Source organism: Pezoporus flaviventris, unplaced genomic scaffold, assembly GCF_033815535.1.
Source record: "Pezoporus flaviventris isolate CSIRO_AGI_PZ_B2104156 unplaced genomic scaffold, CSIRO_AGI_Pfla_v1 ptg000036l, whole genome shotgun sequence".
Classification (NCBI taxonomy): domain Eukaryota; kingdom Metazoa; phylum Chordata; class Aves; order Psittaciformes; family Psittacidae; genus Pezoporus; species Pezoporus flaviventris.
In genome coordinates, this window is record NW_026892584.1 from 2945262 (window position 1) to 3017350 (window position 72089).

General features: G+C 38.1%; 2 protein-coding genes across 4 annotated transcripts; one reads left to right on the forward strand and one right to left on the reverse strand.

The window, feature by feature from the left end:
- Window positions 1-307: 307 nt before the first annotated feature.
- Window positions 308-34193, reverse strand: PDHX (pyruvate dehydrogenase complex component X). Of its 2 annotated transcripts, none has more exons than XM_061462861.1 (11): window positions 33920-34191; window positions 29127-29210; window positions 26037-26137; window positions 22527-22732; window positions 20550-20648; window positions 16904-17081; window positions 15316-15463; window positions 12822-12880; window positions 8020-8178; window positions 4372-4436; window positions 308-3100 (listed from the first exon to the last, which is right to left on the reverse strand). In XM_061462861.1, the coding sequence occupies exons 1-11, from the start codon at window positions 34053-34055 to the stop codon at window positions 2836-2838; spliced, it is 1500 nt and encodes a 499-aa protein (XP_061318845.1). In that variant the 5' UTR covers window positions 34056-34191; the 3' UTR covers window positions 308-2835. The 2 variants fall into 2 exon arrangements, with proteins under 2 accessions (XP_061318845.1, XP_061318846.1); XM_061462862.1 differs by lacking the exon at window positions 308-3100 and adding an exon at window positions 3123-3756 and having other exon boundaries at window positions 33920-34193.
- Window positions 34194-34333: 140 nt separating this feature from the next.
- Window positions 34334-50639, forward strand: APIP (APAF1 interacting protein). 2 transcript variants are annotated; one of them, XM_061462872.1, is made up of 8 exons: window positions 34334-34392; window positions 39214-39314; window positions 42407-42455; window positions 43755-43872; window positions 44630-44765; window positions 47705-47872; window positions 48424-48546; window positions 49904-50639. In XM_061462872.1, the coding sequence occupies exons 1-7, from the start codon at window positions 34348-34350 to the stop codon at window positions 48521-48523; spliced, it is 717 nt and encodes a 238-aa protein (XP_061318856.1). In that variant the 5' UTR covers window positions 34334-34347; the 3' UTR covers window positions 48524-48546; window positions 49904-50639. The 2 variants fall into 2 exon arrangements, with proteins under 2 accessions (XP_061318856.1, XP_061318857.1); XM_061462873.1 differs by lacking the exons at window positions 34334-34392; window positions 39214-39314 and adding an exon at window positions 43036-43211.
- Window positions 50640-72089: the final 21450 nt, after the last annotated feature.

Below are 72089 nucleotides of genomic sequence, written 5' to 3' on the forward strand. Positions count from 1 at the left end.
GCTAAGTTTTTAATTCTATGCTACAGTTTTTCATATCCTTGAATACACTGCTTTCACCTGACTGTGTTGAACAAAGAGTGGATGTATTAGTACCTAGAGCAAAGAAACACAATAAATATTTTATACTTACATACCAAAGCACCTTCTAGTGGGTCCAAAATCAAAAGTAAAAATTACTGACTCGCACTACATGAACATGCATGCTCAGAAATCTTTAGTCACACACATCAGTCATGCAGCTCTTTAGCCAGCTAAAGAATAGAAAATACAAATGCTGGGGAGCACAAAACAACACTAGAGCATCAAGTAAAAAAATAAAGAAGAGTATATCAGATTTTAAATTATCCTACAAATTCTCTTGGGGAGAGCAGATTTAGCTATGAAAACAATGAGAGCTTCTTGTACATCATTAAGGACAGCATATAAATTGGTATGGTTTTGTTCTTTTTTTGTTTTTTCCTTCAAAGTAATATGGGATCAACAAACAACTTTGGAAAAATTCATGGTTAACCATTTACAATTACAAATTGATCCTCAAGCCAATCCTGAATATAATTTATCAGTGACGATCTCCTGGAAATACAGAATGGGTATGTCCATTATTGCACAGTAAGCTAGATTTGGTAACCAAAATCTCTCCCTACTGTTAGTAGTTTATGAAATTTATTATAGCAAGACAAGCCAAAGAAAGATCTCAGTAAAAACTTTCAACTCAGTATTAACAGTTTTTGTCTTGCAGTTTGCTTTTTAATTAAGGCAGCAGCTAAACAAACAAGTCCTCCAAATCTTAAAAACAAAAGTACTTGCACAAACCAGAAGACAACCGCTAGATTTCTACTCACAATTTACATTCTCACCACATTCTGTAAATGCAGCTACTTCATTACAGACACATAGAATATGTAGTTCCATATTTATTTACAAAAAAAGAAACCAATCTACTTCTGTTAATTTAAACTTGTGGTCACTGCACTTAAGTCTCTGAGTTACAATTCAATATATACTGATGATGAAACACTTTCTACTTACATCTTTATTCTATCTGTGCAAAGAACAGCATTAATCAGCAATATCCAGGGTGCAAAACCTTACCTTTCTGGAACCCCTATGAGATTAAGGGATCACAGATAGTTTTTCATCACAATACTGCTGGCACAATTAACTTGGGTTTCAAGTTAAGGAGAGCACCTTATAAATTATATTTGACATATTTTGTGGTACTGAAGAAGATCCGAATTGGGGTAAATTCTAAACTTAAAAAAATGTCATTGACTCCAGATTAAGTCAAATAAAACTTTTTTTTTTTTTTACACAATGTTTTTACTAAATGATGGCTCCATCAAAAACTGAAAATCAACAATGCAGAAATTCGATCCTTTCTGTAGAACGTGTTTATTCAGACAAGTTTGTTCTCTACTCCACACCTTTGCAAGGCATTAGATTATGCAGTTATATTAAAATACCGGGAAAAATATATGCTCCTACAGTACAAATGAGTTTTAATGAGTTCTAATTATATGAAGTTGTAGATGTCACTAGATTACTCACTATTTTGAGAATTATTTTTTTATCTGTGATCTAATTTCACCTTTCTCAGAATTTCCTGTTCTTTTCCCCATTCATCTCCACAGTCATCTTGCTTTCTTCAATGTAGCTTTATAGTGAAGGAGAAGATAAAGAATAGTTAAATCTAAATGAAATTAAATTAAAACTTTTTTGGTTTGTAATGTCTTTCTTGTTATGCAGGAAGCCATTGAAATATCTGACAGAAATCTTATAAACCTTATTTCAGTCTAATTTCTATGGCACAATATGCCAGAAAAGTCTTCTGAAGACTGACAAGCTTTCTACTGCAGCAATATAATTTAGCTATTCATTTCTATCTCAGTATTGACCATGACTTATAGCAGCACTTTGCTCAATTATGATTCTTTCTTGCCTCATTCTAAAAGCTAGATGTTTTGCCCTTAAAGAAAAAATCATCCCATCTCAGTACAGGAAAGACTCCACCTGCAGTCCTGCATCCAGCTCTGGAGCCCTCAGTACAAGACAGACATGGTCTTGTTGGAGTGGGTCCAGAAGGCTGCCACAAAAATGATCAGGCAGTTAGAACACCTCTCCTATGAAGAATCTCTGAAGGAGTTTGGGTTGTTCATCCTGGAAAAGAGAAGGCTTCAGCGAGACTTTATTATGGTCTTCCAATACTTCAAGGGGGGTAATAAGATGGGAACAAACTTTTAACGAGGCCTATAGCAATAGGACAAGGGCTTTCAAACTACAAGAGGGTAGATTCAGACTACGTATCAGGAAGGAGTTTCTTAAAATGAGGACAGTGAGGCACTGGAACAGGTTGCCCAGAGAGATGATAGATGTCCCATCTCTGGAAACATTCAAGGTCAGGTTTAGACAGGCTTGCTCTAGCAACCTGATCTACTTGAAGATGGCCCTACTCATTGCAGGGGGGTTGGACTAGGTGACCTTTAAAGGTTACTTATAATCCACACTATTCTATGGTTCCCTTTTTAAATTTCATACAGTTTTATTGAATTTTCCTGCGCAGACAAGACTGACTTTTCTATACAAACATGTGACATTAGTACTAACTGTTTAAAGAAAAGTAGTATGCTCGACTTTAAAGTCTTTTAGCTTTACAGTATAAAGCCTGTTCATTTCAAAAGACTAAAAGCATGAACATTAATAGTTTTTCACAGTAATTCAATAAATTAAGTATTTTAATTGTCCATCTCACAGTAACTATTTACTCCTCGATAAAGGAAAACCCAAGTACGCAACAGTTTTCTGTGTTGTCAAAACAAGAAGAAATCTCCACTGAGTTTAACACAAGGCAAGTCGTATTGGATTCTCTATGTTGGCTTTCAAAGTCTCCAGAAACTTTGAAGCCAGTTCATCATCTACCACCCGACCATCACTTGAAAGAGTCACTGTCATGAGTTGGTGCTGCTCGAGTTTCTCATTTCCTTCTTCATCTTTCACAAGCTTGAGCTCTACTCTTGCTCGGCCCACAGCGAGGATGCAGGCCTGGGGAGGGTTTATGACTGCAGTGAAATCACTGATGCCAAACATGCCCAGATTAGAGATGCTAAATGAAAGAGAAAATGGTTACCAGTAATGTCAGAAATTATGTAACGCCTAGAAGAAATTATCTATATTCAGTGACTACTATGACCTAATTCTCTCCCACAGCCAAACCCATTAACTTTAGAATATATTTAAACTGGATTTCAGTTGGGCACATTTACACTCTCAAGGGTTTGTAATTTTTGCAATTACAACCAATGCACCTTTTTAAAAGTCCAATTTCTTTACAGTAATATATGTTTGAATTGCATGTAATAAAGCAGAAAGTAGGACAGGAAATCAGTATCTCCAAAGAAACTCAGCCTATCTATGTTCCAAGCCAAAGGCCTTTTAGATTGAACCTCACAACTTTGAAGTTTCAATGGCTGTTGACAGGTCAGTAGTTCCCAGGGTGCTCCTTTCCACCTTCTCTAAAAAATGCTGCAATGTTTCCCTTGTTCCAGTCACCAGGGACTTCACCTGACTGCCATGGTTTTTCACATATCATGGACAGTGGCTTGGCAACTACATCAGCCAATTCTCTCAGGACTCTTGGGATGCATCTCATCAGTCCCACAGAGTTACGGATGTTCAGGTTACTCAGGTGGTTACTACCCTGATCTTCTCTTACAGTGGGAGGAACTTTGTGCTTGTTTCTTCCAATGTCACTGCCCACAACTGAAAGGATAGAAGAAAAAATAACCTGTGCTCTAGATTCCCTTCCCGATTATCCTAAGGCCCTGAGGTCTCATTCAATTGCCCCTGGACTATGCATTGCAGCTTTATCACCACCAACATGTAAGAGCACAAATGGGTAATAGCTCAAGAGCCATACAGGCTAGAAAGTTTCCTAGTGACGTCCTTAAACCAGGGCCCATGGAGGCAGCAAACTTACCAAAGCAGAGGGTCTGTCTGGCATATTGGACCCTCTGTTCCCCTCAAAAGGGGGGAAAAAAAAAAACAAACCCAAAACCCAAACATACAACAACCGCTCCCCTAAAACAAACCACAACAAAACCAATATTCTTCTGCAATCGGGAAAAATTAGGTACAAAAATAAGAGGCAGATTAGTCTCAATATGAAAAATATTAATTTCACACCAGGCTCAGATTAAATAAACCAGTATCAAGATACTTGTTTCCCCCAGATACAGGACACTTGGCCTAGGTTTGGCTCTCAGAATCATCACATGGAAGATTTTAAAAAGCAACACATTAACACAGAGGAATACCTGAGGATAAAACAGTTCTGAATCCACAGTGCATGTATTAAATGCTACTAGAGAGTTTTACCTGAAAGATCCTCCCTGGTATTCTTCTGGTAACAGTTTTCCATCTCTTGCTTTCTTTGCTAAAGCCTAAGAAAAATGAAAGAAGTAAAAGAACAGGAGAGAGGAAAAAAATTAAAGTGTTGTAACAGACTATTTCTTTTTACTTCAGTAACACGTTGTTATGGCCATACAGCCGTTAAAAAGTCATCTGCTTTCGGAGTCAGGGAAGTACCTTAGCAACGCTGTTGTACTGCAATGACTTAGCAAAGCGAAAGTTTCATTTTCCGAACAATATTGGCTGTTTAATAAATGCTGTTCTCTCACCTTGAAAACCTTGTTCCAGTTTTTACTATGGAACCACCATTCTCCCTGGTGTTTTTAGATGACAAAAATATTTAGCAAAATACTGATGAGACAAATTCAGAGTATTCTAAACATAGTTTAAATGTCTGTTTAAACAAACTGTCATGTACCACTTCAGAACTTTCTAGCAGATTGAGAGAATGCATTTTGTCCAGCTAAGCATTCAACTACCTTACAGACCACCCTGTAACCTCCATTTTATTTGTGATGCTTTTCTACTTCTAAATATAACAGATGAAACTGTCCACGAATGTTTCGTTCAAAATACAGCCCAAGAAGTTCAAGCTATATTCCAAGCCAAGATCACAGAGAAAAAGAGTCTTATTCCCATCTAGGACCTTTCTAGCTCAGAGATCGCCTTAGATGGAAGCAGTGGGATTCAGGATGAATAATTCTTACAGTAGGAAGAAAGGACTGTGTGGACCTCAAGAGGAATGACATTCCTTGGTGGATCAAGAGCCAATTATTCAGCCACCAATCCGCTCATCACACCCAACCATGAGTACCCAACTGAAAAGGTAGTGACTGGCAATGCGTCAGATGACTTCTCTATTAGTAGCAACCTTTTCAAAATCAGGAGCTCTTCAACTGACAGCAGACACTGAAATGGGAATATATGCAGGAGAGGTGAACTGCCCTGTTCATACAGAACATATTCAGTGGTTTTGGCTTGTCTCGTATTTATTCGGCAGGTGGAAAAGCACACGGAAAATGTCACGTTGTGACAATTGCAACATTATGACATTTTAAGATAAAAATAACTGTTTCCAAAAGCATACTTGGGGAAATAAGACTCAGATTTGCTCTGGGAAAAATGATAGAAGCAACACAGTTTGTTTACATTTTCATTCTTCTGGTAAAAAAAAGTAAAACTAATAAATTTCCAATAATTTACTTATGTTAGGGCAATGCTGGTGGAAGCGAACAAAACCTCAAAAGATCTACTTTATTACAACATGAAAAAAGTGATATATCACATTTGTGAAACTTTCTTGGAGATAATTATTCTATGAATCCCCCTACGAATTTTCCACTCCCTTTTTAGGAATTCTACCACTGTTTTCTAGGATTTTCCCAGGTTCTTTCTAAGAATTGATGGGGGCCTTTTTTCCCCATCACTTTTTTTGTGTTTTAATTCCTAGATTGCTTTCCAGCAGTTGCCCATTCTGCTTCCCAGTGATTTTCTACATGTGTTCTATAAATATCCCATCTACCAGTCAATTCAATCTACCAAGAGGCAATTGCTATGAAACCTCACCCCTGCCTTTAAGGACCAGAGTCACTAAGTGGAAACTATGACTGAATTGACTTCTTTTTGTCTGCATGTGGGTGGAGGTAGAGTCATTACAAGATAAACTTCCTCACAGACAATAACAGTGGCTCATTAGCTATAGTTGTGACATGGATTAATCCCCTTTCATGTTGTAGTATACCTCTCTTGGTCATGGTAAATAACTGTCTTCCCAGTATACATTTCTAAACTGCTTTCAGGCAAGAGTTCTGAAAGACCACAGCAGCTGAATGACTGCAGTGACCAGCTTGGAAATAAACACCAAGAAATTTAAGAGAATCTCATTCTAATTAATTGCCAACTAAACAATAAGCTTATACCAAACTTTACAAAACCTGTGAACTTAAATTATGGTGATGAATTTAAAAGTTAAAAGCATACACTGAATTTTATTTCAGGCTTTTATCCATCTCCGAGTAAGTAGTGAACTAGAAGACTATAGCCATGGGAACAACATTCACACAAGAGGGTCAATATGAACATAATGCATATGTGCAATTGCATTATTTGAATGATGAAAATATGGTGCTAGGATGCACATGACCTGGAAAGAAGTTAAAACTAACATGTAGTAGAAGGAGACATATAAGCAGTCTACACAAAGAAAGTGCCTGCCAAACTACAGAGAGACTGGTAGAAAAGCAGCTGCACTTTCAATTTGTGCCTTTCACATGCGCACATCAGGTACATATTTATTTCGGTAATTCAATGAACAAGCTGAAAAGCAAACTTATGCTGGTATGGACACCTACAATCTGACCCAATGACTTTCATATTGAGCAGCGTACCCTGTCACACACATTCCATTTAAATAAAAGGGGAATGCTTACTTTATTGAGGCCCTATTAAACATAATGCAAGCGTACATTCCTATCACGGGAATGGCAGAATGCTGTAATTTATGGTAAAGAAAGGTCTGTAATACTGCATCCCAGTATCACAGCTACTGGAGATGATAATGAACTTCCCATATGTGATATACTTCACTTCCCATAATATTTTTCTTTTTGTCATTCTATGACTAATCACTGAATAATGTAACAATCTCAGCTAACCACCTTCTTTGTCTGGCTGTTATATTAGCTAAAGGATTTGCTTTCACAACACATTCAACATGAAGCAAGCGATATGGACTGGAAAGATCTTAAAAACATAAAATTACAAATGCTCTGCGGCATGATACACCTTCTGCTACAACTTTGTTGGTTGTTCCCCTCTGCCAACACAGACTATCATGATTTCTGTAGTTTTTGGTAAAAATTTGGAAAGTGCAGTCAGTGCCCAGTTTTGGAACACTTTTATACCCTAGCATCTACTTCCACTGCATTCCTCAGATACTGCAGGCCTTTGATTAGCACTCATTAAATCACAAAAAGAAAAAAAAAGCTGGTGCTGGGGCATTTCATCATTTGCCTGCACAGGATACATCTGTGGCTGGCAACAACTGCCACAGATCCAAGTCACTCTAACTGGCACCTGGATGATGCAAAATGCTGCCCATTAGTCTGAGGAGTTTAATGTTATTTATCAGGTGACGTTCTCAACTGAACTGCATATTGAAAAAGTGCAGATAGAAATAAGTGCCATAATGTAACTGCACAGAGGGTAACATAAGCAGCTACAAGCAAATTTCTGGGAAAGGCGGGGAAAAAAAACCCTCCCAAATAAACCAAATCCCAAACCCAAATACCAGTAATACTAAAGAAATTACATTATCTAGTTTTCCCATGAGGAGAAAAGAAATACAATTATATTAATTTGCAGAAGTCTGTACAGGTTTATTTTTCAGTTTAGTCAGCATCCAAATAAATAACATGATGGCTAAGTTATTGTTCATTAAAAATGAAAAGACTTGCAAAATTAATAATCATTTTGAAGTGTAAGGAATGTTGAAACTGCTTTACATGCACTCTGCCTTTGTTCTTACTGAAGTGTATCTAGGTCATGCTACATTTTCTGCCACAGAAAACTCTACAGCTACTATATTCTTCAGCATACAGTACATTTAAGACCTACCTTTGCAGAGGCAGCAATTTCCTTTATTCCTTTGGCAGCAGCATCTTTTATGATTGGTGTAATGAGACCTCGGTCTGTTGCTACAGCAATAGATATGTCAATGGAATGCAGCTGCCTGCAGACTTCTCCATCCCAGGTTGCGTTCACATCTGGCATTTGCTGGAAGAGAGACAATAAAAAAAGACAGCTGTTAAAAAAATTGTAGTGCAATCAATTATCAAGAAAAAGGAAAATCCTTTAAGACAGAGAGTTACATACAGGCATTTATCAAATTACTTAGTGCATCACGGACTATTGTCTGTAAATGAAGGCAAAAGAAGAGGTCACATCTGTCATCAGGACTGCTACAAGGAAGACAGAAAATAAATCCCTGTGAGGGTCTAAGAGTAGCTGTACATGATTAGCTTGCACTGATAATATTTAAACTTATTCTGTCAAAAAGCATGAATGTATGCTCCAGAAACTGAAAACAGCAGGGCAGACAGAAGGTTTTTTGGTGCCGCTGGAAAAAAAAATAACAAAAGCCTACAAAATCCTTCAGGAGTCACCGATACCACCTCACAGATGCCCAGCATACAAAGTTACAAAGCAGTGCCATTTCTCCCCCCACAAAATAAATCACAGGATATTGACTTAAAAAGCATGGAAACAGACACCCTACTACACACTCACATGTTTTTATTTCCACTCGTGTCTCAAACAGGACTCTTAACAAAGGAAGCTACAAATAGGATATGCTGCAGGTACACTCACTGTTATTCAGATAATGTTAAAAAGCATCGCATTTTTGTGTGTGTGTGTGGACACAAACAAGGACACATAGTGACAGGACAAGGGAGAATGGCTTTAACCTGACTTTTAGAGGGGACATTTAGATTAGATACTAGGAAGAAGTTCTTCCCTGTGAGGACAGTGAGGCACTGGCACAGGTTGCCCAGAGAAGCTGTAGCTGTCCCATCCCTGGCAGTGTTCAAGGACAGGTTGAACAGGGTTTGGAACAACCTGGTCTAGTGGAAGGTGTCCCTGCCTGCCCATGACAGGAGGGTTGGAACTAAAGGCTTTCTTCCCAGTCCCATGAATCTACAATTTATCTATCTATCTAAACTAACTCAGTTCCTAGAAGCAGCAGTGTAATGGTACTCTCGGTTCCTATTACAGAATCATAGAACGGTTTGGAAAGGACTTCAAAGCTCATCTAGTTCCAATCCCCTCCCATGGGCATGGACACCTCAACCTAGACCATATTGCCCAAGTCTTTGCCCAACCCAGCCTTATAACTATTCTTCAATACCAGAATATATATTCTGAGAAAAAAAAACACACACACACACCCCCCCCAAAAAAAAAAAAGCAAAAAAGAATGGGCAGTACTCCTCTTTGAAAGTTAAATATAAACTTTAGGAAAGCCTCACAGTACACACAGTTGTAACATGCCTTCAAGTGGGTGTTGTGCAAGTCTGACTCTCTCTATAAGTCATCCAAAAGAGATGGTAAGGACAAGGAATTTTTCCTATCAGTTTCATTCAAATAATCTCAATTTTGATGTAAATCAGACAGTATTATTTCTCCCATCATTTCAGCAATGAAAGACTGTTTATTTTTAAAGGACAGCTGCTGTAGTGGCTGTCATTACTAAGCCCAACCACTCATGGCCGTAAGCCTGAAATCTTTCATTCCTTCCTCCCCTCTTGTTCTAGAAAGCCAGAACTGTTCTAATAGGCTATCACCTGATGAGCCCACTGGCACATCCACAAACCCCTGGCTATCAAACAGCGAGACCAAGCTGCAAAGTAGAATACATAATTGGACTAGTGGTCCTAAGAATTGTGGAGGAGAAATTTTTTGTGTTAAAGAACCAATACAAACAGCATCTTGAGGTGTTTGCCAACCGATCACAAACTGTCAAAGCATTCACTACCACCTCATTAAACCTAAAAGAACATGTCTTGCATTGTTTAGGAAGAAAACAACATAAGCTTTGAACAGTGCCCAGAAAAGAGTCAATAAAACTGCCTTGGATTTAAATTTTCAAATGTATTCATACCACCAAATTTTGGGAGGGGAGGAGCAGGTGGAGGTAGATTTTCTTTTTTAAACTAGTAGGCCACATATTTTCCTGAAACACTGACAGGAAGTAGTTGAGACATCAGCTTGATCATTAACTTATTTCCTGGTATACTGAGTTAAATCTGGGTTATTTGTTTGTTTGTCATTTGGTTTGGGGTTCTTTCATTATTTTAAAAGTCAAACATATGCTAGCATAGATTTGTAACAAAAGCAATACGATAGGACAGAGTAGCTTAATGATTACTTCCATACAAACACAGTATTTGTGTTCCATAAAAAAACCCACCCAAACAAAAATCCCTGAAAGCAAACCACCTAAATTTCTTCTAACTCAACAAACAAGAACTCCAGCTTCTCAAAATCTGACTTGGGCATCAATTCATATATAACCAAAGATGCACTGATTTTACAAAGCTGTACGCACTAAAATTTACTAGGTTTGTCTACTGGATTTCCTTTAAAACTGTCATGGTATAGATGACTTTTTAAAAAGTTTTCAGCATAGAACTAGATAATCCTTAAATTCAAGATTCAAATTCTGTACTATGTCAATGGAAAATACTAGGAAAAAGGATACAAATCTAATCACAGGCTAAATATTTTTATTTCTATATCAGAAAGAGAAGACATATTTACAGAATTCACTGGGTAGGTCATTTTGTGATGGCAGATAAGGAAATCTTGTTTTAAACACTGGCAGTGTTCAACATGCATAATCCCCATGTATGCTCAAAGTACAGTAACGCAGCCTTACAGTTAAATGGACTGGAAGCTACTCATCTTTTTTTTTTCAGATAGTAAATTAAACAAAACCACAAATAACAACAAAAAAACCTTTAATTATATAAGCAGAAGTAATAACAAGTACATTGAAAGCTTGCATCCTGTAAACTGGATTACATCCCATTATCTTCCTTTACCTGGCTTTATTTAGGTATAACAGAAAAACCACAAAACCTAATCTTTCATTCCTATTTCCCTCTGTCTCACGTTCCTTCCACCTGCTTTGTGGTGCAGAGATTTGTGATCCCATCCTCACAGTTAGCAGTTCACAGGAATTTTTGGTTGTCACCATTTCCTCACGTAAGGTCTCATTAGGCCATAAAAAAGTTTCTTGCTGTGTTCACATCTAACAAATGCATAGCCAGTTTAGCTCCTCCTGTTTCTGGTAGAGAATAACTTGTTAAGTTTTTTCCAGTCTCTACAAAGCTCAGAATTTCTCTCAAACATTTGCTATGGAACTGCCAAGAATCCTGTCTATTTTCTATCAAAATCTGTACTTCTAGCAATTACATATTAATATTTAGATCATGTTGGCTAGAAATTTTTTGGGTCCGTTCCAGTGCAATGTTTAATTAATTCCATACATCCATGAAAATAATACCCCAACTGAAATGTAACTTCCTCCTTCAGTTTTTGAATATTTAAAATAATCTTCTCAAATCAGAAAAAAGGGCCTCCCTCCCTTTCTGATGGTTTTATATTGTGATGTCATGCAACTAGTCTGGATCTTTGTTCTGCGTTATCTTGCCTGTTTGTAGCTGCCACTCAAACAATGCAATAGTAACAGAAAAAGTTTAGCATTTTCCATAGAGCTAGAAAGTGTAATCACTGTGCAATCAAGAAGGCATAGGCAATAAATCCATGGCACTACCAAACTGCTTCAAAATCTGCATTCATTCACACAGAAGTGATGACAAGGGAAACTCCATAGGATATTTTAACAGTCAAGGCTGTGTCCCCTTTAATTATCTTTCTACACGACAAAGATCTTTTGCAGCTGTTAGTGATCACTCTAAGACACTTATTTCCTCCTGAATTTTAAAAATAACCGGCCTTCAGGCTGCTCAGAGCTCCCACCTATGGCTTATTCAAAAATTAAGTGCAAACTGAATTTAAATCAAAGCCACTCCACATCTAAACCAAAACCACCACAGTTCTTTCTTTTAAGAAGTTTGAAAATAAAATTAATTTCACATTATGTTTTCCAAGTGATTATATTTGAGACACTCTGGACTAAGAGGAGACATTTCCAAACCATGGGAGTACTCTTAAAGAAGGATTTCTGAAGCCTTTAAGTTTTAAAAAATTAAGCAACACTGAGAGTGTATTCCACGCAGAGCCATCAACATAAACTGGGAAGTAATGTAACCAGCTCTACCCAGAGAACATGCAAATAGACAGTAAAACCTCTATAGTTTGGGATGGAGTAAGTAGACCCTTATGAAATTTAAGGTCTTAACTTCAGGATGCATTGCAATCATTTAACTTTCATACTGACAAATGGAACAATGGCAATCCTGAATGAGCAGAAGATGGGTTGCCTGAAGAAGTTTTAATTCAAAGAACTTACTGAATGTGCCATCAGTACACATCTGAGGTAATACACAAGACTGCTGTAAGACTTGAATAAAAAATTGTTCATAACTGTAAGAGAAAATAAAATGCAACAGCAAAGAACAGAAGACTCATCCTGCCAACTGCTTTAGTCTGCTGACAAAGCATTTGCCATTATCTGTAGTAAGTGGATCTTTACTAAGAAGTTCTCATTTTTACGGCATAGACAGTGTAGAAAATTTTATCTGGAGAGCTTAAAAAAACGTGACAATAACTGATTAAGAAGTACAAGCTTTGTTATGATCATATTCATATCTCCATGTTGGCTCACAAAATACTTCTTGCCTCCTTGTCAGTTTGCTATAAAATATATTTTTTTAAGTCAATTATTCACTTACCTTCAGAGTAACTGCAGTTGCTTTGATAATAAAATCATTTACAGATACTCTAATGTCATCTGCAAAAAGAAAAAAGAAAAAATACAATGATCACTTGTGTGAAGAAAAGACAAACTACAACCATAAAAGCAAGAAAACTTTTCTCTCCTTTGGGGCAAAAGGAGTATCACCAAGGAAGTCTCCTGAGCAGAGACTAGCTGTAATTAGAAGGTCAAAAGAGCTGCAAACTTGAGTATTATTACTCATTCTTATAAGTAGCAGTCCATACATGTTTTATGCTTTACGTTTTTTTACTGCCTATATAGAAATCTATTGTAGGATCTAAATATACAGAGACAATACTGGAGACTACTATTCTTTATGTAGTGTGATGCATTAACTGGAATAATTGCAGAGATCAGCTTTTATTCAGCTGCAAGTCAGAAGAATGTTATTGTCCAGTGACACCTGCAGCCTTATAACATAAGAATTAGCAAGGTGAAGGTATCTGTCAGTCCTTAAAATGGGTTAACAATATATTCTAGAGCAGGCTGCAAAACAATACAAGTGGTAAATTTGTGAAATTACAAGCAGAGCTACACACTAAAAAGGCAGCAACAGCCAGAAACAGATAAAGTAACCTTGAGAGGACTGGATTTTTTTTTTTATGTGACCCTAAGAAATACTGCGTAATACTTCAGACACCTGCTTTCCTTCTCCAAAAGATTGTGAGAGAGGAAGTACAGAAACAACGGCTATATTTGCTTTGCATTATTTTATTCCAAGTTTTGGGAAACCCACAGCACTAACTAAAATCAGACCATCAGCAGAAGTGAAGACTGTAGATACAACATAGAATATGCCACGGTTGCTATAAGATTATCCTGAAGATGCATGATATTTGCACGATATCAAATGTATCATCTCACAATAAAAGTGCTACATTACTCTGCTACCATCATCACTACTGTCAGCTGAACAGACAAAGTACTACAGATACTTTTGAGTCTGATTTATGACATGTAATACCCATACCTTTCAAAATGCTTTTGTAGAGGGAAATTTAGAGATCATTAAGTGAAATCATCTTAAGTGACCATCAATTTGGAGGAATGAACCAAGTACCCACTTACCACATAACTGACCTGCAATCTATACCCGAGAGCACCAGAATTCAAATATAACATAATGGAACTTGCAAGCACTATGTTGCACTGACAGAATTTCACATCAGACAAACCTGCATCTTGGTCATCAAATATATCTTGGTTTTTCATATGATTTCTGTATTACATTTCTCACCCTTGGCAAAAATGTCACGTTCCACTAAGGGGGCAGCAATATAATGCAAATACAGGAGTACAGTTAAATGAAATATTTCTGATAATATTTTACCCTCATTGAGGTTTACAGTAATGAAAATGGCTATATTTTACCCCCAAAATAAAGCAGCTTACAGTAGGGAATGCTGCATTAAAACTTCCACATTACTTCTCATCACACAGTAGAAAATACCATCAATTTTATCAGAAAAAATATCACTAACCTCAGACACTAAAGATAATTATTATTCTTTTTGAAGGATATTCTACATTTTTGAGAAATTTAAGACTGGAATAATCACTTACAGATATTACAGTCAATCATACTACATGATCTCGACTAATTTATCAAGTGAATTGACCAAATATTTCTAAATATAATAAAATATAAATTAAGAAGATTATAATGTTAAAGTAATAAAAGCTTTCACTCAGGTTCTTTACCCAACTAAGTGAAAGTCCTTAAAAAAAGAAAAAGGACACTAAGCAAACAACACTTCTGTGATATTTTGCATGAAAATGGAAGTATCTGTCTGAAAAATGTTCCATTAAAAAATCCCACTTTTTTTTTTAAATGCATGTCATATACACTTTGTTGAATCGAGAGTCTGGAAAGAAGATTCTAACCTGCAGAGTTATTTTTAAATTATTAAGCATCCTATTGCAAAATACACTGAGCTGATTTTGGCAAAATCAAAAACAGTTTTAGCAAAAATAATCTTTGATTATGACCTTAAACTTCAAGAACTTTTTCTAAATAAGTCAATTCTGTGAATACAAGTTGAGACAAAATGGCAAAATCTAATTTCTTAGTCTTATACATAAACATTTCTGTATAAATAAGACATTGCAGACAGAAAAATTGGGATTTACATATAAATGTTGATATTTACACATGAATATTGAGATCTAAAGCTTTCAAAGCAATTCTCAATGTATATGTTAAAATTATTCACTTTTCTGTGGGACAGTTTTCCATTCCACCTCTGTCTTCCTGTATCTTGCTAAGTTGTACAACTCAATAATCACAGGGAAGTACAGCTTGAGTCCAATGTATAGAAAATTTAAAAGGATTCTTTGAATGCATAGTGTTCTGCCTATACAAAACTCCACACCTCCTGAGCAAGATTAAAGATACAAGGCAAACTATGTGTTAGTACCACATGTTATAGTAAATCAGTTTAATCACTAACCTTTGGCCAATTCTCTTCTTAATCTCAAAATAGCATCAATGTCACAGTCGGCAGCAGCATAGGCATGAGGTATTGTAGTCTTAGACTCTGTTAATCTCTTAGCAATAACTCTTCGAATGTTGCTAGCAGGGATTTCTGTGAATGTGCCCTGAAAGAAATTATATGTTGTGTATTAAATATTGAGAGAGCAAGCATGCATCCCCTTTGCTGAAACAGGCCTCAACACTGATGCATTATCATCAGTGACTACTACTCACTTTAAAAATCCCCGAGGTACCAAAAAGCAATACATTCCAACTACTGAAATTAATATGATTAAGACCACTGAGTGTTCTAGACTACTACACTGCACTGCTCCGTCTGCCCAACCTGTCATATTGCTCACAATATGTTCTGCTCCATCTAAACTTCAACAGAGTGTTTTCTCAGTAAGCTACTGCTTTTTCAGTGGTTCCTTAGGACAGGCTTTACTGCTTATCTTTTTTGTTATTCCCCTCTCTCCTTCCAGATACATATACAGTAGCATTTCAATGCAGAAGATCTCTCAATATGTTCACAGAAGCAAGTCAACTTTTAAAGAATCTCTTCAAATACAAGTGACTATAGAAAGGAAGAAAATACATGATTTTGCAAAACATTATTTTGTACACCTCATCTATTGCATGTATGCTACAATCTGAGTAGTAGTAAACACAATAAATTACAATATGGATATTCTGGTGCAATCACAGAACCATTTTTTTCTGTAATGGAAAAATATCTAAGTTTGAGCTTTCCATACTTTGTTCAGATCTCTGTACCAGGCAAAAAAAAAAACAACCGAAAAAAAAACAAAAAAAAAAAGCAGCATTTTTTGAATATTATGAAGTATAGCTAGATTGAAAACTTCAACCTGTAAAGATACTTCAAATTTAGCTCTAGACCCAGAAATGTTTTTCCCTCCATTTTTCACAAAAGCTTTTCAATTTTTCAATTGCTCCTAATGTGGATTTAAGCACAGGCAATTACTCTCTAACATTTCAAATTAACACAGAAACTGTATTTAGGTGCTAGAGTTTGCAAAATTACTCTTCAAAGCAACCATTAGGACCTTTCCCTCCTCTCTTCCAGACAACTCTGTGGACATTTACCTATACTTACATTGCAGGAAAGGAAAGGAAATGAAGTAAAGAAACTCAAAGGCTGATTTATTTTTACTGTGAGTTTGGAAATACATACTGATATACTGATCCTGCAGGGAAAGGATGTATTGTTGATTTCCTATCTAGTGGCATCTTTGTCTGGGGACTGAAATAAAAGTGTTGCTCCTCTGACTTCTCCCTTTCCCAGGCCTCCAATGTAAGTTTTTCATGGCTTTGATTTTGCAAATTACACAGTGGTGTGCAGACCAAAATTCTGAGAGCTCTGCAGTTTGAATTATACTGCTTTAGATTCAATCAAACATAGTCAAACCACACACATCTGGGCTTGGCATCTGGGTGGCCTTAGTTTCCCTAGTCTTTCCAGTTCTGGAAATCTCATAAAGCTACTGAAGTAGTCATGGCAATACATAGTAATAACAATGTTAAGGACCTAACAGAACCCTTACCGGTGCAGCAGGTTGTCCTGGTGTTGAAAGTGGTGGAACTGCTGGCCTTGGGTAAGCTGGAGGCACAGCTGTTACTTGTGAAGGCACTGCAGTAGGCTGGGGAGGAGCTGGAGACACCAGAGGTTTCAATTCAGTGGGTTTGCCCTTCTGCTTCTCTTGCAGAAGTTTGAGAGCATCCCTGGTGATTAAACAGAGTGAAATACTGACAACAGAGAAACTATTTCAAAAAATTCTCAAAGTATTACTAAACCACCACTTATTTTAATTAGTTAGACACTTCCGTCTGGCTTTTTTTAACCAATTTAACCAATTTTTAACCAATGCCAGTTATGTGCATTTAAATTTCTGTAGTCAAACAAAACATTAAGAATATGATCATTAATCAATGTTAACCTTGTTTTCTGTGATGTCTTTTCAGTAAATCTCAATGACTTTTGTGAATAAAAGGGCTTGAATATGCAGTAACTGAAAACATTTGTGTTGGAGAAGTGTAACATTCATCATCATTAATTGCACTAATGATTCTTCTAAAGATACCAGAGTACCCTTACTCAGGCTATAAGGTCTCAAATAATGGCTATTTCATCTGTTACCACAGAATCCTAGAATGGTTTGGGTTGGAAAGGACCTTAAAGCTCATCCTGTCCCAGTCCCCTGCCCCTGGCAGGGACACCTGCCACTAGACCAGGTTGCTCAAAGCCATGTCCAACCTGGCCTTGAACACTGCCAGGGATGGGGCAGCCACAGCTTCTCTGGGCAACATGTGTCACTGTCTCATTACCCTTACAGAGAAGAGTCTTTCTCTGTACCCTTCTGACAAAAATGTACAAAAGGTGTAAATAGCATACACGTCCATACTTCATAAGCAATTTGAAAGAAAGCACCACCATAATAAACCAAAAACTGAGTAACATCTAACAGACCTGGTGTGACTGAACCTTGTCTAACCTAGCCCCCTCTCAGGGTCTTTATACTGATATAGCTACCACCACAAGACTTCCCTCTTGTGGGCACAGTATAACAGACATCAGTAAACTCCCATCTTTAAGCTGTAACACTACATCCAGCCCAGGTGCATGGTATTTACAGGACAATTTGCTAAAGATTAGCACCTACAAGGCTAAAGAGAAGACTGCAATTACACTCCCTTCACCAGTGTTGTGGTTTAAACCCAGTCAGGTAACTTGTTCACTCACTCCCAGTGAGTGGTGCCGAGCTGACAACAATTGAGGTCCATGTCCTCCCCCCGACCGGGGTTCTCCCCTTCCCCACTCCCGGAGGATCGAAAAAGTGCAACTCCCATGGGTTGAGACAAGAACAGTCCAGCAATCAATGTACAACACAAATCACCACCGCTACTATCAACTACAACAATGATAAGGGAAAGTAACAAGGGAAGAGAATACGATACCACCGGCCAAGAAAACGAGTTCCACCCGGAAGCCCGTGTCCTTCTGGGTAACTCCCAGTCACCCCCCACCCCGGCCATGACGTGCTGTGGTATGGAATACCTCCCCGGCTAGCCCGGGTCAGGCGCCCCGTCTCTGCTTCCTCCCGGCTTCCCCTCCTCCCTGGCAGAGCATGAGCCTCACAAAGTCCTTGGTCAGGGTAAACATCACTTAGCAACAACTGAAAACATCGACTTCACCAACACTGTTCTCAGGCTGGAAGTCAAAACACAGCACTGCACCAGCTACCACAAAGGAAAAAAAAAACATGACTGCTACTGCTGAACCCAGGACAACCAGATTTTAAGGGAAATAAGCTATAGTAAAATCTCAGTTTTTCAGTTTTAACTGCATCTATACTAGCGATTTGTTAGGAGAGCTGTATCAGTCAGATCACCTCTCTACTCTAGTTCTCATAACAAGTCTATATCATACACCCAAGATAAAGAGAAGCTCACCACGACCCTGCAGTGTGTGCTTGCCACCCAGAAACCGTGTCCTGCACTGCATCACCAGCAGTGTGACCAGCAGGTTGAGGTTTCTCCTCTGCTCTGGTGAGACCTCACCTGAACTACCACATTCAGCTCTGGAACCCCCAACACAAGAGAGTACATGGAGCTGCTGGAGCAAGTCCAGAGGAGACCTCAAAGATGCTCCAAGGGCTGGAGCACCTCTGCAGTGGAGGCAGGCTGAGAGAGCTGGGCTTGTTCAGCCTGGAGAAGAGAAGGCTCCAGGGACACCTAGGAGCATATTCCAGTTCTTAAAGGAGTCAAAAAAAAAATCTGGAGAGAGGCTTTTGACAAGGGCAGGTAGTGACAGGACAAGGGGAAATGGCTTTAAACTGACAGAGGGGAGATTTAGGTTAGATATTAGGAAGAAATTCTTCTCAGGCTGGTGAGGAAAATGACATTTCAAAGTCCTATCTTTTGCATGGAAGAAAGCAGTTTTGCAAAAAGATTTTGTTAGATAATTCTATAGCTACTGAAAAATCTTTGCTACATCTCTATGACAACTAGGGAATGGTAATTAGGTAGCTCAAAGTCCTAGAGGGTTTCCACCTGCCATAGCCTAGTAACACACCATGAATTACCACTATACTTACATAATTAAGAGTAAAATTCTTATAATTCGACGTTACATAGGATATTTTATCTATTCAACTTCTCATTTTACCTCAACTCAGCCAAAGACCATAGAAAATGGTAAAAAAAAAAGTCTGCTTTTCTCTAAAAAAAGCAGACATCTACTTTCTGCTTCCCTGGATTCAATTCCAAGTTACGCTGACCTGGTTGTCTTTGAACAGAACTAAAATTACAGTAGCTAACAAGGTCTGTGTAGGCTAATGATGATATTTGTCAAAAGGAATAATTTTACTGAGAACAAAAATAATATTCAAAATATGCCAAAATTGTCACCTCCAATAGCATAATGTGAAGGTAATGCACCATTTTGATACTAAGGGGTCCAGACCTACCACAACATGTTTTTATACACGAGTTCGGCACTCCAAGGGCTGTGTGCCAATATTTACATCAGAATAGTCAAAAAGTGTACTAAACTACTAGAAGCCTGATCATAACAAACCACAGGTTTGTATACAGAAGCCCTTTAAATCAAAGATGGGAAAAAAAAAACAAAGATAGGAGAAAAAACAGCTCAGGATTTCTTACCATCACACTTCAATGCTCTCCCCAGACTAATAAAAAAGGGAACAAGTTAAAACCTTACAGACTTCATAACTGAACTACAGTGAAAGAAGATCTGAACTCCCCAAAGAAAAGGAGGCAAAGAAAATATGACACCAGCATTTTATTTTAGCTCTGAATACATCTCTGAGTAGCAAAATTTGTGAGATCCACAACAGCAGCTAACGATACCTAGGAGCTGATAACCATCACTAGCCTGAGCTGCAAGAAATAATAACAGCAGTACCATGCAGCTCAGACAGGATATAAAAACAAAAAGAGATGGGTTTTTTTTATTTTTAATCAAAGACTTTGGACAATAGTTCCTAACCTATTCTCCACATTCTCAACAGGCCTTTCAAATGTAAATAAGCCATTTCCCTTTAGAAAAAAATGGAACAAAATGTTGGCTTTTTCAATAAATGGACATTTCCAGTTCATGGAGATTGCTCTAGGTTCAAAGGAAGAAATAAGGGAATATGAGGTTGAAACATTACTGAAATATCTACATACTCTTTAGTGAAGATTCCTCGAGGCCCAGTAGGTGTAAGATTGGTTGTATCTAGTCCATGTGTCTCCAAAATGAAGCGAGCTGCAGGACTTAGGCGTACCCTAAGGAAACGAGGAGAAAAAATACACTATTTAAACAATAAGATTAATTTAATTAATTCAACGTGTATCAGGAGAAACTACAAAATATGCCCTGTATTTCAGAAGGAACAGCCAGGGAAGGAGCTCTGTACCGAGGCTGCAAACTTTCCTCTTACAGCAGTGATGCAATATCCTGGTGGATTCTTCCGGAAAACGGTCATCAGTGAAGAACCAAATATATTTTAAGACAAACTTGCTTTAGTAATATTAAAAAATGCATGGGTGTTTAGGTTCTCAGACAAGAGTGTTGCTCACCTCTTATTTGTTTGGCTAGCTGTAATTGCATCATTAATGCAGCTTAGTTCTAATTATAACATTACCTTTGCCCTAGATTTAATTTTATTTTGTAGCATTGATGAAATGGCTACTTCTTTTGGAAAGCAAAAGCCATACAGATGTAGTTGCATAATTCAGTGTCTGCTTTAGAAGACTAAATATAAAGCCTTCCCACACGCATATATTTTAATCAGCATATACTCAAATTATGCTACAGTACTAGTAAACCTCTATCTGCCACCTTGACCTAGACCAGTCAACAATTAAACTTCTGACTGGAAACAGAAACAGGGATCAACTACAAAGAACAGGACATCGCTACAGAGTGCACTGTACCCCTCAGTGTGATTTGCTCTCTGAAATGAGGGGAAAAAAACAACATTTCAAAAAGAGATTTCAGAATTCTTAAATACAAACACAGCAACATTTCCATAAAAGTATTAATACGTAGCTTCAAGACTTTCCACAAAATCTCAAACTCATTATTTCCTAAAGGACAGCATATTTGCACCACACGGAGTTTCAAGAACTGTCCATAAGCAGATGCCAGAAAAAAAAGTCTTAAATCATCAACTGATTCCAAAGATTCTGATACATTTCTAATTAACAGCTGCAGTGAAACAGAGGCCCATCCGATGTTCTTTCGCACTAAAATGCAAAACACAGTCCTTTAAAGGATCCTTTCTGTGAATGATCCACCTACTACAGGTAACATTTTGGCAATGATAACCTCAATTAGTTGTCTTCCACTTGCATGAGAAGAGCCTAAATGATGGCAACAAAACCAAACATAGCAAACCAGATAGAAAAGGTAGTGAGGGTTGGAATTAAAAACGAAACCAAAAAAACCCACCCACAAATGAAGATTAAAAAAACCCAACCCCAAATAAAGAAAACCAAAGAGTTCGCATAGCACATGCTACCAAAATTAGTTTCCTATTCTTTTCTTTCATAGATTGTAACTTTACAGCTTTGGTTTTACACAACTGACTCCAAACAAGGAGCAACACCTTCAAATGAAGTGCATCCTGCAACCTAAACCTGTGATAGATTACTATTACCTGACTAACACTTTGGGGTTAATTTACTCTCCCATTTGAGTGTTTGTAATGCTTCAGAGTACCATAACTAATCAAAACAAAACTAACACAGAGCACAAAAATTCACAGGTTTAAGTTTTTTGCATTCCACTGCTATGAAAAGAAGAAGAAAATTTTTCTAGTATCAAAAGTACAAGAACTTGGAAGGGTTTTGGAGTGTGTCACTTGTTTCTAGACAACTTCTTCCTAGTTTAAGCTTAAAATCCTTCACAAAGCAATTGTATGTCAAAATAAAGACACATCCACAGAAGGTGCTCTAATAAAACAACATTGTTCAAATTGTCTTACCGGGCTTCCAAGCAGAGAAATATTCTGGGCAGGCAAGTGTTTTTACCTCACACATACTGAAACAGTCTCTTAAACTAAAAGTTTAATAGTAAGTAGAAAGGGGCAAAGACTCTTCTTGGTTCAGCTCCACTGATCTAGATAACAGTTACATTTTACAACAAACATAAAAACTTACGGAAATTTTCCAGGTTGATGCTCTAGTTTAGGAGGGGCTGAAACTGAAGGACCTGCAGGACTTGAGGTAAGTGCAGGTGCTGGTGGAGCCAGAGAAGATAGAGCACCACCATCAGCTGGTATTTCAACTTGCTTCCAGTCCTGCCCTTCCTCTACCAGCAGACCGATTACTGAGCCCAAGCGTACATTTTTGCTTCCTTCTTGCACCTAAATTTAAGGCAATGAGAATACTGTTACATATTGTGCTGTCTAGACTAATATGACTAAAAATGGTAGATGGGAAAATTTCAGGCGTATTAATGACACTTCATCAAGGAAATAGAACACATTTTATTCCTACTATTAATGACTCATGACTGAAATGAATTACAGTTGCTATTATAAGGTGAGGAATATTAATTTATGCCCCAGAATCCTATACATGGAAAGCTAGTAATCAGAAATCAAAGTAAGTTACAGACAACTGAGTACCTCCAAGAATGAAGTCACATTAGCTACTGAAAAAAAATGGGGGTGTCTAATCTTTGCAAACAGAGCCTGTAAATTTTGCTGAACACATTGAGCAGATGTACTTCAACATATCTCCCCTGTATCCAGCAGTGAGTGTTACTTCTTAAAGTACATAGAATCCTGTAAATTTAGATACTAATGAAACAAAGAGACCAAAACCCCACAACAGCAGTGCCCCATTACTGTTTTTTTAAGACTGTAACATTCCTTTTCCACCAACTTTCACCTCCAAGATTGTCTATTTTAACATAACTGGGGCCAATTAACAAGTCTGTCCACTACGAAAGTGATAGCGCTTAGGGTTGATATGTACACTACTAATCTCTTGATGCACTCTTCTCTGTTAGTACCCTGAAAAGCTCACTCTGCAGTGGAAGTTTTATACAAAACAGTTTCAGCTCATCCAAATTCTCATTTAGGTCATGAATGATAAAATGGATATTAACTCCAGATCTTCAACAAGTATTCATATCTGGTTTTGGTCCAAATAAAAGGAATAAGTATTTTAAGGAAAAAAGACAGTGTTAATTTAAGAAGCAGCTCTACTGAAAGAATGATCACCCTTTTGATACTCTTAGCCATTTAATTTTTGATTGCATTTTACACTGAATTAGAAGTGATCATTAAAACACCTATTCAGACAGAAAAGAAATATATGCACAAGTATCTACTTTACTTTTAGCTTGCTCTTACACCATATATACTTACATTATACAGTCAAGAAAATACATGAAAGGTTACAGAAGTTGAATTAATTTCATCTACTAAACCTTATATCTTTAGAGGTAAAAACCAAAGTATTAGGCAGACTGTATTTAACTTGACTCACTTTTCCATGCAGAACTCAGTCAAGATGGTACAGAATTGTAGTTGGCATCAAAGAACATAAAATTTTTGCCTCGTTTCTTTTAGCAAGGGAGTGACCTTCAAACAGATGCTGGTAACTCAGATCAAACATTCTTAATTTCCCATCAATCTTGAAGGACAGCCTTCTCAATCAGAAATCATCTCCCCATCTCCCACAAAGCTGAGGCAGCCTCATGTTAAAACCTGACACAACCATCCACTGAACACCCAACACAGTGCAGAAATAGCCACAGGATACTGTAGAAACACTAAGGATCACAACTGAGCTAGGAAGAAAAAAAAAAACAAACAAGCAGAAAATATCTGATCTTACTGCTCTCCTATTATTTCAAACCATTTCCTATTATTTCCAAACCATCAGGTTTCTTCTGTACTTTTTAGGAGACTGTAATAAAAGCCTATTTGGGAATCTATTCTATACTGTAATACTTGAGCCCACCATTTATAGATTCAAAAAAAAGGGCATTACTAGAATCATAGAATCCATTAAAGATGGGGATTGCACAATAATCTGTTAATGTTAATCCATTAAAGCTGCCCCTCTTTCCTTAATCTGAAAAGACACTGTAGTTATTTTCCACATCCTGGCATCAACTCAGACTCAGCTCTTGGCATATGGTTGTTATTGGATGATGTAGACATCTGAGTGTTACTGCTCCATGACACTGATACCATGTAATTGCTGGAGAGTCTGGTTTTCATCTATCAAAAACCGTGCTATGACAGCAATCCACACAAAGACATTTTGGAATTTGGAATGCATTTGCAATACATGGCAGGAAACAGAAAAAACACAGCTTCTGAAATACTAATGCTACTTACAGTGCAAAATCCTATTTAAGGTTATCCAGGTTTATCTACCCGATTTCTAAAAGGAAAAAAAAAACAATCAAAAACCCCAGTATTGCTGGAAGTGCTGGAGGCTAGTGAGAGCCTTCACAGGATACATTAGGGAACTCCACAAATTTGAACAGTGCTTAGGGAAAATCTTAGGGGGCAAAAAAGAATACTGAAAGGAAGGGAAAATACTTTCTCTGTCCTTACACACAATTAGTAACAACTTTTCATACCTCCTTAAAGAAAATATACTCTAAAATACATTTCCCATTATAGATATTTAATGGACACGAAAAATATAGTCTTGCTTAATTCTTAAGCGTCAAACATGAGCTTGCAGAAAATGTAATATTTACTTTTACACAGAAGCAGCAACAGAAGGCCACAGAGTTTTAGCTTCCCCCTTCTAAATTCTAATGAGAATTAACATTGGGTCATTTTGAAATAAGAAACATCTTTTAAAAATATTACAAAAGAGAAGGAAGAGAAAGGACAAGACATAGAATTTTACTTGTGTTTTCAGAATACAGTATATAAAGCATAGCAGAGGACTTGCAAGCAGACCTTAAGCAATGCAGGGTTAGAACTATGCCCTTCATCCTGATCCCTATATTCTGGTTGTTATTTCTTCCACCTTAGTACAGAAAAGGATTTAAAGCCAAACATATACAAAAAAAAAAAAACAAAAGCTGATCATTATCTCTATTGTATACACACATACATACAGATACTCCAAAATGATGTTCAGAGAACATTCATACCACCTCTCCTTGTTTTAGTTAAGCCTAGTCAATATAATTTCAAGAATAAAGGAAATTAATAATTCTAAGAATTGTCCTCTGGGTCAGCCCACCTTGTGTAAAGTTTCATCATGAATAGCCAACACAAGATAATGTAACACAGAGATCACACAGCCTGGGTGAAGTACCACCCAAAATTCTGTATTCCTACCTGATTGCAACTCATTTTTTCATAACTCTGAGAAAGATGTCATAAAATGCAATATTTCCAGACATAATTAATAAGGTGTAAAATATAAAAAGCAACATAATTCAAATTGGGTCAGTTGAAAAGCCAATCAATATATATAGAATCATTACCATGTACCAGTAGTTTGGTACATGTACGAAATAAATACAGCAATTATTTCTCATTAAGAATGCAAATAAATACATAACTCTGAAAGCTGAGCAGCAGGAAACTGAGCTAGCTATCGAAACTAAGTTTTGAGGCAATGCACTGAATGACAGTCTGAAGAGAAGCGATACTATCCTTATCAGACAGGAAGAACCCCTACCAGTATTTTAGCCAATATGCCATCTTCACTTGACTCCATGGTGACCACTGCTTTGTCCGTTTCGATTTCACACAAGGCATCTCCAGTACTCACTGTTTCACCTGCAAAACATAACAGAACTAATGAATACTTAGCCTAAACTTCCTTTCAGATATATTTAACCATGGAAGATAGATACTTCTCCATAAAAGACAGCCATTTTACATTCTTTAACATATTCTATAGCTAGTTTATGACCCATAATTATTTATCATATTGTATCTTTCACTTCCAAATAAAAACACCAAGATTCACACTGCAGTAGAACATTAACATGTTCCAAATACTGCTGTTCACAGTAGGTTTTCCAATAGATAGGAGTGGAAAGAACACTTTGGCAGACCATATTTTTGATCTTCTGCTTTGTAATAAGAGAGCAGTATTTGCAACAGAAGTTGCCTGACCTGAATGCAACTCTCCAAGATTATATATAATGCACTTGAAAAACAGTGCTGGGTTTTGTGGGGTTTGGGTTTGGGGGAGGGAGGTTATTTGTTTTTGTGGTGTTTTATGTTGTGGGTTTGTTGTTTTGTTGGTTGGTTGGTTGGTTTGGTTTTCTTTCTTTTAAATTATTTCGTTCTTATAGCTAGGCTGAATGATTAGGATCTCTGCTGAAGCTACAGCTGCCCTACCTGCAGCTGCCCTGGAAGTGCTGAAGGCCAGGTTGGACTGGGCTTGAAGCAACCCTGTCTAGTGAAAGGTATCCTTGCCCATGGCTGGGGGTTGCAACTAGATGAGCTTTAAGATGCCTTCCAACCCAAACCAGTCTGTGATTTTCTGTTTAATTACTGACAGACCAGTATCCAAATCACATGATATAAACTTTGTTCTTTGCTGTACTCTGGAAATCAAATCAAAATTCACTAAGCAGAGAGACTTGAAGTCCCTGGAAGGGGTGTCTCAGAAGGCAGAAGAGTCACACTGCACTGCAGAGTTACTCTGCAGGAGTTACAGTGCAGGAAGCTGCTAGCACTGTTGCCTATTCTGTTTCCTGCTCACAATAACAAAAGGATTTCAGTCTCCTGAGCTGTCAGTCAAACATCTTTCATGAACACTGAATTCATACATAACGAAAACAAGTTTTCAGAAATACAGTTTTATTTTTATGAGGACTTTATCACCCGAGGGAATCAATATGACACTGCATTAACAGAGAGACGGAAGAGTCAAACTGTCAATTAAATTAATTTTTCCTTCTGCAGTACTGTCCATCCTGTGAAAGCATAGAAATGAAAACATTTTATACCTACACAAAGAGCAGAAAAATTATCAAAACGGTATTCTTCTGACCCCTGCTGGTTAAACAGTGCGAAAACCAATTCCTATGCAATCAACAGCTTGCTTCTATCAATTACTCTAAAATACCTGATAATCTCATATCCAAAAAAAAATAAATAGTTATATTCAGTAATGCCACTACAATTACATGGCAAACTCACTGGAAGATTCTGTAGTTATGAACATCCCTTACAGACAGGAGTATAAGCATTAAATCACTTTCCTTTTTCTTCAAAATTTAGCTTCATTTCTTTCAAAATCATGTTTATTCTCCAGACAGAGGGGAAAAAAAAATATCCATAGGAACTAATTAAGGCCACCAATGGTCCAAATAAGAGAATATACTAGTCAATTTTAAGCTTGTTTCTAAATAGGAAGTAGAGCAATAAAATTCTGAAGTCATTTTCTCTCAAAGTCCAACCATCAATTAAGATTTTATTTTAATTTAATTAAAATAAGTGTGGAGCTTTTTTCTTTTTTTCCTTTTGTGTTGGGGTAGAAGTAGTGGAAAGTAGAGTGGAAAAAGACATTGCATAGCTGCTGCATCCTAACATCTTTTTATGATCCCTTCTACCCCACTCTGGTGAGACGCTCCCTCTGCTAAGGCCCCTCCATGCAGACAGACTGCTATACTGTTTCTAGTAAATTCTGCAGAAATTCTTACTAGAAGTTTTACGAGCAAAAGGTCGTGTCCACTCCTGGAGTGACAAGTTGTCTTCCAGACATCTCTCAAAATGTATTAAAAAAATGTGTAAAAGCAAAGTACTCCTAGTAATACAATGATGGAGGCTGGATCAACACTTAGAGGAAATGGCTTATAAAGGCAGAACAGTCAAAACATAGGCTTAGCTCACCAATTGTGTCTGTTAAAAATAATTTGCTTTAAGGGATTTTTCTCTTTTCTGAAAGTGTTCAGCATCTTAGACATCTAAAACTGTCCAAGAATAAGATATATACCAATGGACAACGGCTACATGGAATCCAAAAGTACAACCAAAATCCAGTTTTAACTGTAATTGGAGAGGTGGAATGGTAGGGGAAAAGGTCTCCTGACATAACAGGGACTACCAACTCTTCTGCAGATCATTTTTGACTTACATACAACTGATGTGAAGACAAAACATACACTCAGACTACTTATCTAGCTGCTCCAACATATTTTAACATTACTTTTCAGTTGTCAGAGCACAGAGAACTCAGGAGAACCATGGCTGGTAGGACTTTTTGTGGAAGAGTAGCTTGGGTTTTGATTTGGGGTTGGGTTTTTTTCTTTCTGGAAAGAGATTTACTCATTTGGAATCTGAATTATTAAAGCAATTTTATCAGCTTTAATTGTAGACTATAATTCAGAGAAGAAAAAGTAAGCCCTGAATAGCAACTATAGGAATACCACATCTTTCATGCTATTTTCTAATGCAGAAGCATAATGAAACAGAGACCCTCTGCAAAGTCAAAGGCTCTCGAACTTCCAAAGTTCAGCCTGACAGCACCGACAATTAAAACAACACACACAATCTCACACCCGGGAACAACCTAATGAAATGTTTCAAAACTATGCCCAAATGCAACGTTTTGAAAGAAAATGAAAGGGAAAAACGTGTCATTAACTAAGAATTTCAAAGTGGGCGTTGTTCAAAAAGACAGCATCCAAGTACCAAACATAATGCTTCAAGTTACTACGATCCACCCAGAAAGAATGATCTTATTCTTACAGAACAGATTTATATAGCTGAAGTGTTACAACAAATGTGGCCATGGAAAATACTATGTTACCTTCCTTTTTTAACCATTTCACAATGTTTCCTTCTTCCATGGTAGGAGACAGTGCAGGCATGAGGACTTTAATACCAGGTATACCTGTAAAACAATCACATGATTATCTAGACTAAATACTTTTTCAGTATAACTATGTTCTCAGTTAACTGCTTAATACAAACGAAACTAAAAGTGCATGAATCTGAAAGACACTTGAACAAGATTCACTATGATGCTCTTTTAGGCTTGCATATGAGCATGCACTCTAAAGAGCACCAAAGAAAACATGGTACTCAGTATAGAACCTGCATGTTACACAGAGAACAAGGCCAACTTCAGTATGCAGTCTTAAATAATACAAAATATTAAGCAAATTAAAATCTCTCTTACATAAAAATATGATATATAAACTTTGGCTCTGCTGAAGATGACTTCAGATACTTACCTGCTTAAGCTTTGATTCAATTTTTAATGGAAACTCTGTCCATGACCAAGATTTTGTACATTATTAAAAATATACAAACCAGTGTTTTCAAGTATCCCTCAGTTCAGCCTGACCTACTGAACTATCCTTCTGCAGATGGAAGTGAAACAGGGTTACATGACTCGGTCAACAGAGATGTAAACAGAAAAAAAACAGCTTAGCTTGTGTGTGGTGGGAGCCCTACTGTGTGTAAAATGAAAAAGCAGCTATAAAAAACAAACACTAGAAAATAAAACAAACAAATAAACCAGCAGCTATTTGAAGCATTACTTCATAGTGTATGATTCTACGACTTGTCTTCTCATTTCCTGCTTGTCAGGAAACAAAGGCTGAACATAAGAGATGTCAGACATAAGTAAGCCCAGAGGAGAGAACACACACACACACACACATACCTCAGTCCTCAAGAGAGGCCAAAACTGCTGTACTCAAAAGAAATCGCATTAGAGGTATTGGTATGTTCCCTGCTGATGAACCATGATGTGCTAGAGGACAGTGTAAGTAACTCCACTCACAAATTCCTCTGTGGTATCTACCATAGTTCTTCTTCCTAGTTATACAGTATGCCAGCAGTGCAACTACGTATGTAGCAGACAGGCAAGCACCTTCTGTCTCAGAGGACTTCTCCAACCTCAGGCTTCTAGTCATGGGCTTGCAAGCATGAAGACCGAATGGGGTGCAAATGTGCAGAACATATCTAGCCACTTGTTAGAACCTTTCTGACTCTTTACGAAGGGCTAGATACTCACGTCCTGATTGTGACCTCTGTCTCAATGCTGAACTGCAACATTAAGAACACCAAGGCAAAGTATGTAATCCCATTTCCCCAAAATTCAAATACTAAAAAAAGAAATGAGAATTCAGAGTATTGAATTCCTAGACCATAAACTTTGTTGGTCTTATTAAAATCCAGCACAGACACTACATACTCTTCTCTCATCCTCTTGGCCACAGGCTGTGGAATTATTTTCAGAATTAAAGCATATCTTAGAAATTAATAAAGCCCCCATGATACTAGCACTCTAAACTAGCACTCTAAAGCCCCCATGATACTAAACTCTAAACTGATGATCCACCTCTTTCACTGATGAACTTTTCCCATGTATAATTTATTCTATATATTATTCTATATATATTCTATATATAAAATATATATATAAATATATATATAGGGTTAGGGGTTAGGGCTAGGGGTTAGGGGTGAGGGTCAGGGTTACGGTTAAGGTTAGGGGTAGGGTTAGGGTAAGGTGGTTAGGGTTGGGCTTAGGGTTATATATATTATATATAATAAATAATATATATATTCTATATATATTATTCTGAATATATTATTGTATATATTTATACTATATTTTTTCTGTTGGGAAACCATATTTACATTTCAGGTTTGTCCTGGGTTTAGCAGTGGTAGACATTTTTTCCTTGTTAGTAGCCTATGCAAGTGCTGTGCTTTTGACTTTCAGCCTGGGAACAGCACTGATAATACCGATGTTTTTAGTTGCTGCTCAGTAATGTTTACTCTGACCAAGGACTTCCTGAGTCTCATGCTCTGCCAGGGAGGAGGGGAAGCTGGGAGGAAGCAGAGACAGAACACCTGACCCAAACTGACCAAAGAGGTATTCCATACCACAGCACATCATGCCCGCTATGTAAACTGGGGGCAGTTACCCGGAAGGGCTAGATCACTGCTCGGTCAGGCTGGGTATCGATCAGTGGGTGGTGAGCAGTTGTATTCTCTTCCCTTGTTATTTCCCTTATGATTATTATTATTGGTGGTAGGAGTAGTGGTTTGTGTTATACCTTTGTTACTAGACTGTTCTTATCTCAACCCGTGTGAGTTACATTCTTTTGATTCTCCTCCCCATCCCTCCAGGAGCAGGCGGAGGAATTAGGGGGGAGTGAGCGAACAGCTGCATGGTACTGAGTTACAGGCTGGGCTTAAACCACGACAAGGTTGAAATTGAGCAATTTCAAGTTTCCGCAGTTACATCTTATGTCTTTGTTGCAAAGCTTGGAAGATTTCTTGTTACAGAGCCCCTCCTTGTGACCGTCTATATACGGAAACAAGGTCAATTCTTAGCCTTTTCTTTCCTTTGACAAAAAAAAAATAAAAAGATCTGAGAAGTTCAGTGTAGGTAAGCAACACACCACCACAACCTCTCAGGCCCTGCAGCACCAAATACTAGGCACAGCCATGCAGCAGATCACGTCAATCTGCTAGCTGACTGACTCTATTTAGTAAACCCAGACCTGGAAAAGTGGCACTACACAGCAGCAAGACCCATCCCATGGCAGGGGGTTCTTCCAAGGACAGGGCTCATGATACAGCCCATGCCTTGGCCAAGCACACTGTATCTCTTGTCATTTGATCCAGTATACCCCAGCAGCATTCTGTCATACAGCTTGTAATACAAGACATATTACCTTTCTGAGCTTTTAAGGGTAGTTCTGAGGCCAAATAAATATATCTTTCTAGACTGTTCTGTATGAGTAGTTTCCCAGAACCTGACAGATTTTTGAGGTTCTTTCTTTAACTAGCATATCTTAATCTCTATTCAGTTAGAGAACAGAAGTAGACACGTAGAAAGTACATTGTATAGAACAGCAGGATTCTGCCAGCATTAAGGCTTATTGTAATTCCATGGGAAACACCACCACACTTCTACCAGTTGCCGTATTGCTTACAGAAAGTAGCACTGAAAACGAAAAAATTAACCCCTTCCCTCTCTCCCCATTATCCAGAAGAAAAAGGGTAAGGAAAGAACCTAGAAGAATTCTGAGCTGAAAAGCACATCATCTTGAGTGAAAGTGCTTCTCATCCTTACTTCCAAGTCCTAAAAGTCACCATGGTGAAGAACTCAGAGAACACAGTACTGAAACTTCAACTAATGCACAATGCTTTAAGGGAATTAATTGTCCACCCATGTTCTGTAATTCACTAATGTTAATACATACAATAAAACTGACCTTGTCTGTCACATTGCCACAGGATTATGAAGGAATAAATCATTACATTTGTAGAAGACTACAAGTATTCAACCATATTTCAGAGATAAGGTAAAGACATTACACACATTTTTCCCATTACTTCCATTGTTATTTAATCTCTCTTCCCCCACCTCTCAAGTGGATGGACCTCAAGGCCCATCCTTGGTGCAATGCCCCTCCCACTGTAAGAGATCAGGATAGTGACTACCCGAGGAACCTGAAGTCTATGAGACCTGACAAGATATCCCAGAGTCCTGAGGGTATTGGCTGACATAGCTGCCAAGCCACTGTCCATGATACGTGAAAAGCCATGGCAGTCAGGTGAAGTCCCTGGTGACTGGAAAAAGGGAAACACTGCAGCCCTTTTTAGAAAGGGAAAGGAGGACCCTGGGAACTACTGACCTGGCAGCTTCACCTCTGTGCCTGGGAAGATCATGGAACAGATCCTCCTAGGAACAATGCTATAGCACATGGAGGACAAGGAGGTGATCTGAGACAGCCAGCATGGCTTCACCAAGGGCAAGTCCGGCCTGACCAGCCTAGTGGCCTTTCTGTGATGGAGTGACTACATCATAGAAAGAGGAAGAGCTATGGATGCCATCTATCTGGACTTCTGTATGGCCTTTGACATGGTCCCCCATAACATTCTTCTCTATAAATTGGAGAGAGATGGAGTATACAGGAGGACTATTCAGTAGATGAGGAATCAGTTATGGTCACATCCAGAGGGCAGTGATAAATAGCTCAGTGTCCAGATGGAGATCGGTGATGAGTGGTGTCCCTCAAGGATCCATACTGGGACCAATACTGCTTAATACCTTCATCAATGATACACACTGTGGGATCGAGTGCAATTTCAAAGTCTGCAAACAAAACTAAGCTGAGTGGTGCAACTGACATGCAACTGAGGGACAGAATACCATTCAGAGGGGCCTGGACAGGCTGGAGAGATGCACCGATGTTAACCTCAAGAGGTTCAACAACGCCAAGTGCAAGGTGTCCCGCACGTAGGTGTACTGGGACAATCCCTGGTATCAACACAGGCTGGGAGTGAAGGGACTGAGAGCAAACTTGAGGACAGGGACTTAGGGATAGTGGTGGCTGAAGAGCTGGACATCAGCCAGCAATGTGTACTCAAAGCCCAGAAAGCTACCTATCTGGTAGCACCAGGCACTCCCATCTCTCTGTTCCCTTGCACACAGCCTTTACTTCTCACCACCACCACCACCACCACCTATCTTCACCCCTCACTTAACTCTTACACACACACCCCTGCAAGAGGCCGTCGGCACGGGCACTCGACTAACAACGACGGGTGCAGGATGCACCCATCACTCACCCAGCAGCTCCCGGGACCCGTGCAGACACCTCCAGCCCCCTCGAGCGAACGCCAAGCCAGCGCCCAGAGCTGGCGGCCGCCCCAGCAGCAGCCGCGCCACTTTGCCACCACAGCTCACCCACAAGGAAGCCGCCATCTTGTTTCTCCTCTCGTCCCTGCCCTCCCCGTGCCGGGGCTGTCTCTCGCACTGCCTGAGCAGAAAAAAGATCGGCCCGCCCCTCACCCGGTACTGCCCCTTTCCCGCACAGCAGACCCGAGGGGGGACTAGTCTGCACATCCCATCACGTCCAGCCCTAGGGTATCGCACGGCTCGGTGGTACACACCCGCAGTAGACAGGCGCTCAGCGGGCAGGCCCCGGGAAAGGGACACCCCCCCCCCCCCCCCCCACCTCCGCCCGCCCGCCCGCCCTCCCGCCCACACGGGCGCCATGGCAGCCAACGGCATTGGCGCCAATGACCGGGACGCCGTGCAGGTAACGCGGGGCTGCCCCTTACCCCTCCCGCCCAGGTAACGCAGGGCCGCCCCCTGCCCCCCGCCAGCAGCTCACGGTCCTCTCGCCGGGTGGGAGGGACTGCTGGCGGCCTGACATGCGATAGTGAACCGGCATAAGCCTTAACCGGCGTGTCCGGGCCCCGCCGTGGCGCTTGGGCACTGCTAAGGGCTTCTCGCTCTCTCCGTCAGCCGCACTCCTTGTTGTTACATGCCAGAGAGCACAGAGGTGTTAAGTATTACACTTCCCGAAGTGCTGCCGGCTGGCAGTCCACCTGCAGTTACAGGGCTCGTGGCCCTTCTATTTGTGGTAACTCTGGGGAGTTAAGTTTGGTTTAGTTTGGCCTTTCTCTCTGATTGTTTGGGTTGTTGGGTTTTTTGTTTGTTTGTTTTTTTTTGTTTGTTTTTTTTTGTTGTTTTTTTTTTTTACAGAATCAACGGTTTGTGTTGGAAGGGACTTTAAAGTTCATCCGGTTCCAGTCCCCTGCCACAGGCAGGGACACCTTCCACTAGACCAGGTTGCTCCAAGCCCTGTCCAGCCTGGCCTTGAACACTGCCAGGGATGGGGCAGCCACAGCTTCTCTGGGCAGCCTGTAAATATATAAAATCTTGTCACAGAGATGAAAGAACCTCATCTTCATGCCTGTAACTGTCTGATAAGAGACAACAAGGTTAAGTTTTAGCAAGCAGTGCTTACTTTGGACCTTACGAAAATATTTCTAACCTGGGGCAGCTAAACAAATTGCCTGTGGAGTTTGTGACTCATGAGGTTTTAAAGGTGAGGTTAAAGTAGGAGCTTCCAAACCTTGTCAAACTCACCCCAGGCTGCCATTTCCATCCCTTCACCTTCCCAGCTGTTGATGGAAAGTGTAAGCACTTTCCCGTGGCATGCAGCCCCCTGTAGCAGCATCGCTAAGATGGAAATGGTCTCTCTGTGGGCCGTCTGTTCAGAGGGGCTGCGTTAAACAAAACCTCTGCTCCCTGTGATTCTAAGGGACAGGGAACAATCTCGAGCTCCTCACAAAATCCCAGTTCCATTTTGCTGTAGTCTTATGGTCTCACTTCAGACCATCAAGGATCACTGTCTTCAGTGTTAAGAGACACTGTGGTATTGGGGTGGGGAGAGGGAACAGAGACAACAGCATTTTTTTCTTAATGTTTCAAGCAAAAGAATTTTACAAAGTTAACTACCTGTCTCCCAGTTTTGGCGTGTGCTGGTTTTTTTGCCTTTTGTTTTTGTTTTTTTGCCTTTGTTATATTTATTCTGTGGTTGTTTAATCCCTGTAATGTACCTTCCCCCTGCTAAACAAGCATTCCTCTTGGAAATAGCCTTTTATGGGCGTAAATGACTAAACTGAGCACTAGAGCAGCTAGTCGCTTATTTAAAATAAAATAAAATCCTATTAAAGTTTCTAATTGCTGCAGTAAAAGAAAAAAAAAAAACAAACAAAACACAAACCTAAAAAAGGCAAACCATAAATGATCTGTTTCATTTGGAGGTCTGTAGTTGCTTTAAGAATTGACAGTCTGTGTCTTAAGCGGAGTAAGAATCCACACCGCCCTGCTTTCCTGTCTCTTCCTTACAATTATTCCTTTTCCTCACTTAAAAAACTCTTTTTTGCATTATAGAATCCTTGTATGGTGCTGAAGGTGTCATAAAAAATAAACTGTTTTAAAGGATCATGACATTATTTTTGCAATTTTGGTTTAGTTGATGCATTTCTATGCTAAAGACAGATTTTAAACAGAAATCTACCAGTTTATTATTGGTACTTTTCTCACTTCATGTATACAGTGTAGCACAAATCTGGTCTACTACATCAAACGTATCGCTACATGGCTATTCAGAGAAACCTCATCATTATTTACTACCTGTTAGTATGAAATATCAACAGTATGATTTCATCTGTGCAGCCTGTGCTTACTTCTGACAAAAATCTATGATTTCTAAGCAATTTAGGAAAGGCAAGTACATATTTCAGGCACTTTATATTTACTGTAATATCTTAAAATATCCACACTGTAGTTCAGCTTTACGCCTTTTGAAAATTATCCTCAAACCTTTACAAATTGTGTTTGTTCTACAAGTAGACTGGGTCCACCTTGATTTTTGTTATATTGGATACACACTCTGTTCTGAGGTTTTGGGTCAGGAGGGTGGGTTTGTTTGGTGTTTTAAATCGTATCAGGTAAAGTAATTTAAATAAAATAGGAAAAAGCTCATTTTCCTTGAGCAACCACCATCTTCCAGAATGCGATAATATATTTTTTAAAATAGACTTGACTGCTGGAAATAGATTCTAATTTTTCTGTGAATACTTCCGGTCAGTTTCTGGTTAGAGATGTACCAGCAAATTTCTTTTCAAAAGAATAATGGGTTGAAAAATCAGTCACTTCCTTTAGTTCATGAAAATCTGTGGAGTTTTCATTGATACATAACAAGATGTAGAAACTGGTGGGCCAGTTCCTGAGTTGGAGATATGAAAAAAGAGACAGCCAATGGGATCTGTACTTCAACTGTAAAATCAAACTTAAAATACTGCTAATTGAGATTTGACAAAGAGTAATCCTGTTGACTTGCCTTCTGCTTTCACACATGTTTACTCCCAGGCTTATTATAGCAATTACACACTCTTAATTATGGAAAGAGGTGTCATTTTTATCATCAGCAATTTTAAACATGAAATAGTCAGATTTTTGTTCTGCTAGTTTATGTTTATGATTAGTATCTACTGATCCTGGAAAAATACTGTTAAACTCTGAGGATTGATTTATAATCCTGGAATTCTTCAGCAAAACAGTCAAAATTCCTTGATTATATTTCATATGTTTTTGCTAAAGTAGCTTCTGGTTTTGTACTTCGTAGAATTATTTTAGATGATTTATAAAAGTGGTGAAAAGCGCCCGTGTTATCCCATTAATATAAATCTTGCAGTAAATGCCTAGATTCATCCAACAGGGAAAACATAACTGTGGGAATGTTATAATTTTTTTTTCCATGGCTGTGTACATTCAATAAATAATAACAATATAAACCTATTTAGTATAAACTTATTCCATCAAAAGTAGAAGAGACATCATTTTTCTTTGAAATAAAAAATAGTGGTTGTAATACCTAGGTTAGGAATAGACAGCAATGTTATTTTGAAGAATAATAAAGCAAGATACTATGGGACTCAGTTTTGTGACAGGGGAATTAGGTACAGCTATTAATTCTGTATCAATAAATCAGAACAATGAAAGAGCGACCCATAATTTACACATAGCTGTGCTTGTTTTGTGTTTGTAAACATACAACATGTGCATTAATGCCTGTGGCAGGGTTTGGAACTAACTGAGCCTTAAGGTCCCTTCCAGCTTAAACCGTTCTGTGATTCTGTGAAGTTTGAAGTATTGATCAGGTGTAATGCATATAAAAAAAGAATTCTGTGAGAGTTGCCTGCAGTAGGAGGGGACTGTATTTGGTGACCTAAGGGTTTAGTCTGCCTAAAACTATTACATTTTTCTGTTGAAAGCAAAGCAAGAAGCCCATCTGATGTGCTTAATTTCTGATTTCTCTCACACACCCATATAAGATACAAACCCATCTGTATTGCTTTGATAATGGGGTGGAAATCTTATTCTATCCCAGGGAGATAAAATGTCATAAATAAAATTGCTGCTTTGTTTCGCTGTTTACTTCCTTACCTCATGGGTTCCGTCGTATCAGGATCTTTGTGAAAGAACATATGATTTTTATCTTTATACTGGTACGGGGGGGGGCGAGGGAGAATCTCACTTTTTGTTTTCTCAAATAACCTGAAAGAAATACTTCAAACAACATGCAAATGCATTTATTCAAGTGCACAGCATGAATTAAAATAACTTCTCATGGTTTTCTCTGTGTATACTGGTTATATTTCTTACGTGAATGAATCCAACATGAAAAATGTTTAATTTTGTAATGTAGCACTCACTTAATCAAAGACCACTGCCTGTTAGGTACAGCTTTTTTGTTTTGTATCATCAGTACAGAGTAGCGTTTAGAATTTCCATTAAATTGTTTTGTCTTGTACTGTAAACCCACTCTGGTTTAGATGAACTATGTGATTAATCTGTGACACTGCAGATACTTTGGTTAATAGATATTTATTGATGTACTGAACAGTGGAATATTGAAAAAAATAAGAGCTTTTTTTTTCTTCTGAAAGAAATATTAAAAAATGCTATTTGCTTTCTGGCTAAAATGCATGTGAGGTAACCTCACATTGTAAAAATATAGGAATGTGAACTTCATCAAATAATTTGCTTGTGTTTTCTATGGTATTTTTGACTGCTATGTAAAAATACAGAACAGAACAAATAAAGTCTCTTCTACTGAAATTTGTAAATTAAGCAAAATAAACCTACAGAAAACTGATTCAATTGGAAAAAAAAATAGTTGAACTTTTCAAAATGGTAATGTTAGATGCATTTATTTTTCTTTTTTTAATAGCAATAGTCTACAACCTAACCTTGCTGGGATAAGACCTGTGGGCCACTGCACTTAAATTTGAGATGAAATCTTTTCTGTGAAGGATAGTCAGACATGCATTTGGGGGGGGGGGGGGGGCTTTTGTTTGTTCCTTTCAAGGTGTTAATGGCTCCTGCAAAGCATAAAGGGCATTGTACAAACACGCAGTCATGTTGTAACTGAAGTTCATAAGCATAAATCAGACTGTCATACTGCACTATAAAAGTACTGTCCCCTTAAACTTAATTTCAGCTTTGAAATGCTTAGATTTATGATGTTTCTGATGAGTTTTAATTATTTCTTTACTTTTAGGAGAAGTTACATCCAAGAAATCTTATCCCAGATCTTTGCAGACTGTTTTATGGTTTAGGCTGGGTAACAGGAACTGGTGGAGGAATTAGCTTGAAACACGGGTGAGTAAAGATAGAAGAAAAAGAATGTGATGGTTAGAGGGGGGGTGGGGGTGGCTGTGTTTAGTAATTGGTGAGGGCATTTCAGTAGCATGAAAAATGTTTGAATGTCAAGAGTGAGCAAGAAGGTAGAGGAGAAATGAACAGTATGACAAATTTTACCATATAGAAGGGTGGTAGCCAGTCTGAATTAGTCACTGCAGTCCCTTCAAATAGAGATAATCTTCACAGAGTGTCTTTTTTTTCTGTCTTTTTCCTATCTTAGTTTAAGGTAGATGAATTGTCTTTAAGGGAAATTGTATTCCGCCTTTTTAATTTCATTGACTATGGAATTTAGGGTGGGTTACACCTGGCACACAGCTTTCAAATGCCTGCAGTTAGATGAGGTGGATCCCACCCTAGACATTTTGCAGGCAGGACATTTCCTTTAAGGAGGAAATTACTGTTTGGCTGAGTTAATTTCTAAGGAGATATTCTTAAAATATTACTAAAGCAGAACAGGTAACAGCAGAATATTTTTTGGTCTGTATCCACTACTGAGAAGCACCAGTTTGCTTTTTAAGTTGCTAGTCTCCCCATGTTCATACTTTCCAGGCTTTCAATGGAGACAGAGCGTCTCTCAGTGGCCATTGAAAAAGGTGAAGTCCTCATTCTTCAAAACACCTTGCACAGTGCCTGCAGTTCTCCCCAGTCACAGGGTGTAGTGACAATCTAACTTGAAAGCGACCGACCTCTCATTTTTCTGACATACACTTGCATACAGACACATACAGCCATTGCTATTCAAATATATTAGGGAGATACATATGAAGGAAAGGCTCTAAATGCTAATATTTGTGCTATTCTGATGGCTTTGTGCAGGTCATTTCACTTCCCTGCTTGATCTTGCAAGCATAGCAACAGCAGTAGTTGACAGGAATAAGGATTTTTTTTCTTGTTTTTAAAGTTCTTTGTCTATGGAAATATATTTCTAGCACTAATTTCTCATCAGTAGCTAAGTGTAGTCTATATTCTTTGTAATTTCAGTGTGATTGATGTTGGTTGTGGCAAGACAAATGGTGTCAACGGAGAGCACACTGACATAGTACAGTTTCCCCCAGCAGTTCTATAACTTGGTTGCGCAGACTACACCAGAATACGTATTTGAGTTGGTTTCAATACTGTACATGGTCTTGGAATCCATGTGGCTGTACTGTTCTATACCTACAATAACATAAGTGTTTCAAAATTAATAGCTATAAGGCAGAGATCAGACTGGCTTAGAATTGTTGCATTGGAAATAATGAAAGAATGATTGAAATTTGATTGAAATTGTAACAACTGTTCTTCTCAGCTAATTCTAATCAGCTTTACTCACTGTGTAGTTTGTATCAACTACCCAGAGCAAAAATGACAATTCAGACATGGGATAATATATTAAAAATGGATCTAGAATTCTGTGTCAGGTGTTCTGTATTTCAAAGGTATCATGTATTTTGAAAGCTATATTTCATCATCAGATTTTCCATTTATGATTTAATTTCTAAATTTTTTGATTTCTAAAAAGGAAAACATAATTTTAAGAAGAAAATGCATGGCTTTCGTTAGAAACCAAATTACCATTTGAATTCTCGGTATGTTGCACTTTCATTCATTTTGCTCATGCAAAAAATTTACGACTATATGCAATGTTGGCAGTGTTAATTCATGAATGTTAATAACTACAAATATAAAGCCATGTTTTTATGTGATTCTGAGCCATTTTACCACTGTGAAGAGTAAATCATCCTAAAGAGCTGTATTTTTTGAAGATTTAGAATCATAGAATCAATTAAATAGCAAAAAAGGCCCATAAGATTATTGAGTCCAGACATAAACCTAACACTGCCAAGTCCACCAGTAAATCATGTCCCTAAGCATGTCTACATGTTTTTTAAATACCTTCAGGGATGTTGGCCACCAGTTCTGTGGACAGCCTGTTCCTATGCTTGGCAACCTTTTCAGTGAAGATTTTTTTTTCTAATATCCAGTCTAAACCTTCCCTGGCACAGCTTGAGACCATTTCCTCTTGGTCTATTACTTCATATTTGGGAAAAGAGACTGGCCCCACCTCACTACAGCCTCTTGTAAGGTAGTTGTAAAGAGTGATAAGGTCTTCCCTCAGCTTCCTTTTCTCCAGGCTGAACAATCCCATTTCTCTCAGCAGCTCCCCTCATAAGACTTGTGCTCCAGACCCTTCACCAGCTTTGTTGCTCTGCAAGTGTCCAGAAATTTCTCTTGTCCAGAAATATAAACATCTCATGTTCCTTAGAAAGTGTGTCTGTAACTTGACTAATTATTCACTAGATGTCTCTGTGCTCCTGAATTTAGTATGTTACTGCTGAAACCAAACAGCGATTACAATCAAGAGAGATAAGGGTGCAAGGGGGGGGGAACGGGACATGACTAGGAAGGGGAAGGTTGCTAATATCAAAATAATTTCAGATTGCATCTTAAAATCATCCTCATTTAAATAAGTAATTTAAAGTCTTAGCAAGAACTGATGCAATTGGAATTAAATTTCAGTCATTTAATTGTGTTGAGTTAGTGTTGTCTTTTTATCAATACAGCTAATATAGATGCATTAAAAAAACTATACAGTTATAACAAAAATGTAAAGTATTTATGTTGTAGAATGCTACAGATAATATTGTTTATAGGTAGCCTGTGGATTTTTAAGTAGTAGTTTTGTCACCTGTTTTGTCAATCACTGTCTGCTTGCGATTTCTCTAGTTCCTTTTTTATTCTGAATTCTAGGGGTATGAGTTTGGAATTATTGCAGGTGGAGGCTAGGTGTTCATAGGAAAAACAAAGCTGCTGTTCCTGTGTGCATTTTGGATCTCATCTTGTTGAAAGCAGTTTTGTACTCCTTCAAGTTAGAGATTTCATATGCCCTTGTATGATTTGGTACTGTTTTGAAAACCATCTACATGTCAACCTATAGAAAGAGCAAGAAGGTTATTACGATATGAGGAGCCAGATTTTCTGTTTACTTTTCAGTGGATTGAGAGCTCCAGTGCCCATGCAGTTGAGCAACACTGTCTTGATCATTTTTCCCTGTCTGTAACTCTTCATAGGAATGAAATCTACATCGCTCCTTCAGGAGTCCAAAAGGAAAGAATACAGGTATGTTCAACTGTATTTTTAACACAGAGTTCATCTTGAAATAGATGAAAGTACCTTTGTTCAGAGTTTCATTTTTTCCTTATGTAAAGTTAGAAACTTGTTATACTATTGACTGCCTTATTGAAGCAACTGAGGGTTTCACCCAGTACTCCACTAGCATAGCAAGCCAACATGTATTCAGTGGCAAGTGTAGATTAGTCTTGATGGTCTCTTTGCTTTAAATTAATGCAGAAGACTGTGAGGTTTGAACATCATTAAAGTCCATCTTTATTCTTCGTCAAGCTTGAAAAGCTGTCCAGATGTCTGGCTGCAGTGTCAAGTTACAGTGGCACATACATAATTAAGCATTAGCACCTCATATCTATTTATTTTCATTTAAGTGATTACAAATCTTTGTCTTAATATTCCCAGTAAATATATAGGCTCTGCCCATGAAAAGGTGACCTTGTCTGTCTGCCTCCTGTCCAAAAAAAAACCCTAAGTATAAGTAGAGGGGACAATGGTAAATGGTAACTATTTTGTGACAGCAGGAACTCCCCCAGAATACAACAATATGTGAAAGGACTTTGTTGCTTTATAGATCTGAGGGTAAATACAGTGAGAAGTTAAAGGAGTCTCTTCACTGATAGAAACTTGAAGCTTCACAGCAGTCCTCATTGGGGATGTTAGCAAGTAAGGCAGATGAAGGCACGTAAGATGATATGGCAAGATTGTGGTGGTCTGTTTTTTGCTAGTAGTAGCAGTGAATTCAGCACACTAAGGAAATCTCTTGCAATTGTATTTCCTGCTGATACTTAAAATAACATTAAACAAGAAAGTTTTATTGCTGCCCTGAACAATTCTTTGTGCTCTTATGAGTAGCTGATTGAGGCAAGGGTTATATTCATGTACAATTACTAAAAGTAAGACTTTAAAAAATAATTTATCAAGTTAAATATATTATATGTAGGTTTAAATCTTGTCCTTTGTTGGTTCTTTAAGGGGGAAAGGAAAAGTACATCTACATTTCCTTTATCAGTTACTACTTTTCCTTTTTATCTGTCTGTTATTTAAAAACAGACTTTCTTGACAAAATTTTAGGTTTACGAATATTTGCTTAGCAGCAGTCTGAATAAAAAGACCTAATATTAATTCACATTTCATGCTATGAGTAAGTAGTATTAGAAGCTAAGATAAATGTGGTGTGTTACAGCACTTTTACAAAGTTAAAATCACATTCTGTATTAAATACATGGTGTATATGTTTTATCTCTGTAGAAGGGCTCATCACAGCTCAAAATGATTTCTTCTTTCATACAGCCAGAAGATATGTTTGTTTGTGACATGAACGAACAGGACATCAGTGGTCCCCCACCGCACAGGAAACTGAAGAAGAGCCAGTGCACACCTCTTTTTATGAATGCTTACACTATGAGAGGTGTGTAGCAAATGCTTTTAGTTCACTGATGACTGAAACACTATATCTACAGATCCACAAAATCGATATTCATTATATTCTTTACACATGGAAGTTACAATGAAATAAACACAAAACTCTAAAGTAAATTGATTTGCAAAGGAGTATGTACAGTGGAAAGTAATCCATGGTAACATCCTGTGAGTGTAATTTACATTTTAATCTTCTCATGTAGCTATACCTGTGATTGTCTTTTTGGCACTAATTTTTAGTGCAGTATATTGGTAGGTTGGGCAAGCAGTTGGAGGATTTACAGCAATTTTATACCAGTAGTTCTGCCAATTCAGCAACTATGTTTTAGATCCTTCTACAACACTTGGCTGGGATCAAATGTTCTGGATTACGAAAAAAGGTGAAAAAACTACAAAACTTTTTCTGCAAGCAGACAGTAATAGACAGCTTTTGCTGTTGGCTCAAATTTACTTCTGTTACTTTAGAAAGGATTTAGAGAGTCTCTTCTAACCATCCCACACAAGAAACTTACATGTGTACCCAAGGAAAACTCATTTTGTATTTTTGGCAACATTGCACCTTTGTAAGTAAATGATAATTATTGTCTACCTGTCTTCCATCATTTCCATTCACTTCAAATATTTATCGTTATCAGAATAATGGTAAATACTTGAAATTAATCAAGTATGTGAAAAAGATTTTGTTAATAGACATGTTTTATAATTAATTCTAAAAATATATTTTTGTCTTCTTTTTCTGTTCTTAGGGGCAGGGGCAGTGATCCATACTCATTCCAAAGCTGCTGTTATGGCTACCCTTCTTTACCCAGGGAGTGAGTTCACTGTTACCCATCAGGAGATGATAAAAGGAATCCAGAAGTGTATTTCAGGAGGCTATTACCGGTACTTCTCTATATTTAAGAAAAGAGGCATGCTGTTTGATCATGCGTTTTCAGAAATATAAGTAGATGACAAGTCATTTGAGTTACATGTGTTAAGAGTATGTAATATGAAGTATTAGGAATAAGAAGTAAAAACATGTCTGGAATAAATCAGTCACTGGCTTTCCATAAGAAGGTCCCAAGCTTATGAAAGGGATCTGAGATATAATCTTGTAATGTCAAGGCTACAGCTGTCTGTTGAGCTACAGAAACAAACCAAATAAAGAGCTGTGTCCTGACAAATATCTCAAGAACAGAGATGTGAACACATCTGTACGGTGTTAAACTGAAACTGGAGCCAACCAATGTTAGGCTGGATTGATAACGTGCAAACTGCATTTGGGTGGGCTTCACATATCACTGCCTCTGCTAATTGAGAGTATGTTGAGTGGAGGATTTGAAATTTTACTTGACAGACTTTGAAAGAAAATTCAGAATAAACAGCTCATTAAAGATAATGTTACTACTTTTCAAGGATGAGCTCTGAGGTAAGTGCAGAGTTATTCCAAACTCACATTATGTGTGATGGCTTGTTTTGAGGACTCCACCCACAGTGTTGAATTGGGATCTGCAAACAACATTTCATAGAATCATAGAGTAGTTAGGGTTGGAAAGGACCTTAAGATCATCTAGTTCGAACACTCCTGCCATGGGCAGGGACACCTCCCACTAAACCATGCTACTCAAGGCTCTGTCCGACCGGGCCTTCTACACCGCCAGGGATGGAGCATTCACAACTTCTCTGGGCAGCCCAATCCAGTGCCTCACCACCCTAACAGGAAAGAAATTCTTCCTTATATCCAGTCTAAACTTCCCCTGTTTAAGTTTTAACCCATTACCCCTTGTCCTATCACTACAGTCCCTAATGAATAGTCCATCCCCAGCATCCCTTTAGCCCCCCTTCAGGTATTGGAAGGCTGCTATGAGGTATATAATATGTAACAATTAGGTGAAAAATTGAAATGCTAAATTCTTTCCCCTTTTTTATGTTAATTTTTGTAACTATCTATTGCCCTTTGGCAAGGGAGCAAGCCATTTGTCTGGCATGTGATTTTATACCTGGGCACATTTTACTCAGTTTTAGTTGACTTGCCAGCTATACTTCTTTGTCGGCATTAGCATTTGTATTTTTAATGTGGCAAAATAGACCCCTGATAGCAAACTGTCTAACAACACTGTTTTTAAAAAACATCCACAACAATTTTCTTCTTTGGATGTGCATTTTGAATTCTCAAAAATTCCTAAATGTTAGTCAGGAGACATTGTATTTATTAGATTCCGTATCTCTGAGTTATCCTGAGTCATGCTGTTAATTTACCAGAAAAACTAAAGAAATAGAGTTCCAGATTACATGGTTCCTAAGGATATATATGTGTATACTAGACTGACTGCACTGTCTTGCTTCACATGGCTCCCCATTGAATTCAGAAGAAATTTGGTAGTACAGAATAGGATCTTTCAAAAAAGGGATTGACAATATATTGTTTCAAATTACATTAACCTTTTCTGGAAGCTATCCAGGAAAATGCTGCAGGTAGGATAATCAGAAGTGTATATTAGCCTAAATATGATCCTAGCGATGCCAGAATAATTATACCTTTGACTTCAGTAGAAAGAGAACTCTATCTGAAGTAAATAGCTTTGAAAGTCTCAGGCTGTCCACAGTATTTTATATGAAGATTTGGCTAAATGTAGGCTGCTTATATTTCAATAAAACTAAAGAGATACCAAGTATTTTAGTCATTCAGGGTCTCCATGGGGGTTTACAGATAATGGTTTGTGATAAAAAGCTTATGTTATGATTAATAATCAGTTATGGTATTTATATCTGCTTCCAGACTCACATTTGTGTAGAAAACAGAACCTAGGAGACCAGTATCTTAGCTCATTTGGCCTCTCTAGTAGCAAATACTCCAAATCCAATTTTAATGATCAGAATATGTAAGAGTCCAAGTAAACCTACAAGAGCCACTTAATTTTCTTCATTCACTGTTTGTGTAGACTTCCTTGGGAAAGCATCAGCATTGAAAATTGTAACAGATAAAACTTCTTAATTTTCTGAATATCTGAATTGAAGTACAAGCTGTATTATTTTTACTATTGCTTCCTCTCTGTTTTATAAAGTAACTACTACTAGCATCCACTCATGAAATATCTGTGTGATCTCAATGATAAATCTGAACTTGAGCTGGGGACTTATTAAAACTATTTAAACAAGTTTCTGCCAGTGTTAATTAAGATTCAAGCAATGCCAAATATCATAGTCCTCCTTCAGAAGAAACTCTTAGGCAAGTTCCACTGAGTAACATGCATCATCTTGTCTTTGGAACTAGGGTTCTCAGGCTCTCTTAAGTTCACATGTAGCCCACCAATGACTCCATCAGGGAGAATTTATTTTTCATGTGTTGACTCTACTTTCTATTTATATGCCTTAGCAGGACAGTCTTATTTCCAGGGGCTTTTTGGACTACCAAAATTAATTTTTTTCTGCTCTCCAGCAAACAGTTTAATTTCCTTCTTCATGATGTGATTCCTTTAAATAATTTAATCTGAGATAAAACTTGTAGGTGATGCCAATATAGGATGAAGAGTCTGAAAAAGTTGTAAAGGGGCTCAACTACGAAGTGTTATATCTGAATAGCTGCACCTTATACATTAAAGTGGTTTTCTCTTTTTGTGCCTCAAGTATAGCTTAGATATTGCCAGAATAATGTGGGTTTGGGAGTGAAAGGTGTTCCTGAGAGTTCTTAGGTTACAGGATGACTCAGAAGAGAAGAGCATAAAGTCACTAGTGCTGAGAATTTAACATCTTTGCGCAGAGAATCTGTTTCTTAAGGAAAAGCGTCGTGCACCCAGACACAGCATTTTATTTAAACACATGATCATTATTTTTTCTTTTAGGTATGATGATACACTAGTGGTTCCCATCATTGAGAACACACCAGAAGAGAAGGATCTCAAGGAAAGAATGGCACGTGCAATGGAAAAATACCCAGACTCTTGTGCTGTATTGGTCAGACGTCACGGAGTTTACGTATGGGGAGAAACATGGGAAAAAGCCAAAACGATGTGAGTAGAATTTAGGAATATCTTTTAGGTATCTTTTGCCATTATACCTCAAAATCTTAATAATGACCTTAATGTCAACCATGGACAATGATTCAGAACATTAAGTTCTGGCCTCACTGAATGTATAAGGAGCTTTAGCCATGGGTTCATTCACGATACCACCACATAATTTTCCTTTCATATCAATGCTGGCTGATAGGGTTGCCAACATTTTCCTTTCACAGGGACAAGTCCTTCCTCATATGATACCTGCAGGCAATCTGTGCTTTTATATGACACCAGCCAATACTGTTTGATTAGTCTTCCCTAGTCCCATTTTTGGAATTTACTTCCTCATTTGCTGATGGAAATGCAGCAAATCAGGATCATGTAGCAAAAATGATGAGCGCTTCACTTACAGCAGTAATGGAAATAAATGGTAATGGGGCTGTGCATTCAGACATTTACATTGGTGATGTAAAGCTCAAGGAAGTAAATCACTACTTTTTGAAAAACATGGCAAGACTTGGGCCTTACTTTACATTTTCCTTCTATTTTCATTTTAATTCTAGGTGCGAATGTTATGATTACTTGTTTGATATCGCAGTGCAGATGAAGCAGCATGGGCTAGATCCTTCAAAACATCCAACAGGAGAAAACGGAATCTTATAAATGACCCCAACATTTATATTCAGGTGTGAATTTATCTATAGAAATGATCTCTTTGGAGGGAGAGACTATACATGACACCATTACTTCAGCTTGCTTTCCCACTTAGGAAGCTTCAGTGTTGCACATCTCCCCCCTCTGCTCCATTTCTGCTGCAATTGTATTTGTGCCTGAAATAATGCTTATTTATCACAAATGCACCAAGAAGATATGTATTAATAGTTAAGTGTGTGCTGTGTGTATTTTAGCATCTATGTACTGCATGAAGTGCAATTGCTTTTTAAAACATAACTGTATCAAGCATTCCTATGGAGACAGGCTGAGAGAGCTGAGCTTGTTCAGTCTGGAGAAGAGAAGGCTCCATGGAGACCTTAGAGCAGCTTCCAGTGCCTAAAGGGGCCATCAGGAAATCTGAAGAGGGGCTTTGACAAGGGCCTGTAGTGACAGGACAACGGGGAATAGCTTTAAACTTAGAGGGGAGATTTAGATGAGACATCAGAAGAAGTTCTCCCCTTTGAGGGTGTTGAGGCACTGGCACAGGTTGCCCAGAAAACCTATGGCTGCCCAGTCTCCCTGGCAGTGTTCAAGGCCAGGTTGGATGGGGCTTGGAGTAACTTGGTCTAGGGGAAGGTGTCCCTGCCCTTGACCTCTCCCATGGCAGGTGGTTGGAACTGCATGATCTTTAAGGTCCCTTCCAGCTCAAACCATTCTGTGATTCTGTGAAGTTTGAAGTACTGATCAGGCGTAATGCATACAGATTACATATCAGGCAGCTCTCTACATGAAGGATCCCTGAAATAATTCTCACATAAACAGTATACTGCTTGGTATGGCAAAACACAACAGTAGCATAACATTTCAAAGTCTTAGACACTTCTTCCTGAAAATCTAAGCAAGTTTAAAGATACCAGTGCTGAGATTATAAAGGAGTTGTTAGGCCAGAGTGGTGGTCTAATTAAACAGGATGGGCCACTTGTTGCACAGTTGGCCCATCAGATAATCCTCTCCACCCACTGTGGTTGCATCAGAAGAGATGAAAAATGGCTGCTCAGGCAGCGTGAGCCCAGAACAGACAGGTACTTGAATCGCAAGTATGTATGCCCACACTACAGGAGGAAGCAGTGGGACAGGAGCCTTGCTGTCAAGTGAGTCTCTGCATGAACAGGTATTTGGAGTGCTGCCACTGCATACAGTGATGAAGACATGCTGGTTACCACACCTGCACAGAGCTACTTCTCGGCCCACGAGAACCATCCTAAAATTGCTCCTCTGCCCCTGCAATTGAATAGATCGGGCTAATATAGTGGCACTAATATTCCTTTGCCTATTTCTTATGACCCAATGTCTAGTTTGAGAATATTTTGACTTGTTTCTCCTACACAGGTTTCTTACATGATGGGAGTTCCAGATTTGACCTCGCACTGTTAAAACCAGAAGGGGGTGCTGTTACTCTCAGGTGGCTGACAGATCTTAGCGATCAGTTTTTATTGTAAACACATCCAAGAAGAAAAGGAGAGTTAAAACAAGCAAAGAAACAAACAAAGCTGAACAATTATTGCTATTTATCCTGGCAAATGCTACAGTGGGAGGAATGAAAATTCAGATGCAAGAAATGATTTTGAAAAAAGACTGAGAACTAATGGGACATTTTGTTGGCTTTAGAAATTCATATTTCAACAACCTGCATTTGTTGATCCTGCTATACTGCAGCACCACTGAACTTGCTCTAAGTCTCCATTTCTGAAGGTTATAGTAGCCTTCATTCTTGAGAAGAAAGTGAGGACAACCCCTTAATTAGAAGTTGAAAGCATTGTTTGAACTGGTGATTTGTTGCCATATTAATAGGAGCTTTTTCTAAAATTAAGCCTGTATCATGTGTATTTTTTAATTCTCTCAATTGTCATTATAATGAGTAGGAAACAGTTTTATAGCGTGCATTTGGAAGTTGTTATTGACTGACTGCTCTGGGTCTTGTCTGATTTTTACTTCTTCAAGTTCATTCCCTTTCAGTAAGAAGGATTTTGTTTATTACAACTTTAAAACAGCATTTTTATGACCTATGATTAGCCAGCCTAAGATAGATTTAATCAAACTGCTTATTAAAATACATTCTCCCAAATTTCTGTGTCTTAGTGTCTTCTTTCAAAATATCCTGGGCTGGAGACTTGCTCCCAGTGACATCAGTCTAAGCATCAATTGCCCAACTTTCTGATGGAGTATTGAGACTCTAGTCGCAGGTGTGAAGTCTGACAGCAAAGATCCCTTCTAACGCAAACCATTCTGTTAATCTGTGATCCATTTTGGCATTTTTAGACACTTATTTGTCAGTGGCAAATTTTTCGCAGTGATTCCACATCTTGTGAGTGGATGTAAACAGTAGTAAGAACGTGAATGAAAAATGTTACTTTTTACATCAGAGTGACTTTGGACAGGCTGCATACTCCTGTGCTCCACTTAAGCACAAAATGCATCTCTAATTATTTTCAAGATTTCAGAAGTGCAACTGCCATGAAGGGAAAGTAGATTGCATTTCTCTCAGCTTTTTTTCTCTTTGGGCATGCTAACAGCAATACTTCTTGATGTGACAATCCACTTTGTCTTGAAATCTAGTTGCCAGCAAGTGACTGTGATCTTTAATTCTTCATTTAAACTGCTGTATTTCTGTAAAAAGTAAATTCCCATTTATTCATCAACATCTGATGATGCTGACAGAATAGGATGTAATTATGTCATTCCATAATACTGACATTTTGTAAGAATAAAGATGATTTTACATTTGGTGGTACTTTATTCTGCATGTGCAATGACAAACTACAAAATACTCGAAGGAAGGGTACTTTTTGCTAGATATATTCTTCTGCAGCCATGTTAATTGCAAATAGCCACTTCCTCATCCAACTATAATTTGCCACTCTGTAAGCTTTCTAAAATCTGTGTGAAATACCAAATTTCTGTAGTAATTGGTAAGTTCTTTCATATAGGATTCCGAGATGCTCACAGTCCCATTCAGCTAAATACACTCTTCACACATCTGGTTGCATGTGAATTCTCAACAAAGAAATCAATGCTCTCACAGCTTTGGTGGCTTCAATAAACCTGTGGCATGATTAGTGCTTCCCAAAGTGTTCAGAAAACCCCTACAGTTTAGCTCAAATTATGTAGAACAAAAATATGAAAATTTCTCATAGGATTTAAAGCTTCTAAACTCATGGCATTGTTAATACTGGACCGTTTTCTGATGTGAATTGTAGGCTAAATAAGGCAGGTAGGTATTTTTATATGTTTGCAACAAAGACTTGGTCTTCAAAGCTGATTATCTGTGTTTAGTATCACCAGATAGGCTTAGGTAAAAATGACATAATTCCCATTTCATGTAGGTCATCCAAAAAATTAAAAAAGTTCTAATATTTCCCAATAAAAGTATTTTCCTAATGAACGTCTTGCTTGGTTTCCAAGAAGGAAATAGAACTGCAGAATACAACGTCTTGAAACATGAAGAGAGAGAGCTCTAACTTACAGTAAGCAATTATGATGCCAATATAGGTCCTCCAGTGAATGCTGTAATACCTGAACAACTGGCATTATTTCCTTTAACTCTGAAATCATCATTTAAAAACTAACATTTAAAATAGCCCAGTGGCTAGTGGAACAATACAAATAAACCAGTAACCTTCCTCTAAATTCATTTTTGTCAGGTTTGTAACATTTTTTTTTGCCATTTCACAGAAGATAGCAAATTGGCAAAACCACCAACCCCTGAATCATTTTATGTGGCTGTATCAAGGAACAGAAGCAAATATACAATTTGATATTCATGCACCTTAATTTCAAAATTGCTATAAAAACTGCGAGCTGATGCTAGTTACTGTATTCCTACTGAAGGGGATAATCAGCTGTGTAGAGATTCATAAGCAATAAAGAAATCAGGAGAATGTTTTGGTTTTGAGGCCACTGGCCTACCCAAGAGGTCACTACATAGATCAGATGGTAAATAAAATCTCACAATTCTCTGGATGGCATAATTAGCACAGGGACCCGTTTCTGCTGAATTTGAATGCTAGTGGTTCAGCATGCTGCGTGTAGCACTGCAGAGTCATTTTGGAGGTGAAACCGCTAGCGGAACCTCAGCAGTTGGCTGTTTCTTAGGATTTTAATCCACTGAAAACAAAATCAATTCCAAATAGCAAATTTTTCATTTTTTTCTGTGTGTCTTCAGACTTAATCTGGGATTCACTAGAATCTGCTACAGCAGTCAGAAAAAGTGAAAATGGGCTGTGTTTCACCAGATGGGATTTAATGGAGAGTCATGGAAATACTGCCTATATAGCATTTTCAAACCTCACTCTTGGTGTACTTACATATGCTTGTTAGGTTTTTTTTACCCTAAGATACCATGCTATTGTATTAGCGAATTTCTCCCATCTGTAGCAGATAAAGTTACAGAGTTTAATCTCCAGAAACCAGATCAACAACAATTTATTTAAATAGTTAAGCATAACTTCTTGCTCTTTAATGAGCCTCAGATTAACTCTGAATTCTCTAATGGTAATTTCTGGTAATTACAAGCAGAATACACTGGATATAGAAGAAAGGATAGATCTTACATTTAAAGCACAGAGCTGGAAGTCTAGATCTTGTGGCTGATTCAAGTGTTACCTGAAGGTCATGCCTTGAACAGTTCACTTTGATGGGAGTTTCAAAATAGCTTGAATGAATCAGGTACTACCTTAAATCCCGATGGAAAGTTAGATGCTTAATTTCATTAGGTTCCCCTGTAACTCTGAGGATTTAGCTGTCTGTGTTCAATCAGGGGTAAAGAAAGAAAAGGGGGCTGGGGGCGGGGGGGGGGTGCACCTCAAGTACTACCTGCCAATTTGACGCTAGTTTATCCAAGACTGACATCAAGCGCTTAACTGGTATTTTTTGTTTTTTGTCGTAAAAAGAAATATGACCTCTTATACTAGAAACCCTTAGTTTAAGAAAAATATAAATTCACCTGGCAGAGATTTACAAAAAGAAGAAATAAAAAAAAACAAGCTTTCCTGCTTATTCAGAGATATACATGAATACTATGGCAAGTAACACAATGCAATTTTTGTGAATTCAATTCCACTCCTCCCAAAGGATACCAGCTGTCTTTCCAGATGAAGCATCTGATCCCCATTCCTAAGTTCCTGTTATCCAAAAAAAAGCAAGTTACCCTCACAGTCCCCATTTTTGTGCAGTTCCTGAAAACATCACTGCAATAAATCAGAGCGCGTCTCTATCCATGGATGAGGATGTAGACTACCTGGGCTCAGCAGGTTGCTGTGCATTTAATACTAATGATCACATTTCTCTTGTCTTTATGCTTTGTCTCATTTCCGTGTCTTACGCAGTTTTAATCCTGCTTTTCTGTAAGGTTTTTCTCCCTCCCCTGTTTTCCTTACAAAGCAAAATGGAAACTTAATACCATTTGTATGCAGGGTGAACTTTCAAACCCAGCAATATTTTTGTGTTAGGAAACTTATCTCTTCGGTGATTCATCTGCTACATCCCCAACGTATCCAAGCATGCCCTGTTATTTGCATGTTTGCAAAGTTTTGGCACTTCAAGGGTTAATGTGCCTTTTGTACCTCAGACAGACTAGGATTTTGCAAGCAAATGTCTGTTGGTTGCAAGAGCCTATGAGCAAGTATGAGACTAATTTCCTGTTAAGGAGTCGCTACATTAAAAGGATATTTGCATAATCATAGACTAAGATAATGTAGGGAAAACCCCAGAGATCATTCTGATGCCAGGATTAAGCCAAGCCCAACATGTAATTTATTTGAATGCATGAAAGTTACTTCTTATCGTTCACTTCTATCTCAAGTCCCCAAGCACTTTAGTTGGCAGCAGCAGACTCCAGCTCCTCCTGGCTAATTCATTATCCTCGACAACTTTTAAAAGGGTTATTTTAAGTTTAACTTAACAGTAGCCCTGCAACTTAATTCATACAATGAAAAAATTATTCCTTTTATGACCTGTGTCATGTGTTCAAAATCAAGCTACCACATCTTCTTGGGTCATCATTTCATTTAATGCCCTCGCCTTCAGGTTACAGTAACTTCTGATATAGCGCATGCACCACAAAAACAAGGGTTCAGGGTGACACCTATGAAAAACATAGCCGAAACCAATGGGATTTCATAATGCAGGTAGGTTTTTCAACCTATGCGTAAATAAAGGAGTGTCTATACAGGAGTTTAGCAGAAGGGCTAAAGAGAAAGTACATTAGAAATTAAAAATCAAGGCACTTAAATGTTTCTGAACACATTAATACTTAGTCAAGGCTGGAAGTCCCTGTTCCTAACTTGCGTTTTAAATCCAGTTGCACGCTTTAGATTTTTTTTGGATAATCCCACTGCCAAAGTACAGAATTTGTCACATTCGTCACCTGATACTTCCTCCATGTAAACCTGCTTAGATGCTGAGGTGCTGTAGAGATATCTGAAAGGTTATTTATTTGTTACTCAACTTGGCTGAGTTGTTTGAACTGGAAGTCCAGTTGCCAGAAAAAAAAAACAACCAACCAAACAAAAAACACCAACAACCAAGCCAAAAAACCTCAAGGTTACTGTCATGTTTGCTTGCCATGGTTAAAGCAAATGAGGATGCAAAGAGATGTGTAAGAGTAAGGAGAGGGCAGCTGCTGTTTCTGACAAGCAATAGAGGGAGGAGAACCCGTTCAATAACATTTTAGTGACAGATCAGTCTATCAAGCCTCAAGCCATAGCCCAAGAGGGGAATAATGTTTCAAGTGAGGGAAGGGTGAACATTATGATAACAAATTATTTAATTGTAATAAAGGCAATAAGAGAGAATATAATTAAAGTCTCAGACACCTAAATAAAACAACGTTTAGTAGCAATGGTAGCAACATTAGTAGATGAGCACAGTTACATGAAAAGGACGACTACTGTCTACTGCAATTGATGCACTAATAAAACACCTTCATTGTACTAGGAAATAGTATCATGTTTTGCTATACTTTAACTATGTTTTAAACAACAGAGTCCTAGTAGTCTGAATAGTTAGTCCAATATTATTAATAAAAAAGTTCTATATGAACCTACATTAAGGTGTATTGTGCTGTTTGAAATTTCTAGTAAGGAAGACTCCTATACTTGAAAGGGAAGGTCTAGACATTTTAAGTAGTTAATACAATACAGATTCCTTCTAAATTTCAGAAATGTTAAAAGTAAAATTGTCACATACTGAAAATGTGGAACTAATTCTAATGACCAATCAAGCAGTAAATACTCAATAACTTAGTGTAACCCGAAACTCACATTGCACAAAATTAATTACCAAATACAGTGAAATGACAATACATTGCAACCTGTTCCCATAGGGAGACAAAGGATGTGACCCAGTCATCCAAGCTATATTTAAGTTTAATGTCTCTCCATAAGAGTTGAACTCTACCTTGATAAAGGTTTCCAGGCTGCAACACTGAGACCAAAACTGGGGCATTATGCCATAAACCAACATTACACAAGTCATGAGCTTTCCCTAGTCATGCTTCTCTATGTGAAATCCATGCAGAAATCTAGATGAAGAAGTTTACCAGAAGGTTTAACCTCTGGGGAAAAGAAATCCCAAAACTGCTTTGCTTACTTCCTCTACTATTAACGATAGTCCATTCACAGCTTCACTTCCACAAATCTTCCAAAGCTCTATACATCTCTGCAATGCTCCTACCTACCTTACCTATCTCTATAGGTCTCTGATTTTTTCTTTCCTCATACCATCGTCAAAATTGATCCTAACAACACTGAGGATAGTTTTACAAATATTTTTCCATGGAAGAAGTGTCCACACATGAGAAACACTTCAGGTTGAAAGAAGGAATACAAAATGTTCATATGCAGTAAGAAGTCTCCATCATGAGCACAAGAAATGAGCACAGGATTCCTGAACAGAGGAATAGGGAGCAGATGAACAAGAAGGAGAAAGCTAAAAGCCGCAAGGAACTGGTGTTAAAATCTGAGAAAATTCAAAGTACCGTGGCAGGGAATGTAACATAAAAATTAACTTGCGCAAGGGAAAAAAAAAAGAAAGAAAACGCACATTAGATAAAAGCAGCCATGAATTGCTCGGGAGAAGTGTCATAAAGCTGACAAAGTTTTATAGCTAAGTGGCCAGACTTAGCCTTGTGCTACAGGTATCAGCTAGGTCAGAAGAAGATTTCCCATTACAGGATTAAGTTTATCACACAAAGAGCTGTAAAACGTAGATGCAAATTCAGTGTGCTTGGAAGCTGATAGAGAGAGCAAGAACTTTATGGTCCTTTCTAGTAACATCAACTTAGTTACAGTCATAATTATCCTCCCTTTAAAAAAAAAAGAGACTAATAATTGTTTCAGGATATTTCTCATTTGCGTATTTTGTTTAAATCCTTAAGCTGCTATTTTGAATTACAGTTGACATTTTTCTGTAGGGCTTGGGGTTTTTTCTCAGAGAATGTTTTCATCCTGCTTCATCCTGAAGTATCAGTCCAGTGGAAATGACAGAGCTCAGATTCTGCAAATAAGAGAATAAACTTGTTTTCGAATAAATAAAAGACAGAGGCTGAAGTGCAGCAGGGATCACTGAAATGCTGTTAGCCTGGAGTTGTTGAAGTCAAGATAGTCTCATGAGTTGTATGTTCACACTTTGTCAGTTCTGCAATGAAACTGCACTTTTTAATGTTAATAATGTCTGTAGAGGAAATTCTCACTGTCTTCAATTCAGCAGAAGGACTAAAATGTCAAAAAGGTTATGATCAGGCCAAAGATCACTTCACCATGATGGAGAATAACATCGAAACTGAATCCTTTCTTGCAGAACTCTTGCAAGCTTTCTATTAGGGGCTGAGCATAAGACAGTGATTTCAGGAGCAGAGGGTGTAACATTTCATATGGATTTATAGATGTCCTTGGGAATTAGCTTCTATCACCCAAACAGTCTCTTGGGTCTATCATCTAAACTATTTTATTTGGTCATTTCAGCTACAAGTGAACACAACAGCTGTTTAAAGTCACAACACCCTCTCCCAAACTATGACTTCCACGCTTGAGTCCTTAGAGGATAAAGGTGGGATTTCCCAGTTGGGTAAAAATCAGGTCCTGTTCAAAGAAGTAATATCATGTCTTTGACTCATCTACGATCAACCTAAGCTCTGTAAAGGTATTGGTCTCCCTTAAGCATCTTTCAAGCACTTAGAGCTTGAAAGTGCTATCCAAAAAGAGAAAGTAGGTTTCTGATATTGTAATGGGCTTCCTTGTAAAAGCTTTTGTATTCAAGGGTATAAGAATATTTACAGATGTAAAATACAAGCTGTATGTGAAGTAGAATAAGCAACCAGTAGCAAACAACATGAGCAAAACTAGGTCTTTAATCTTAAAGCAATATCTGCATGTTAGACTGAACACAGCAGAGAGCAGTCTCCTCCTATTTGAGAAATCTCAGCCTAGAATGCATTCTTAAAGATGGATGCCTAAGCACTATCTTTGAAAAAAAAAAGTAACCAGGGATTATCAATTCATTCCTGCGGAGGAGGAAAGGAGGAAGTACCAGCTCCTTCAGACTGTGCCCAAGCTGTTAATGGTCTCATTCAGAACAATGAAAACCTAGTACCTTTTCATAATGAGGAGGTGCAACCAGGTTTCTCCCATCTCCATGAAGAGAGCTAAAACTTCAGTTATTCTAAATTTGGAGGGAGTACTCTCATTCCTTCTTACTGAAGACACTGTGAAGAGTTTCACTGGCTCAGAAAGAGATAGCGGTGGGCAACTATGAATCCTCGAGCAGCCAAAAGATCATTTACATGGGAAAGGGGAGCCCTGAATTTTAATCTGTGTTTAATTTATAGATACTTGAATCTGTGTTCCATTTTTTTTTAGCTTGAGCTAGAGAAAGATGAGTCAGCAGAAGGAAGTTAAAGTACTGTCAATCAGCAAAGCTTTTGTCATGGGAGATATGAGGACTTTCCAGCAGAAGGAATTAAAGGGTATTGAGGATTTTTGAATGAGTGTCATTTAGATAACATAGGATATAAAAAATCATTTAGTTCTGAGAAATATTTTATTCACAGCCTGACCCAGATGTCAGGTTATCAAGATTATCAAGACACTGCTTCCTGAAAGGGCGTAGGTTTGATGTAGGATCTTGGCTACTCAAGGCTTTTGGGGACTATGCACAATTCTAGGAGAAATTTAGATAACAAGGGGAAAATCTATGGACTAGATACCTCTAATAGAAATATTTAAGAGGCTGAGAATAGTTATTGATGCTTGAACTGGAGGTTTGAATAGGAAATTTAGGACAAATCTAAAGAAATAAGCAATTACAGCTTCCAGGCCTCCCTTTTATCAAAAACTCCTTTTACTTTCCGTGTTTCTCATAATCTTTCGGTCTCAAAATGGATGACAGATGCTTTTACCAGTCATTCATCTCAGCAAATTTTTTTTTTTTTTCAAATTAGTAACCTTTAATAAACACACCCCTGTAATTTGCATTGATAATCCTTTTCCCTAGAAGAGTGGGTGTTGCTGAAGGAACATGTCCAAAGGTTGCCCTCCAACCAGTTACTAGTGAAAAAAGCACCATGCCAGTAGCTATTATGACTCAATAATAGATTCAAATCTCTTGTCATGCGTTAATATAGGATAACAACTCCCTTAAAATTTTCATTAATAATGAAGCACCTTAACGAAATACATACAGAACAACAGCTGCTGTGAACTTCTAGTAGATACTGTTTCTTCAAGGTCTCTATTACATTAGCGCTCAAGACACTGCATCCCAATCTTCCAGACACCCAGGCAAAACAGAAACAGGACCAATTCAAATGCTGACATGTTCAAATGAGTAAATGGGGTTTCAACAGTACGATAACACAGATATACTGTGCCTTTGTAAATATGGTGTTGTTACTGCATTAAATACTACATTGGTCTGACCAGAAAGTGGTTAAGCTCAACTGAAGTAAAAGCGGAAAAAGCCCCTTTGATCATGTTGAATCAGAGGAAGTAAGTTTGTTGTACTGTGTAGCAGCATCATTGTAACTGGTGGAGCTGTCTAGCCTAAAGAAGTGACTTAGCGCTGATAAGCTTTTATCTTGGAATAGGAGTATCCACTTTTGGTCTTGAATAAACAGTCTCTTATTCGTGCCTTATTTTATTCTGTTGTTGATCTTTATGTAGATGAACTGTGGTTCTTTACGTCCACATGCAAGAATGGATGCTAAAATCCGTTGAGAAAACCTATTGATTCAAAACTGTTTTCAGAAAAGTTACCGAAATATGGTTCTTTTTTTAATGTTTAGAAAGTCTGAAGTTCAGCTTTCTCTTTTTTCAACCAACTATTCATTTCCATGTTAAAAATTTACAACCTAATTATTAGATACATAGATTATTTAATTTCCACCCCCCATTAAGAGAAGCTGATTCTATCTTGCTCTCAGAATTTGAAGTTTAGGTTTGGAGAGCTGGAGGTAGTAATAACTCAAAGAAACAGAACAGTAGTCATTTTGCTTAGATAATGACATAGAGCATATGTTTCATCATGTAATTTAACTAATCTTCCCTTACCCAAATAATTTGCCACAGACAAGGACAGCAAAACCAAAGAGACTATTTGATCTTCATTTGTACATGTCAAACCTTTTCATTTACATATGTCAAACATGTACCTTTTTTCCTCCTTTTTCCCCAGTTGTGGATCTTTCCCTGTTGCCCTGCAGCAGAACATGGGTATAATTTAATGAAGACACTCTGTTTTTCCCTGTTTATTGAATACGGTTGTCAGTAATATTTATGGAGGCAGCAGGAGTAACCTTTTCTTGCTGTGTTAGCTTGGGATGTTATGTGCAAGCATTTTTCCACAATATCACTTTGTTTGCACACCAGTAGATTAATAGATTAATCTGCATGATTACTGTAAAATGGCAAGCACTGAAAGTGTTATCTTAAGTTAAAGAAGCAAGTTACTGCCATTGCTGATAGTCACTGAATAGTTACCACCAAATAATTAATTTTCATTGGCTTTTTTTTTTTTCCACAGTAACTATGCAATTAAATTGTGTGCATAGTGTTATTTCAAGATAGGTGTACTGTTCAGCTTACTTGAGTTATGCAATACAGGTGTTCTGCAGTTGATGAAACATCCTGTAACCTGAGATCATTGCCACTGATTTGGGTGGAAAGATACCCACTTAGCAAAGTGGCCAAGGGTGAGTAACCGTAGAGAATAAACTGTTCTCTCTGGAAAAGTACAGAAGAAAAGAGAAAAGTGAGAGCACAGAGTGAAAAGGAGTGTTAAAAAAACAGAGGGATGGCTTATAGCCTTGTGTCAGTGAAACTCACGGAAACTCCAGGTTTTCTGGATTTTACTAAGGCTTTTGATACTGTGCCTCACAGCATCCTTCTGGACAAGTCCAGCTCTGATGTGGGTAGGGTTACGATGTGCTGGGTTATTCTATTCTGTTTCAAGCCTCAAAGTATCTGGCTTCCTTACACGAGTTAGGTCAAGACACTGACTGGGCAGAGCCATGTTTTCCTTATCTGTGAAAGGAGGATAAAATTCCTTTCTGCTATGCTCTGTAGATTGTGACCAACAGAATAGGTCCTCATGCTCTATTGAGACTGCTTAAATGAAGTTAATAAATAAATGCAATACTGGGGTAAAGGGAGAGGAATATGCAGGAAAAAATAGAGAAAGGAAATTATAAAGGAAAAAGCAAGCCTATTGAAAAAGTCAAACATGACAAAGACAAAGATATCAAGAGGATATTAAGACATACAGACACAAAAAAGAAAACATTCAGAAAAATTATAGGGCAAACAATTTAGAACAAGGGTATCCAAAGGACAGAAAAATAGCAGAGCTCAGAAGAACATTTGCTTTCTAAATATGGCTGGTAGATAAAACAGTGGTTGCATCATGAAACAATTAGTACCCTGTGCAGACCATCCCTTTTCCTATGCTGGAAGAACAATTTTCTTTCCTCTGTAATTGCTTGCATTTCCCTGTGGTATAGCCCAACTCTCTGGACTCTGAGATAATGAGAGCTCCGCAGCACAGGAATCCCTAAGAAGCAGAGCAGATGCCTGTGAACCCAAAATACTCGCAGAGAACTGTTACTCATAAAGAAAGGTGCCTTGAGAGCCAGTAAATTTAGCACTAATTAAAGTGGCTGATCAGCATCTTTGAGAAGTGTGGTTCTAGTCTTCCACAGGACTGTCAGAGATTGCTTTTACAGATTGTTTCAGTGTATGTGGTGTATTTAGCACATCATTCCCTGTTCCCTGGAGCAAAGGTGATTACTTTTTTTTCTTTTCCTTCTCTATGGAAACTTCTGAGATTGAACCGGTATTCAATGGACTTTAGGATTTTGTTGGTCTTCCCGTATTCACCTATCATGGCCTAGATACTAGGAACAAACATCAGCCAGCAATGATTGAAGTGACTGGTTTTGACTTTCTTTCTTAACCTTTGTGTTGATGCTGACTCAGCTCATTCATCCTCCCTCATGCTATTCTAAAAAATCCAGAATAAGCAGAGAGAGATGGTACCAGTGTGACACCAGCTCTTGAGGTAGGGAATGGCCAGGAGCTTCCAGCACAAAAAAAAAATCAGTGAGACCTGTATGAAGAGATACAAAAAAAAGAGAAGAGCCACCTTTGGGAGAAAGGGCAGCAGCTGTGAGCTGCAGTCTCCTGGACAATGTCTTTCATACCTGGCTGGGAATTATCTACAATTTTGACATTGAATTATCTCAATCTCAACAGGATCCTGTTGATTTTGGTAGAAACTTGACAGCAATCCAAGCAAGTCAGGTTCAGAACCTTTCAGAGGACTGAGACTTTGGGTTTGTGTTTGGGGTTTTTTGCTTTGTTTTGTTTTTTTTTGTTGTTGTTTTTTCTTTTTTTCCTTTTATTTTTATTTATTTTGGTTTTGATTATTTTTATTTTTATTTTTTTTTGGGGGGGTTCTTTTTTGTTTTTGTTTGTTTTTTTTTAGGAAGGCAATTAAACAAAAAGAATCTTATTTTGGAGATGGATAAGGAAACCCCATGAGGATTAGCCCGCATTCCTTCTTTGCCGAGATACTGCATTATTTTGTAATTACATTAACACTTCCCAAAATTGTGTCTACTTTTATCTGCCCATATCTCATTCCACACATCCAGTGCCTCTGCTAATTCACACAAATTCCATGGTGCAACGACTATGCATGTGAAGCACATACAAAAGCTACACATTTGTTTTGGTTCAAAAAAGTGATCCAGCAGGGTACTGTCTGTAACAGATTTCTTGAAGGCAGAACACCAGTTTCAGTCAGATGAGTTTAAAAAGGTTCAGTACAAATTATTTTGTTTCTTCCCTGGGGATGGCTCATCAACAGCCTGGAAGCAAAGTCTGGGCCCTGGCTTTTTAACAAGACCCACAAGAAGGAATAATCAGATCAGCTTGTTTAAAATTACTGCTGTATGGAGTGGGAAAGGATGGCAGTTTAGACTGGGCCTGGGAGGATTTACCAAGTTACTGCTGCACTGTGTAAACACACCTATACCTTGCTTTACTATATCAGGGTAGGAAGAAAAGTGACCCCCAAGCATTAAGAAAGCGACTGTGCTCAGTTTGTGCGAACAACTAATAGAAACTCTAAACCAGGATATTCGTGTACAGCATGCATGGATTTTTCATAAAGAGCAAGTATATAAACAAATTATTCCTTATTTGACCTAGGGAAACACCACTCCCACTCTGCACACAATTACATCTTTTATGTTCTGCATGAAAGAATATACTGCAAATGAATCTTAGCACAAAGTTTAAATAAAGAATTACCAAGTAATAATTAACTCAGTCTGTCATTTATTACGATTAGACACTAAGGTAAGGTCAGTAATGCCTCTCAAAGAATGTACTCGTTTTAGAACAGGTATGACCAGTTACACAGAGGTCTCAAAAGACACAGTGCTCTCCTCCTGGCTTAGTGATGCACTGTGTATTCATTTTTATTGCTGGTTTTGACCCAATTATCAATCTCACAGCCAAGGTGACATGTTAAGAGATCCAAGTCACACCGACGTTATGAGTCACCCTGGACTTTCACCTCTCCTGCAAGGTTTAACTAAGGATCTCCTCTCTTCTGAGATGAAACACTTTTCACTGCAGGACAAAGTAAGTTACTGTAGCTCCAACATGAGGACTCACAGATTACATTTTGTTCCCAAGGTCTCTTAATGTGGGAAGCTCTTTTTTCTGCACAAGTGGCCAACCAGAAGTTAGTAACAACTAATAAATCAGACCTAAGTATGGATAAATCACTTTGTTATGTACTAAGAAAAATCTTACAATGGAAATACCTTTTGTTCTAAGCTCCTCGTCCAGATGGTGTTTTGAGAACAAGCCATGTAGAGTTGTACATATACAGTTCCCCAGATCTATTAGCACTCCTTTATATTACTAGGCAGCATTTGACTGGTGATGAGATTCTGTTGAAGCATCCCAGTGCCTTCCCCATTGCTTAGTTCCCCACAGTGCACTGCAAACCACCTACTACTGAAGTCTTATTTGGGGATTTTTGGGTTAGAGATAATTCTAATCTTACAAAGTCATTATTTACTATTTATATTATAGTTGCACCTAGAAACCCCAACTGAAAGGATTTAATTTCAATTAGGTGTTTTGCAAACAATAATAAGAAAGAGTTCCTACATCAGACATCTAACAGCATTATCGGCCAGGATAAAAGCAATGGATAGAACAGAAAAACCACAAGGTGGGAGTGGATGGGAAAGACTGAGTAACTGTAAAGAAAACAGACTTCACTACAGCTCCCTACTTGCCTAACCGATGGGCATGTTTCACGAGCATCACAGCAGAAAAAGGATTTGAGGAGGGATTTAGAGGAGGATAAGACATCAGCTTTACGGATTTTGGCAAGGACCAGTTTCCGCTGCTAGGTACTGCAGCAAAGAAAAGATTTAAGACTTCTGTCTGTCACTGACAGAAACGCAACTGCTTAAGAAGTTGCACTAGGTGACCACCCCTCACTTTAATAAATTAATTGCCGTAACTTATGGTGAAAGACGATTTCGCTAATTGACTCAAGCCTATTTAACATCTATAAACTGGAAAACAGTTTTAATTTTCATCTCCTGTGAGTACACATAATTACATCCTTTTTTTGTTGTTTATCCTGAAGTTGATCATGCTCCAGAAGGGCTGGAGTCCAGAAAGTATAACTGCATGTCGAAATGCAAATTGCACAATAATCACCATTATAGAGATTTAAAGGGAAAATTATGGGATTTGTTATAATCTTGTATGGCTTTACAGGACATTTTAAAGCAGCTAATACAAAAATTATTTTTTGAAATAGAAAATATGTCTGCATTTCACAAATATCTCAAGTTTTTTCCATTATGTGTTGAACATTGTTTCTTATCCAGTTAGTTTTATATTTCCAGTGGAGACAATTGCAGTCTGTGTTAAATACAGTTGCTTGGGAGATGATAGTATGATATTATTATTATTGATGTTATCTGATTCATGTTGCACTAAACCGTCTAAATTTAAATCAAGTTAAATCCTCACGAATATGATAATTAAGCTTTCATAGAGTTTATCTGTGTGCCACTGGCAACTAGAAATCCTTTCTTCCCCTCCATTCTCCATTCCCACTGACTCTCCAGGGTCCCTGGATGCTATTCCAGGCTGACTGTCCATCCGTTAGCCCTGATGGAAGCCTCCCTCTCCCGCCAGTCAGATACTTTCACTGACCCATTCACCTTTAACCACACATTTAGTTCAAGACCAAATTTTTGGCTCAGGTTCCCTTTACTAATGTAGCAAAGTAAGTAACAAAGCATGATGCTGGTCAAGCTTTTCAGCAGCTGAGTCTAAAAATGTATGCAGATCTCTTCTCCCCTTCCCCTTTATTTACATCTAATCCATTCCTTTTACGTTTTGCCATGTATTTCCTACTGCTTAACTTCTGTCATCAATCTTTTTTAACTGATGAATGACTTATCCATACAATATGCACCCGTGCAAGCTCCAGTCATTGTCTGCACCATGTGTTCTTGCTACTAAGTATTCAAAGCATATATTGGGTCGTTTCCTGGCTTTCAGTCCTTATTAAAAGACAAATAAAGACTTCTGATGGACTATAAATAGCCTGCTGCATCAACTTCTCCCTAGCTACCCAATCAACCTCTCAAACACCCTATTACTTCAGCTGCACAGTTCCAATAATTAAGTCTCCTACTTTTTCTCGGCCTCAATTACATTGTTTTCACTGACACCTATAAAGTCTTCTTTCAGGAAATGGGAAAATTAACCACTATATTTATTTACATCCACATAAAATAAAACCTAGCTAGAGCTGTTAAAGCACCTGGCACAGGTTTAGAAACATAATTACAGTATCACAGAATCAGTCAAAACACCAGCTGCTCTTTCTCTTCTGTATCTCTTCCATCAGCTACATATCATTCACTCTTTAGTGAGAAGATTCAGCAAAGATTAAAAGTCATCCTAACCCATATCTATTATGCAATCATGTCTTTACTTTGCTGCTATAGCTAAGCATCTCTTACACAAACTTTGGAAAGAGGCTATGGGGAATAAGTAAACAAATAACTTCTACAGAAGAAATATTAATGTCTTCTTCTAGCGTGTAGCCCTGATTACCGCACCCATGGCATAGTTCTGCAACTTCTATTGCTTAGAAACTACTTTCATGTAACTTTGAGAAGTACATTGAACAAGTCCATCCTTCGCACCAAAGTGAAAACCAAAGAATTAATCATCCTAATAAGATCTAAAATAATTCCTACTCTATACAATTTTTTGATAGGTAGCAAAACATATTTTTAAAGGTCAATGGAGATGTGGAATGCAGAATTAAATACTGATAAATCAGGATAGAACTGGTAGTTCATACAAGAGCAAGTTAACAGCCTGGTGCTGTAAATAATTACTCCTCTAGTAAATTTAACATTCATCAGTACAGAAAGAGAGGCATATGTTCAAAACCTGGGCCATTTTTATATAGATGGATGAAAAAGGATGCAACACTGCTCTTCCAGGCAATCTGTCAGGCACTGGCTACTGCCCACTTAACAGTGGAGGTATAAGTCAACAGGTAGCCTTACAGGTCTACCTCGGACATTTTTGGGCCAGCCAGGACATTCCTGCTGATCCAATATGGATTTGCATCAGGTTGCATTTTGGCAGTTACACATTCAGAAATGAAGGAAAGCCATGGCAAGATTTTAATTGTCAATTAAATGCACAAGTAGTTTTACAGGAATGAGTATTCTGTACATTTACTTTAGAGGCTCTTCAGATGGTGGGAGGCTGGGAAAGAACTCCTAAGTAAACACTAGCACTAGCAGGACTGAAAGCAGGATTGTTGTGTTGTGTCAAAATGTATACCTGAAAAACATGAATGCAATCCAGACATCTTAGTAAATGGGTACTACCCTAAACTTAGAATAGTACAGGAACTATCTGTGATATTTAAAAATCAGCTCCTTGTGAAATATTCGATACATCCAAGCTATACATACTCTTATCATGTATTTTATTAGGAACAATTTATTCTGCAGTAGGATTAGTTACAGTATTTAACCGTAACATACTTTCTAAATCAGCTAAACATTCCCTGCATTAGCATGAAAAGTTGCTGCATTTTCTCCATTTGGTGATAGAAAAACATGGGCAAACCTTTCTCAGTAACATTAGTAAAACCATGAAGCCTTGATATAACTAAGGATTGGAGTGCAAGAAAAACTCTCCAGGCCTGCAGTTGGACCGTATGCTCCAGGTCCTTTCAAGGGACTAAAAAATCTGACTGATTGCTTGGGTGGCTGTTCAACTTCTCTAAATATAAAGTTTAGCTACAGCTCTACAAAATCCAAGATTCCTCTCCACACCATTTTTTTTTTATTTTATTTTATTTAAGTGAGCTAAAACCTGATAAATATCTGTCAACACGCAGTTCATCAAATAGCAGTGTGAAGCTTTGGTATATCAAAGGGCAAGAGATCATAGAACAGGCATTTGTCTAAAATGCAGCCAGATATTCCAAAGAGCTCAAGGATAATTTTTTCAAGTTCAGCATTCACCTCTATAGGCAAATTTTCAGAAGTGCTCAAAGCCATGCATGCTAAAAGTGTCTAAGAATGCTGCTACTTGTTTTGGTTCATAAAAGAAGCCAAACTTTTTGAACAGCCTGTCCACTTCGAAATATTTCTGCTAAAGGATATTACAGTATCCCTAAGTTATTATTTTGGGTTCGATACGTATCTGTAGATCTCTAGAAAATAATCTTATTGTAAACCCAATTTTTTTGCTAGATGAAAAGCAAACGCAGTCACTTTGGAGCAATGCCTGTTGTTTTTGAAACGGCTTCGTAGGCAGCCTTTGTATGAAATACTTCATCCTTGTTTTCTGGAAACTTTATATCATAAGGGCATGTCATTTTTCCATCTATTGCATTTATTTATAAAGCAATGGAAAAGGCGCTATAAAAGCATTCTATTTTGTTCCCTTTACACATATGTATCTTCCTAAACTAATGCCTATTTTCTCCACTACAAGTTCTGCGACTTTTACAAAACAGAATTACATCTGACATGTGTTAATCAAAATGTTCTGTTGTTTTTTTGGAGTGCTGCAACTACATCTTACTAAACCCTTTCTACTGAATAAAATATGGAGAACAGCCTCAGAAAAGGGTGTTGACTGCTGTAGTTACCTGTAAGAAAACTCAAGAAACTGGAAGAGAAATAGAATACAGTTTAATAAAAGTCAAGTTGAAGATGCTACACTTACACAGATGTTTAGGCATCATCACTGGAAAGGTAATTTCCTGTGAAAATCCTTGTTTCATAGGGATAATGCAGAAAGACTGCCCAGTGTGACTACAAATGGTCATGTAATGTTAAGCATTTCATCAAACAGCAGAAACTTTTCAACATTTTTTTTAGAATAGCTATCATAATATGACTAAATTCTAGTGGTTTAATAGAAGCCAATTTAAGTTGTTACTCCAAAGATTATTGTTTTCAGGTTTATCAGTTAAACAAATTAACAATGGACTGGGAAGCAAAACCCAAAGAGGGAAGGTAACAGAACATTCATCTGACCCAAAACAGGAGAAGTTTGTGCTGCCTTTCAAAGCTCAAGAGACACTTTTCATTTTGCCGTCTCTTACATTTGCTGTTTCTGCTGAAGAGTGTACATCAGACCTAAAATGAGTCCCAGAAGACTATCAAGTACAAGATTAGTTTCTGACTGAGTAGAAAGGAAAAAATATTTCAATGAGAAAATGAAGCACTCAAACAGGTCACCAAAAAAAGGTTGGAGAACATGGGTCCTTCAGGGCTTTTGAGCCTCAATTGGACAAAGTCCTGTACAACATGGTCTGCATTCATAGTTCATCCTTCTCTGCAATGGGGGTCAGAGCAGAGACCTCCTGGGGTCCCTTTCCCACCTTTATGACTCTGTGCTGACCCTGTGAATTCACCTTTCCTCAAGGCTACCAGCCTTGGAGGTGACTTTTCTTCTAGTGGGAGAAGAAATCCATTTGCGAGAGAATGCTTCACTGTTCAGTGGATACCATGGGGACATTGTCTGAGGTATGCATTTCATGAGGACACATGTCTCTACACATGAGTGTATGCATGCACAGATACACATGGACACATGGCAGCAGTCAGAGACTGTGTTCAAACTTGGAGGCTTTCCAAGGCCCAAATGTCCATTTTGATGAAAGATTAAGAGAAATAGTTGAGTATTGCTTGGCTCGGAACACCCAGGAAGGAGAGGAACTATTCTGAATTGCCTGCGGGAGTTGACAACTGGGAGCAATGGGGTAAAGTCAGGTAAAGAAAAACAGCTTGAACATCAGTAAAATTTCCTAACTGTGAGTGTTATTAGGCTGGAATAATCTCCCCTAAGGGAAGCAATAAAACCTACATCATTTGCATCTTTGCAAACTAGACCAGACAAAGCACTGGGAAATATACTGTGGGGAACAATCCTGTAAAATGATTGCACTAATTTTTCCCATCTGTAGTTTCTTCATAGGATTGCTTCATATGTGGAATGTGCCATACTCTTTTTCCTATTACTTTATTCCCTTTCCTGTGGGCTGAGTAAAAAAACCCTGAAGGAAATTATACCATCCTAATTGGAAAGTAACTTAAGATAATTTGCATTTTTATTTAAAAAAAATCCATATTTTCTCTTTAAAATATAACCGGTGATAGACACAAGAGCATATTATCTAGGGTAATGACACACTTCAGTACAGTAGGCAATTAGGTTTGCCTTAAATTAATTACTGTTTGACATGCTGCTCATACAAATACTCAGAAGGAAGTCAGTTTGACCTTAATTATTGCCTGTAAATAATCCCTGAGTTGTAACTAAGTAGTGCCTTTTAAAATGTAATTATTATAATACCAAAGTTACAGAGCTCATTGATTTATAATTACTTAACTATTTATATCCATTAAACCACAGCTGTGATAGGTTCATCATGCCTACGTGCACTAGCCTGGAAACTGATAAATTATGGCAAAGAACTTGGACTCACGTTATCTCCCCCAGTTAAATGGCTAAATAATCATTTCAGTCTAGTCAAGGTCAGTAGCAGTCATCAGATGGCTGATAGACTGCGGGAAATGAGCTGGTCACTTCGGTACACATCCTTCAGAATAACAAGGAAGGGAGGAGGGGGTACAAAATGTAGGCACCTCCAGGATCCTGGGCTCTCACCAGCTAATTCAGACAAAAAGCTGCTGCTTTGTGAGTCTGATTTTACACTTTTAGGGTCATAATGTATAATGTTCTATTAGAAGTTCTGGTAACTGTGCTCCTGGGAAACAGAATACCCATATAATTACGAAATTTCACTTGCTCCTAAACACAGGGTATGTGGTTGGTTGCACGCTTGCATGCAAGGGAGAGACTCATTTCGCTTCTCGTGCCTTGCACCTTGACACAGTAAGAGCATTACACAGAGAGTGTTCAAGCCACATTGTCATGGTTTAACCCCAGACAGCAGCTAAGCCACATGCATCAGCTCACTCATTTCCCCTCTCTCCCAGTGGGTTGGGGTAGAGAGTGGCAAAGCAAAAGTGAGAAAACTCCTGCCTTGAGATAAAGACATCTTAACAGGTAAAGCAAAAGTTGTGAACACAAGCAAAGCAAAATAAAGAACCCATTCACTACTTCCCATCAGCCATCTCCAGGACAGCAGGGCTCCATCACATGTAAGACAAAAGGCTTCGCTCTGAACTTCCTTCACCTTTCTTCTACTTCCCCAGATTTTTATGCTGAGCATGACACCATATGGTCTGGGTTAACCCTCGGGTCAGCTGGGGTCAGCTGTTCTGGCTGTGCCCCCTCCCAACTCCTTGTGCATCCCCAGCCTGCTCACTGGTGAGGTGGGGTGACAAGCAGAAAAAGTCTTGGCTCTGTATAAGCAGCATAAATCCAAAACACAGACCTATAGCAACTACTATGAAGAAAATTACCCCAGCCAAAATCAGCACACGCACACACGGTCCTCTTGTATATTCAGGTCCTTCTCTGCCACTATCCAGTAACCACCATACAGACCACTCTGTTGTATTACATGGTTTTCTCCATAGTGAGTGGTGAAAAAAAAAGAGCTATGAGTAATGAAGCATTTAAAAGTAGTTAGCATGACACGCTTTCACTTAAATTGTAAATCCCACCTGTCAAAAGAGTGGAAAAGCCGACACCATTCTTAAATCTTAGCTCTGAGAAACTGAATCCTGCATTTTGCTTTAAAGATCTTATATTTTGCTCAGAAAACAAGCAGTATTTAGAAATAATCTGTATAGATTTCACAGCATTAAAAGTTTGACTAGGTTTGAATAAGCTGTCAAAACCACCAGCTAAGCAGCATGTGAATTCTGTGTGTTACAGAAATAGACCCTGGAAGGAATGGTAGAACTATGATCTGACCACTCAAATACCCATGCTAGCCATAAGAGTATTCACAAAGCAGATCTCAGAAATCAGAGATTATGTGTGTTTTCAGTATTCATATGAATTCTTACCTATTTCTTAAAAATCCAATATATTTTGGAAGCCTGAGAAAACCTGAACTTTCAACATTACACCATTAAAAAATTTCTACTACGAATTTCTTCAGAGTAAACCCAAGACACTGAAGATGACAATGAAGATTTTTGTGCAAGCTATACTTACAGTTTAGGAGTTAAAACAATTAACCCTTTAAGGATTTGAATACTATGTTCTGATCTCAGGTTTTCCTGATCTGTACATCATGGAGGGGGAAAAAAAAAATGCCAGCACCATTTGTCTTAATTTCTGTGCTCCTAAAAAAAGATTATGTAGGTTCACCAGTCAGGTTATGTCTAAATTCCCCATGGTAAATGAGACTAAAGAAATGCAAACTATTCTAGTACTGTACAATCCAGATGAAGTGATAATGCCCTGCTTATTACCAACATTCCACAGCAATTAGGGAATCCTGGCAGAAT

What these genes read in the sequence shown, in the direction of transcription:
- PDHX (XM_061462861.1), bottom strand. Translation starts at nt 34,055, where the DNA reads ATGGCGGCTTCCTTGTGGGTGAGCTGTGGTGGCAAAGTGGCGCGGCTG. An exon ending in GAAATGGTTAAAAAAGGAAG is followed by an intron (nt 26,138 to 29,126) that starts GTAACATAGTAT and finishes TATGTTTTGCAG; the next exon opens with GTGAAACAGTGAGTACTGGA. An exon ending in GCATATTGGCTAAAATACTG is followed by an intron (nt 22,733 to 26,036) that starts GTAGGGGTTCTT and finishes CCTTAAATTTAG; the next exon opens with GTGCAAGAAGGAAGCAAAAA.
- APIP (XM_061462872.1), top strand. Translation starts at nt 34,348, where the DNA reads ATGGCAGCCAACGGCATTGGCGCCAATGACCGGGACGCCGTGCAG. An exon ending in GAATGCTTACACTATGAGAG is followed by an intron (nt 43,873 to 44,629) that starts GTGTGTAGCAAA and finishes TTCTGTTCTTAG; the next exon opens with GGGCAGGGGCAGTGATCCAT. An exon ending in TGGGAAAAAGCCAAAACGAT is followed by an intron (nt 47,873 to 48,423) that starts GTGAGTAGAATT and finishes TTTTAATTCTAG; the next exon opens with GTGCGAATGTTATGATTACT.